The following is a 72,089-nucleotide window of genomic DNA, read 5'->3' as shown; positions in this document are numbered from 1 at the left end:
TTTGAGCATTTGTACAAAACACTAAGGAAAACAGCTGAGCTCCAAAAAATATTCAAAGTATTATTTATTTTTTCCTATTTAAAATAGACAAATTTGAACCACATTATATCATGTTGTATGGTGCTTTTAATCACTGTGTGAACAGTTCACTAAAAATGAACTGAACTGTTTCTGAATGCTTTTTTTCTTTTATATCTGCAGATCTCTAAAGGAAACACTTATGGCAATGCTGGTGTTGGTGTTTCTCCTACTTGGTAAGCACAATGCAAAAGACATACAAACTTTTACGAATATAAACTTTTTAAACAGTTTAAGATATTTTAATTATTAAAAAATGGATTTTTAATCATTAAAAATCTGTAATTTCCCCACCAGGAGGTCAATTCGCAGCCACTGCTGCCCAAACTACAAATAGCACTGCAGAAACATCAACTACTGTGACGACTGCAGCTACAACAACAGAAACTCAAACTTCAACAGTACCTACAACAGTGCCAACAACAGTACCTACAACAGTGCCTACAACATCACCTACAACAGTTCCTACAACAGTGGAAACAACAGTTCCTACAACAGTACCTACAACAGTACCTACAACATCACCTACAACAGTTCCTACAACAGTGGAAACAACAGTTCCTACAACAGTGGAAACAACAGTTCCTACAACAGTTCCTACAACAGTACCTACAACAGTGCCTACAACAGTACCTACAACAGTGGAAACAACAGTGCCTACAACAGTACCTACAACAGTGCCTACAACAGTACCTACAACAGTAACCATTCAAACACCAGCAGCCACTTCCTTTGATTCAACTACTGCTGCTACTTCAACACCAACAGCTGGAGCATCTACCAGTACTGCTGCTGTTGCTTCCTCTGACTCTACTACTACTGCTGCTACTTCAACACCAACAGCTGGAGCATCTACCAGTACTGCTGCTGCTACCTCCGACTCTACTACTGCTGCTGCTTCTGCTTCAACATCAACAGCTGGGGTATCTACCAGTACTGCTGCTGCTGCTTCAACATCAACAGCTGGAGCATCTACTAGTACTGCTGCTGTTGCTTCCTCTGACTCTACTACTACTGCTGCTACTTCCACACCAACAGCTGGAGCATCTACTAGTACTGCTGCAGCAGCATCCTCTGACTCCACTACTGCTGCTACTTTAACACCAACAGCTGAAGCATCTACCAGTACTGCTGCTGTTGCTTCTGTCTCTACTACTGCTGCTGCTGCTTCAACATCAACAGCTGGAGCATCTACCAGTACTGCTGCTGCTTCCTCTGATTCTACTACTGCTGCTGCTGCTTCAACATCAACAGCTGGAGCATCTACTAGTACTGCTGCCGCAGCATCCTCTGACTCCACTACTGCTGCTACTTTAACACCAACAGCTGGAGCATCTACCAGTACTGCTGCTGCTTCCTCTGATTCTATTACTACTGCTGCTGCTTCAACATCAACAGCTGGAGCATCTACTAGTACTGCTGCCGCAGCATCCTCTGACTCCACTACTGCTGCTACTTTAACACCAACAGCTGGAGCATCTACCAGTACTGCTGCTGCTACCTCTGACTCTACTACTGCTGCTGCTGCTGCTGCTTCAACACCAACAGCTGGAGCATCTACCAGTACTACTGCTGCTTCAACATCAACAGCTGGGGCATCTACCAGTACTGCTGCTGCTGCCTCTGACTCTACTACTGCTGCTACTTCCACAACAACAGCTGGAGCATCTTCCAGTGCTTCTACACCTGTTCAAACAGTATCTACATCTAGTGCAATTACAGGCACCACATCTACTACTGGTGCAACCTCTGATTCTACTACAGCAGCTGCTACCGTGACCACCACAACTTCACCAGCTTCAACATCTACCCAAGCAACCAGCCCTGCAAGTACAGTGACTGCAGCAGTAGTTCCTGTTACAACAACAACCTCTACTTCTACTACTACTACTACTAGTGTACCAACAACCACTGCAAGCACCACCAGAACACCAACCAGCACTGCTGCTACCACCACAACCACACGTTCCACCACAACCACACGCTCCACCACAATCACCACAGCAGGAAACTCCAGTGAAATAAGCTGCAGAGCAGGACTACTAATGGCTGTGTTTCTTGTCATTATTTCACATGTACTGAGCTATTAAATTAAGTTAGGATCAAAGGATCAAATATGCAGTACACAGTACGCTGGTTATAAGGTTATATGTACATGTTAGAATCCATAGGACTGGACTATATGGGCAGAAGTCAATTAAAAACACATATATTAATTTTGGTTAATATGATGATATCATCAATACACGCAATTAAAAAAAAAGCGAAAGAAACTGTCCAGTATTCCCAAGTGCCAATTTTCCTGATCTAATGATCTGATTAATTTGTTTCACAAGTATTATGCTAATATATTTATTTATTTAAAGCACTTTACTAGTTTATTGTTTTCACACTACAGTAAGAAAGTACAGTATATAGCTTATATAAACATATAAGCTCTAACTTGTTGTCTTTTATGTTTTACTTAATTTACTTAATTATTTACTGATGTATTAATTGTTCACAGTTAGCTGTGTAACTGAATCTGAAGCATACACTTTACAACATGTGAAAAAAAATGGTGATACAAATGATTATTACTAATGCCATAAAATAAACATTGTTTTTTAAGGGATTAAATAAGTCTCACATCTCCTTTACAAGATTGTTCTTTTTTAGATTCTGATTTTTTTTTTATGGCATCACTCATATAACCATTTGTATCACCATTACTTTTAAAACATACTCATGGATCATGTAATTTATTTATTTATATTTTGAATGTTTTGTCTGTAGTTACTGTAGTTTTTCCTGATAAAGCAATGCATTAAACTTTATTGTAGCTATTGATGCTTTAGCAAACACAATGTTAAGTCACTTGTTTAATTGTTTTATTGTATGAAATATTTAATAAATTAAAGTTTAAAATGCAACACAGTGAGTTGGAACACGTTGCCCTTTCATTTATGGAATCTTCTTTTAATTGTCACTTATGCAACATGCATGAAAAGCATAACATTGACTGATCTAACCAGACATTCTCCAAAAGTAGAGTTTATTGATCTTCATATGGAAATTTATCTTTGATTATTCATGACATAAAAACATGCACTTTTACACTTTAATGAAACATTATTTCAACATTTTTGCAACCTTAAACGTTTATTGTAAAGTAAACACTGATACATTGATATTAAAAATTAACTTGCAATGAACATAATGTGTTTGTCATGTAAATATGATCACTATTAAAACTATGGTTTTATAATGAATTTATTAATTTTTTTATCATAAAACACTTCGAGTATCAAAATGTAAGTGTTGAAAAAAAAGGGTTGTGTCACTTTTGCTTCAATCTGAAGATTATTTTCAGCTCTGAGTAAATCCTCAGAGAACTGTACTTATAATAGTGAACAATATAGAATGAAAAGGGAAAGTAATCCATAGTTTATTCAATTATGAAAACTATGAAATAGAAACAACATTGTAAAATTTATAATTTACAACATCAACAGCATAATTTAATCTTGATAAGATTTTGATTCCTGCATCAATAACGGAGGAAACACTGTCTTGGACACATTTATATTGTTCTACAACAAGCTAAGCGTTTACTGCAGGATATAAGGAAAGCATTGCTGATTTAGTCAATACATCCTGAACTGATAATATGTGACAGAGCTGTAATCTGTATGAATCAATTGTTACAATTTTGGTAGATATAACCTGCTGTAATTACCTAACAGAGTTTATCCAGATTGTGTCCCACAATAGGGTTAAAGATGTCTGATTCCGAGATTGGAGCTGATCCAGGCATATTTTATTCATTTTGGTATCTGGCTATATAAAATCCTAGTCAACTTTAATTTTCATTATCGACTAATCATTAACCCTCTAACTAACTCACCAACATGTTAAACTTGATGTATCCCGTTATTTGTGTTAAACTTTTTGCAATGATACAGCACAGAGAATTCATCTTCTGACTCTCGCCTTGTGTAACTGGTGGAATTGTGTCCTCAGCCTCTGCCTCTCATCTGTAATTGGTGGATCGGAGCTTCTACCTGTTTTATATAAAACTGACTTACAGACTTCATAAGTGTGATGACTTTAAATACAAACTTTCTATTAAACTTGCTTCTTCAGCAAGGTAAATAATCAGGCACTGGGGCACTGGGGAAATTTTAACCCTTATTCATATACTTGTAATTTCAAATGTTAGTATCATATGATTTTGCAATAAGACATAATTAAGTGTGCAGACTTTGAACAGTACTTCTGTGTTGTATTATTGCCAAGATTTTAATAGAAATATCAAATTGTTTCTCCAAAATGCCCAAACACAACAAATTACACATTTCTTCACTAAATAGCAGCACTTTCCACATTTAAAGAACAATGTTCTGGACATTTGAAGGACATTTAAATCCAATGTTTAGTTGTTTATATTGATTTGAAGCAAAGATAGAGAAAGCTAGAAACTGGAGCCATTTCATGCAAATATCATGCAAATGCTCTGTTTTACCCGAGGGAGAACCACAAGCCTTCTATTAAATCAGTCTGGGTTGTGTATTTGGCACAGCAGCTGTGACGTTATATTAAGAGTCATATGTTTTAAAATATCAACGATATTCCACCCAATATAAATTCCCCATCGACTTATAATGAGCAACTGTTTCCTCAGTATCAAGTTTCCACCACCTTTTTAACCCTCTGGAACCGGTTTTTCACTGTCAAGCCCTTTTTTAAATATCCCTCTCAGTACAACTGAACAAATACTTTTTTCTACCCATCTACCACTGTAATAAGATATTTTATATATGTTATAGCATAAAAATAAAAGCAATAGTTATAACAATGTAATAAAACATGACAATGACATGACAATTGCAATGATGCGTCTAACAGCGTCATAATGAATGGTATTAGAATGTAATAACACTAGTGATAACATGGTAATAACAAAATTAGAATAATACTGTGACAATGATACGGTAATAAAACCTAGTAATATGTTAAATTATTGAATATCAAGGTAATTATATAATAATAATAAAAACAGTAATGTTACCATAGCAATAACATGTTAATAACAACACCTATCTATCTATCTATCTATCTATCTATCTATCTATCTATCTATCTATCTATCTATCTATCTATCTATCTATCTATCTATCTATCTATCTATTTGGATTTTAGCTAAGGAATCAGATTTTTAAGTATTAATTTTAATTTTTTTTTTTCAGTGGAAAATGTTCCTTCAAAATGCTGTTTATTCCAAGATTAGGCTGAATATTCAATTTAATGCCTAACTGTTTCAAATACAGTTTTGATATATGTTGTTATAGATGCAAATAACAACATAGTCTTAAAACCAATTACATAATGCTGTTTGATATTTTTACAGTAGGGGTGGAGTGAGGTTTTAATGTTTTATATGACAATTTCCAACAAATAATTAATTATTACTTAAACAATTAATATTCGTAATATGATCAGGATAGCGCATTTGTGGAATAAGCATAAAACAATTGTGAAAGCAAGACAAAATACATTCTTATTATATAATTCTATATATTATATAATTCTATTTTATCTTTCCTGTACATATCAAATAAACAAATAAAGATATCAGATAAACTTAGTACTAAACTTAAGTTATATCATATACATTTATATCATTGTATAAAAAAGGAAAGTTTTGAGGTAAACAGTGACTCAGTAAAACAGAGGCGTGTCTTGAATTTGAATTATGAATTACATACATCAGTAGTAGTAAAATGTGACGGAGAGGATGACACCCATGACAGTAAAAATAGCTTTTTCCCGTGTTCTTGAAGAGAGTGATGGAACAGCTCTTTGTTTCTGAGCTGGTCCCTCCCAGAACGTATGAGATGAGGACGTAAGCAGAGAGACTGTGACATGTCTCACCTGCTGTTGCTCAACATCACACACTGAAGAATAAATGGGTGTGTTCTGATAAACGCAGATTCTCATGTGTATAAAAAGCTCCTGCAGGAGTTTCAGCATCAGCTACTTCAACTTCAACCTCAACCTCAACTACAACCTCAACTACAGCAGAAGATCCAGAAACTGCTCTAATCTCTGAAGATCAAGACTCAACATCAGCAGCAGGAGGATCAAGTGGCAGATTTTTCATATTAGTTTGAAGTTTCCACATCTTTCAAGTTCGGTAAGTGAAACCTTTTGTTCAAAATAGATAATTGATCAATAATTGTCTATATGATCAATTTAAGTTGTCTAAGATCAGTATTGTAACTGTGTTAGCTTCAGACTGGATAAGACAAAAAAACACCACGATCACTGTAATGTTTTTTTTTTCATATTTTTGCACATGTTCTAAGTATTTTAATATTTTAATCATAAATTTATTAACAAAATAATTTAAAGTGACAAAATGGTTAATTTTGTAAAATACATCTTATTAAAACATCTAAGAAATTACAAGATCAATGTTATAAATATGTAACATTTAGACTGGATAAGACAAAAACTAACATCACTACAATTTTCATGTTTTTTTATTTTATTTTATTTCATTTTGTTTCTGCTGACATGCATCAATCTTTAGATTTAAAATTTCCTAAGATTTACATTTTCACTGTAATAGAAAATTCTATCAGTAAAGTCATTAGATAATTAGATATCAGGATATCAGTAATTACCCATAACCTGCTTGTTGTTTTCATCTGTAAAGAATTATTAAATCATTCAAATTAAATATTGTAACATAGTTTTCTTCCAAAAACTCAAAATTTAAGAATTTGAGCATTTGTACAAAACACTAAGGAAAACAGCTGAGCTCCAAAAAATATTCAAAGTATTATTTATTTTTTTCCTATTTAAAATAGACAAATTTGAACCACATTATATCATGTTGTATGGTGCTTTTAATCACTGTGTGAACAGTTCACTAAAAATGAACTGAACTGTTTCTGAATGCTTTTTTTCTTTTATATCTGCAGATCTCTAAAGGAAACACTTATGGCAATGCTGGTGTTGGTGTTTCTCCTACTTGGTAAGCACAATGCAAAAGACATACAAACTTTTACGAATATAAACTTTTTAAACAGTTTAAGATATTTTAATTATTAAAAAATGGATTTTTAATCATTAAAAATCTGTAATTTCCCCACCAGGAGGTCAATTCACAGCCACTGCTGCCCAAACTACAAATAGCACTGCAGAAACATCAACTACTGTGACGACTGCAGCTACAACAACAGAAACTCAAACCTCAACAGTACCTACAACAGTGCCTACAACATCACCTACAACAGTTCCTACAACAGTGGAAACAACAGTTCCTACAACAGTATCTACAACAGTACCTACAACAGTACCTACATCAGTGCCTACAACAGTATCTACAACAGTACCTACAACAGTGGAAACAACAGTACCTACAACAGTATCTACAACAGTACCTACAACAGTGGAAACAACAGTACCTACAACAGTGCCTACAACATCACCTACAACAGTTCCTACAACAGTGGAAACAACAGTTCCTACAACAGTATCTACAACAGTACCTACAACAGTGCCTACAACAGTACCTACAACAGTACCTACAACAGTAACCATTCAAACACCAGCAGCCACTTCCTTTGATTCAACTACTGCTGCTACTTCAACACCAACAGCTGGAGCATCTACCAGTACTGCTGCTGCTACCTCCGACTCTACTACTGCTGCTGCTTCTGCTTCAACATCAACAGCTGGGGTATCTACCAGTACTGCTGCTGCTGCTTCAACATCAACAGCTGGAGCATCTACTAGTACTGCTGCTGTTGCTACCTCTGACTCTACTACTACTGCTGCTACTTCAACACCAACAGCTGGAGCATCTACCAGTACTGCTGCTGCTACCTCCGACTCTACTACTGCTGCTACTTCCACACCAACAGCTGGAGCATCTACTAGTACTGCTGCAGCAGCATCCTCTGACTCCACTACTGCTGCTACTTTAACACCAACAGCTGGAGCATCTACCAGTACTGCTGCTGTTGCTTCTGTCTCTACTACTGCTGCTGCTGCTTCAACATCAACAGCTGGAGCATCTACCAGTACTGCTGCTGCTTCCTCTGATTCTACTACTGCTGCTGCTGCTTCAACATCAACAGCTGGAGCATCTACCAGTACTGCTGCCGCAGCATCCTCTGACTCCACTACTGCTGCTACTTTAACACCAACAGCTGGAGCATCTACCAGTACTGCTGCTGCTACCTCTGACTCTACTACTGCTGCTGCTGCTGCTGCTTCAACACCAACAGCTGGAGCATCTACCAGTACTACTGCTGCTTCAACATCAACAGCTGGGGCATCTACCAGTACTGCTGCTGCTGCCTCTGACTCTACTACTGCTGCTACTTCCACAACAACAGCTGGAGCATCTTCCAGTGCTTCTACACCTGTTCAAACAGTATCTACATCTAGTGCAATTACAGGCACCACGTCTACTACTGGTGCAACCTCTGATTCTACTACAGCAGCTGCTACCGTGACCACCACAACTTCACCAGCTTCAACATCTACCCAAGCAACCAGCCCTGCAAGTACAGTGACTGCAGCAGTAGTTCCTGTTACAACAACAACCTCTATTTCTACTACTACTACTAGTGTACCAACAACCACTACAAGCACCACCAGAACACCAACCAGCACTGCTGCTACCACCACAACCACACGCTCCACCACAACCACACGCTCCACCACAATCACCACAGCAGCAAACTCCAGTGAAATAAGCTGCAGGGCAGGACTACTAATGGCTGTGTTTCTTGTCATTATTTCACATGTACTGAGCTATTAAATTAAGCTAGGATCAAAGCAATATGCAGTACACAGTACGCTGGTTATAAGGTTATATGTACATGTTAGAAACCATAGGGCTGGACTATATGGGCAGAAGTCAATTAAAAACACATATATTAATTTTGGTTAATATGATGATATCATCAATACACGCAATTAAAAAAAAGCGAAAGAAACTGTCCAGTATTCCCAAGTGCCAATTTTCCTGATCTAATGATCTGATTAATTTGTTTCACAAGTATTACGCTAATATATTTATTTATTTAAAGCACTTTACTAGTTTATTGTTTTCACACTACAGTAAGAAATTACAGTATATAGCTTATATAAACATATAAGCTCTAACTTGTTGTCTTTTATGTTTTACTTAATTTACTTAATTATTTACTGATGTATTAATTGTTCACAGTTAGCTGTGTAACTGAATCTGAAGCATACACTTTACAACATGTGAAAAAAATGGTGATACAAATGATTATTACTAATGCCATAAAATAAACATTGTTTTTTAAGGGATTAAATAAGTCTCACATCTCCTTTACAAGATTGTTCTTTTTTAGATTCTGATTTTTTTTTTATGGCATCACTCATATAACCATTTGTATCACCATTACTTTTAAAACATACTCATGGATCATGTAATTTATTTATTTATCTTTTGAATGTTTTGTCTGTAGTTACTTTAGTTTTTCCTGATAAAGCAATGCATTAAACTTTATTGTAGCTATTGATGCTTTAGCAAACACAATGTTAAGTCACTTGTTTAATTGTTTTATTGTATGAAATATTTAATAAATTAAAGTTTAAAATGCAACACAGTGAGTTGGAACACGTTGCCCTTTCATTTATGGAATCTTCTTTTAATTGTCACTTATGCAACATGCATGAAAAGCATAACATTGACTGATCTAACCAGACATTCTCCAAAAGTAGAGTTTATTGATCTTCATATGGAAATTTATCTTTGATTATTCATGACATAAAAACATGCACTTTTACACTTTAATGAAACATTATTTCATCATTTTTGCAACCTTAAACGTTTATTGTAAAGTAAACACTGATACATTGATATTAAAAATTAACTTGCAATGAACATAATGTGTTTGTCATGTAAATATGATCACTATTAAAACTATGGTTTTATAATGAATTTATTATTTTTTTTATCATAAAACACTTCGAGTATCAAAATGTAAGTGTTGAAAAAAAAGTGTTGTGTCACTTTTGCTTCAATCTGAAGATTATTTTCAGCTCTGAGTAAATCCTCAGAGAACTGTACTTATAATAGTGAACAATATAGAATGAAAAGGGAATGTCACGGAAATGGGGGTGACCCAGGCAGGGTGACGAGGAAAGTGGACACAAGTGCAGGTAAGGGCGAAATAAATAAATAATTTATTAAATAAATAACAAAGAAACAAGGAAACGAGGAACAAGTAAACATGAAACAAAGAAACACAAATAACCAATAACAAACAAGCGATGATAATAATAAACAAACAGGGAATATATATATATATATATATAAGGGAAATAAACTAGAAAATAAATAAGGAAATAAACTATAAAAGTGAAAACAAGAAATAAACGAGAAACAAATGACTAAGGTTATATACAGGGAACATAGAGCTAAACAAGAAACCAAACTAGACAAGGGGAACTAAACTAAGCAGGGCAAAGGAGAAAACAATGGAAATAAACAGGAAACCAGAAATATACACGAGATAAACAGAGGTAAACACAGAGCAAGGACTTGGGCTATGAAACGCGGTGAAACAACAGAGAGACAAAACAACAGGGGAAGGTGCAAAGACCGACGGAGACAAAGTGGCAGTGGAGGGCTATTTAAAGAAACAGGAAACACTATAATTAGAAACACCTGGGGAAGGGTCGGAGCAACAAATGAGAAACAGGTGGAAAAGTACTGAGACGGGAGACACAGAGGAGCACAGGTCACGTGGGGAAGACACACAGACACGAGACGAGACCAGGATGTGACAGGGAAAGTAATCCATAGTTTATTAAATTATGAAAACTATGAAATAGAAACAACATTGTAAAATTTATAATTTACAACATCAACAGCATAATTTAATCTTGATAAGATTTTGATTCCTGCATCAATAACGGAGGAAACACTGTCTTGGACACATTTATATTGTTCTACAACAAGCTAAGCGTTTACTGCAGGATATAAGGAAAGCATTGCTGATTTAGTCAATACATCCTGAACTGATAATATGTGACAGAGTTTATCCAGATTGTGTCCCACAATAGGGTTAAAGATGTCTGATTCCGAGATTGGAGCTGATCCAGGCATATTTTATTCATTTTGGTATCTGGCTATATAAAATCCTAGTCAACTTTAATTTTCATTATCGACTAATCATTAACCCTCTAACTAACTCACCAACATGTTAAACTTGATGTATCCCGTTATTTGTGTTAAACTTTTTGCAATGATACAGCACAGAGAATTCATCTTCTGACTCTCGCCTTGTGTAACTGGTGGAATTGTGTCCTCAGCCTCTGCCTCTCATCTGTAATTGGTGGATCGGAGCTTCTACCTGTTTTATATAAAACTGACTTACAGACTTCATAAGTGTGATGACTTTAAATACAAACTTTCTATTAAACTTGCGTCTTCAGCAAGGTAAATAATCAGGCACTGGGGCACTGGGGAAATTTTAACCCTTATTCATATACTTGTAATTTCAAATGTTAGTATCATATGATTTTGCAATAAGACATAATTAAGTGTGCAGACTTTGAACAGTACTTCTGTGTTGTATTATTGCAAAGATTTTAATAGAAATATCAAATTGTTTCTCCAAAATGCCCAAACACAACAAATTACACATTTCTTCACTAAATAGCAGCACTTTCCACATTTAAAGAACAATGTTCTGGACATTTGAAGGACATTTAAATCCAATGTTTAGTTGTTTATATTGATTTGAAGCAAAGATAGAGAAAGCTAGAAACTGGAGCCATTTCATGCAAATATCATGCAAATGCTCTGTTTTACCCGAGGGAGAACCACAAGCCTTCTATTAAATCAGTCTGGGTTGTGTATTTGGCACAGCAGCTGTGACGTTATATTAAGAGTCATATGTTTTAAAATATCAACGATATTCCACCAAATATAAATTCCCCATCGACTTATAATGAGCAACTGTTTCCTCAGTATCAAGTTTCCACCACCTTTTTAACCCTCTGGAACCGGTTTTTCACTGTCAAGCCCTTTTTTAAATATCCCTCTCAGTACAACTGAACAAATACTTTTTTCTACCCATCTAACACTGTAATAAGATATTTTATATATGTTATAGCATAAAAATAAAAGCAATAGTTATAACAATGTAATAAAACATGACAATGACATGACAATTGCAATGATGCGTCTAACAGCGTCATAATGAATGGTATTAGAATGTAATAACACTAGTGATAACATGGTAATAACAAAATTAGAATAATACTGTGACAATGATACGGTAATAAAACCTAGTAATATGTTAAATTATTGAATATCAAGGTAATTATATAATAATAATAAAAACAGTAATGTTACCATAGCAATAACATGTTAATAACAACACCTATCTATCTATCTATCTATCTATCTATTTGGATTTTAGCTAAGGAATCAGATTTTTAAGTATTAATTTTAATTTTTTTTTTCAGTGGAAAATGTTCCTTCAAAATGCTGTTTATTCCAAGATTAGGCTGAATATTCAATTTAATGCCTAACTGTTTCAAATACAGTTTTGATATATGTTGTTATAGATGCAAATAACAACATAGTCTTAAAACCAATTACATAATGCTGTTTGATATTTTTACAGTAGGGGTGGAGTGAGGTTTTAATGTTTTATATGACAATTTCCAACAAATAATTAATTATTACTTAAACAATTAATATTCGTAATATGATCAGGATAGCGCATTTGTGGAATAAGCATAAAACAATTGTGAAAGCAAGACAAAATACATTCTTATTATATAATTCTATATATTATATAATTCTATTTTATCTTTCCTGTACATATCAAATAAACAAATAAAGATATCAGATAAACTTAGTACTAAACTTAAGTTATATCATATACATTTATATCATTGTATAAAAAAGGAAAGTTTTGAGGTAAACAGTGACTCAGTAAAACAGAGGCGTGTCTTGAATTTGAATTATGAATTACATACATCAGTAGTAGTAAAATGTGACGGAGAGGATGACACCCATGACAGTAAAAATAGCTTTTTCCCGTGTTCTTGATGAGAGTGATGGAACAGCTCTTTGTTTCTGAGCTGGTCCCTCCCAGAACATATGAGATGAGGACGTAAGCAGAGAGACTGTGACATGTCTCACCTGCTGTTGCTCAACATCACACACTGAAGAATAAATGGGTGTGTTCTGATAAACGCAGATTCTCATGTGTATAAAAAGCTCCTGCAGGAGTTTCAGCATCAGCTACTTCAACTTCAACCTCAACCTCAACCTCAACCTCAACTACAGCAGAAGATCCAGAAACTGCTCTAATCTCTGAAGATCAAGACTCAACATCAGCAGCAGGAGGATCAAGTGGCAGATTTTTCATATTAGTTTGAAGTTTCCACATCTTTCAAGTTCGGTAAGTGAAACCTTTTGTTCAAAATAGATAATTGATCAATAATTGTCTATATGATCAATTTAAGTTGTCTAAGATCAGTATTGTAACTGTGTTAGCTTCAGACTGGATAAGACAAAAAAACACCACGATCACTGTAATGTTTTTTTTTTCATATTTTTGCACATGTTCTAAGTATTTTAATATTTTAATCATAAATGTATTAACAAAATAATTTAAAGTGACAAAATGGTTAATTTTGTAAAATACATCTTATTAAAACATCTAAGAAATTACAAGATCAATGTTATAAATATGTAACATTTAGACTGGATAAGACAAAAACTAACATCACTACAATTTTCATGTTTTTTTATTTTATTTTATTTCATTTTGTTTCTGCTGACATGCATCAATCTTTAGATTTAAAATTTCCTAAGATTTACATTTTCACTGTAATAGAAAATTCTATCAGTAAAGTCATTAGATAATTAGATATCAGGATATCAGTAATTACCCATAACCTGCTTGTTGTTTTCATCTGTAAAGAATAATTAAATCATTCAAATTAAATATTGTAACATAGTTTTCTTCCAAAAACTCAAAATTTAAGAATTTGAGCATTTGTACAAAACACTAAGGAAAACAGCTGAGCTCCAAAAAATATTCAAAGTATTATTTATTTTTTCCTATTTAAAATAGACAAATTTGAACCACATTATATCATGTTGTATGGTGCTTTTAATCACTGTGTGAACAGTTCACTAAAAATGAACTGAACTGTTTCTGAATGCTTTTTTTCTTTTATATCTGCAGATCTCTAAAGGAAACACTTATGGCAATGCTGGTGTTGGTGTTTCTCCTACTTGGTAAGCACAATGCAAAAGACATACAAACTTTTACGAATATAAACTTTTTAAACAGTTTAAGATATTTTAATTATTAAAAAATGGATTTTTAATCATTAAAAATCTGTAATTTCCCCACCAGGAGGTCAATTCACAGCCACTGCTGCCCAAACTACAAATAGCACTGCAGAAACATCAACTACTGTGACGACTGCAGCTACAACAACAGAAACTCAAACCTCAACAGTACCTACAACAGTGCCAACAACATCACCTACAACAGTGCCTACAACATCACCTACAACAGTTCCTACAACAGTGGAAACAACAGTTCCTACAACAGTGGAAACAACAGTTCCTACAACATCACCTACAACAGTTCCTACAACAGTGGAAACAACAGTTCCTACAACAGTACCTACAACAGTACCTACAACAGTACCTACATCAGTGCCTACAACAGTATCTACAACAGTACCTACAACAGTGGAAACAACAGTACCTACATCAGTGCCTACAACAGTATCTACAACAGTGGAAACAACAGTACCTACAACAGTACCTACAACAGTACCTACACCAGTAACCATTCAAACACCAGCAGCCACTTCCTTTGATTCAACTACTGCTGCTACTTCAACACCAACAGCTGGAGCATCTACCAGTACTGCTGCTGCTACCTCCGACTCTACTACTGCTGCTGCTTCTGCTTCAACATCAACAGCTGGGGTATCTACCAGTACTGCTGCTGCTGCTTCAACATCAACAGCTGGAGCATCTACCAGTACTGCTGCTGTTGCTTCCTCTGACTCTACTACTACTGCTGCTACTTCAACATCAACAGCTGGAGCATCTACCAGTACTGCTGCTGTTGCTTCCTCTGACTCTACTACTACTGCTGCTGCTTCAACATCAACAGCTGGAGCATCTACCAGTACTGCTGCTGTAGCCTCTGACTCTACTACTGCTGCTACTTCCACAACAACAGCTGGAGCATCTACTAGTACTGCTGCAGCAGCATCCTCTGACTCCACTACTGCTGCTACTTTAACACCAACAGCTGGAGCATCTACCAGTACTGCTGCTGTTGCTTCTGTCTCTACTACTGCTGCTGCTGCTTCAACATCAACAGCTGGAGCATCTACCAGTACTGCTGCTGCTTCCTCTGATTCTACTACTACTGCTGCTACTTCAACACCAACAGATGGAGCATCTACCAGTACTGCTGCTGCTACCTCCGACTCTACTACTGCTGCTGCTTCTGCTTCAACATCAACAGCTGGGGTATCTACCAGTACTGCTGCTGCTGCTTCAACATCAACAGCTGGAGCATCTACTAGTACTGCTGCCGCAGCATCCTCTGACTCCACTACTGCTGCTACTGTAACACCAACAGCTGGAGCATCTACCAGTACTGCTGCTGCTACCTCTGACTCTACTGCTGCTGCTGCTGCTTCAACACCAACAGCTGGAGCATCTACCAGTACTACTGCTGCTTCAACATCAACAGCTGGGGCATCTACCAGTACTGCTGCTGCTGTCTCAGACTCTACTACTGCTGCTACTTCCACAACAACAGCTGGAGCATCTTCCAGTGCTTCTACACCTGTTCAAACAGTATCTACATCTAGTGCAATTACAGGCACCACATCTACTACTGGTGCAACCTCTGATTCTACTACAGCAGCTGCTACCGTGACCACCACAACTTCACCAGCTTCAACATCTACCCAAGCAACCAGCCCTGCAAGTACAGTGACTGCAGCAGTAGTTCCTGTTACAACAACAACCTCTACTTCTACTACTACTACTAGTAGTGTACCAACAACCACTGCAAGCACCACCAGAACACCAACCAGCACTGCCGCTACCACCACAACCACACGTTCCACCACAACCACACGCTCCACCACAATCACCACAGCAGCAAACTCCAGTGAAATAAGCTGCAGGGCAGGACTACTAATGGCTGTGTTTCTTGTCATTATTTCACATGTACTGAGCTATTAAATTAAGCTAGGATCAAAGCAATATGCAGTACACAGTACGCTGGTTATAAGGTTATATGTACATGTTAGAATCCATAGGGCTGGACTATATGGGCAGAAGTCAATTAAAAACACATATATTAATTTTGGTTAATATGATGATATCATCAATACACGCAATTAAAAAAAAAGCGAAAGAAACTGTCCAGTATTCCCAAGTGGCAATTTTCCTGATCTAATGATCTGATTAATTTGTTTCACAAGTATTACGCTAATATATTTATTTATTTAAAGCACTTTACTAGTTTATTGTTTTCAAACTACAGTAAGAAATTACAGTATATAGCTTATATAAACATATAAGCTCTAACTTGTTGTCTTTTATGTTTTACTTAATTTACTTAATTATTTACTGATGTATTAATTGTTCACAGTTAGCTGTGTAACTGAATCTGAAGCATACACTTTACAACATGTGAAAAAAATGGTGATACAAATGATTATTACTAATGCCATAAAATAAACATTGTTTTTTAAGGGATTAAATAAGTCTCACATCTCCTTTACAAGATTGGTCTTTTTTAGATTCTGATTTTTTTTTTTATGGCATCACTCATATAACCATTTGTATCACCATTACTTTTAAAACATACTCATGGATCATGTAATTTATTTATTTATATTTTGAATGTTTTGTCTGTAGCTACTGTAGTTTTTCTGATAAAGCAATGCATTAAACTTTATTGTAGCTATTGATGCTTTAGCAAACACAATGTTAAGTCACTTGTTTAATTGTTTTATTGTATGAAATATTTAATAAATTAAAGTTTAAAATGCAACACAGTGAGTTGGAACACGTTGCCCTTTCATTTATGGAATCTTCTTTTAATTGTCACTTATGCAACATGCATGAAAAGCATAACATTGACTGATCTAACCAGACATTCTCCAAAAGTAGAGTTTATTGATCTTCATATGGAAATTTATCTTTGATTATTCATGACATAAAAACATGCACTTTTACACTTTAATGAAACATTATTTCAACATTTTTGCAACCTTAAACGTTTATTGTAAAGTAAACACTGATACATTGATATTAAAAATTAACTTGCAATGAACATAATGTGTTTGTCATGTAAATATGATCACTATTAAAACTATGGTTTTATAATGAATTTATTAATTTTTTTATCATAAAACACTTCGAGTATCAAAATGTAAGTGTTGAAAAAAAAGTGTTGTATCACTTTTGCTTCAATCTGAAGAATATTTTCAGCTCTGAGTAAATCCTCAGAGAACTGTACTTATAATAGTGAACAATATAGAATGAAAAGGGAAAGTAATCCATAGTTTATTCAATTATGAAAACTATGAAATAGAAACAACATTGTAAAATTTATAATTTACAACATCAACAGCATAATTTAATCTTGATAAGATTTTGATTCCTGCATCAATAACGGAGGAAACACTGTCTTGGACACATTTATATTGTTCTACAACAAGCTAAGCGTTTACTGCAGGATATAAGGAAAGCATTGCTGATTTAGTCAATACATCCTGAACTGATAATATGTGACAGAGCTGTAATCTGTATGAATCAATTGTTACAATTTTGGTAGATATAACCTGCTGTAATTACCTAACAGAGTTTATCCAGATTGTGTCCCACAATAGGGTTAAAGATGTCTGATTCCGAGATTGGAGCTGATCCAGGCATATTTTATTCATTTTGGTATCTGGCTATATAAAATCCTAGTCAACTTTAATTTTCATTATCGACTAATCATTAACCCTCTAACTAACTCACCAACATGTTAAACTTGATGTATCCCGTTATTTGTGTTAAACTTTTTGCAATGATACAGCACAGAGAATTCATCTTCTGACTCTCGCCTTGTGTAACTGGTGGAATTGTGTCCTCAGCCTCTGCCTCTCATCTGTAATTGGTGGATCGGAGCTTCTACCTGTTTTATATAAAACTGACTTACAGACTTCATAAGTGTGATGACTTTAAATACAAACTTTCTATTAAACTTGCGTCTTCAGCAAGGTAAATAATCAGGCACTGGGGCACTGGGGAAATTTTAACCCTTATTCATATACTTGTAATTTCAAATGTTAGTATCATATGATTTTGCAATAAGACATAATTAAGTGTGCAGACTTTGAACAGTACTTCTGTGTTGTATTATTGCCAAGATTTTAATAGAAATATCAAATTGTTTCTCCAAAATGCCCAAACACAACAAATTACACATTTCTTCACTAAATAGCAGCACTTTCCACATTTAAAGAACAATGTTCTGGACATTTGAAGGACATTTAAATCCAATGTTTAGTTGTTTATATTGATTTGAAGCAAAGACAGAGAAAGCTAGAAACTGGAGCCATTTCATGCAAATATCATGCAAATGCTCTGTTTTACCCGAGGGAGAACCACAAGCCTTCTATTAAATCAGTCTGGGTTGTGTATTTGGCACAGCAGCTGTGACGTTATATTAAGAGTCATATGTTTTAAAATATCAACGATATTCCACCAAATATAAATTCCCCATCGACTTATAATGAGCAACTGTTTCCTCAGTATCAAGTTTCCACCACCTTTTTAACCCTCTGGAACCGGTTTTTCACTGTCAAGCCCTTTTTTAAATATCCCTCTCAGTACAACTGAACAAATACTTTTTTCTACCCATCTAACACTGTAATAAGATATTTTATATATGTTATAGCATAAAAATAAAAGCGATAGTTATAACAATGTAATAAAACATGACAATGACATGACAATTGCAATGATGCGTCTAACAGCGTCATAATGAATGGTATTAGAATGTAATAACACTAGTGATAACATGGTAATAACAAAATTAGAATAATACTGTGACAATGATACGGTAATAAAACCTAGTAATATGTTAAATTATTGAATATCAAGGTAATTATATAATAATAATAAAAACAGTAATGTTACCATAGCAATAACATGTTAATAACAACACCTATCTATCTATCTATCTATCTATCTATCTATCTATCTATCTATCTATCTATCTATCTATCTATCCATCCATCCATCCATCCATCCATCCATCCATCCATCCATCCATCCATCCATCCATCCATCCATCCATCCATCCATCCATCCATCCATCCATCTATCTATCTATCTATCTATCTATCTATCTATCTATATATCTATTTGGATTTTAGCTAAGGAATCAGATTTTTAAGTATTAATTTTATTTTTTTTTTTTTTCAGTGGAAAATGTTCCTTCAAAATGCTGTTTATTCCAAGATTAGGCTGAATATTCAATTTAATGCCTAACTGTTTCAAATACAGTTTTGATATATGTTGTTATAGATGCAAATAACAACATAGTCTTAAAACCAATTACATAATGCTGTTTGATATTTTTACAGTAGGGGTGGAGTGAGGTTTTAATGTTTTATATGACAATTTCCAACAAATAATTAATTATTACTTAAACAATTAATATTCGTAATATGATCAGGATAGCGCATTTGTGGAATAAGCATAAAACAATTGTGAAAGCAAGACAAAATACATTCTTATTATATAATTCTATATATTATATAATTCTATTTTATCTTTCCTGTACATATCAAATAAACAAATAAAGATATCAGATAAACTTAGTACTAAACTTAAGTTATATCATATACATTTATATCATTGTATAAAAAGGGAAAGTTTGGAGGTAAACAGTGACTCAGTAAAACAGAGGCGTGTCTTGAATTTGAATTATGAATTACATACATCAGTAGTAGTAAAATGTGACGGAGAGGATGACACCCATGACAGTAAAAATAGCTTTTTCCCGTGTTCTTGATGAGAGTGATGGAACAGCTCTTTGTTTCTGAGCTGGTCCCTCCCAGAACGTATGAGATGAGGACGTAAGCAGAGAGACTGTGACATGTCTCACCTGCTGTTGCTCAACATCACACACTGAAGAATAAATGGGTGTGTTCTGATAAACGCAGATTCTCATGTGTATAAAAAGCTCCTGCAGGAGTTTCAGCATCAGCTACTTCAACTTCAACCTCAACCTCAACCTCAACCTCAACCTCAACTACAGCAGAAGATCCAGAAACTGCTCTAATCTCTGAAGATCAAGACTCAACATCAGCAGCAGGAGGATCAAGTGGCAGATTTTTCATATTAGTTTGAAGTTTCCACATCTTTCAAGTTCGGTAAGTGAAACCTTTTGTTCAAAATAGATAATTGATCAATAATTGTCTATATGATCAATTTAAGTTGTCTAAGATCAGTATTGTAACTGTGTTAGCTTCAGACTGGATAAGACAAAAAAACACCACGATCACTGTAATGTTTTTTTTTTTTCATATTTTTGCACATGTTCTAAGTATTTTAATATTTTAATCATAAATTTATTAACAAAATAATTTAAAGTGACAAAATGGTTAATTTTGTAAAATACATCTTATTAAAACATCTAAGAAATTACAAGATCAATGTTATAAATATGTAACATTTAGACTGGATAAGACAAAAACTAACATCACTACAATTTTCATGTTTTTTTATTTTATTTTATTTCATTTTGTTTCTGCTGACATGCATCAATCTTTAGATTTAAAATTTCCTAAGATTTACATTTTCACTGTATTAGAAAATTCTATCAGTAAAGTCATTAGATAATTAGATATCAGGATATCAGTAATTACCCATAACCTGCTTGTTGTTTTCATCTGTAAAGAATAATTAAATCATTCAAATTAAATATTGTAACATAGTTTTCTTCCAAAAACTCAAAATTTAAGAATTTGAGCATTTGTACAAAACACTAAGGAAAACAGCTGAGCTCCAAAAAATATTCAAAGTATTATTTATTTTTTTCCTATTTAAAATAGACAAATTTGAACCACATTATATCATGTTGTATGGTGCTTTTAATCACTGTGTGAACAGTTCACTAAAAATGAACTGAACTGTTTCTGAATGCTTTTTTTCTTTTATATCTGCAGATCTCTAAAGGAAACACTTATGGCAATGCTGGTGTTGGTGTTTCTCCTACTTGGTAAGCACAATGCAAAAGACATACAAACTTTTACGAATATAAACTTTTTAAACAGTTTAAGATATTTTAATTATTAAAAAATGGATTTTTAATCATTAAAAATCTGTAATTTCCCCACCAGGAGGTCAATTCACAGCCACTGCTGCCCAAACTACAAATAGCACTGCAGAAACATCAACTACTGTGACGACTGCAGCTACAACAACAGAAACTCAAACCTCAACAGTACCTACAACAGTGCCAACAACATCACCTACAACAGTGCCTACAACATCACCTACAACAGTTCCTACAACAGTGGAAACAACAGTTCCTACAACATCACCTACAACAGTTCCTACAACAGTGGAAACAACAGTTCCTACAACAGTACCTACAACAGTACCTACAACAGTACCTACATCAGTGCCTACAACAGTATCTACAACAGTACCTACAACAGTACCTACATCAGTGCCTACAACAGTATCTACAACAGTAACTACAATAGTGGAAACAACAGTACCTACAACAGTGCCTACAACAGTACCTACAACAGTACCTACACCAGTAACCATTCAAACACCAGCAGCCACTTCCTTTGATTCAACTACTGCTGCTACTTCAACACCAACAGCTGGAGCATCTACCAGTACTGCTGCTGCTACCTCCGACTCTACTACTGCTGCTGCTTCCACATCAACAGCTGGAGCATCTACTAGTACTGCTGCAGCAGCATCCTCTGACTCCACTACTGCTGCTACTTTAACACCAACAGCTGGAGCATCTACCAGTACTGCTGCTGCTACCTCTGACTCTACTACTGCTGCTGCTGCTTCAACATCAACAGCTGGAGCATCTACCAGTACTGCTGCTGCTTCCTCTGATTCTATTACTACTGCTGCTGCTTCAACATCAACAGCTGGAGCATCTACTAGTACTGCTGCCGCAGCATCCTCTGACTCCACTACTGCTGCTACTTTAACACCAACAGCTGGAGCATCTACCAGTACTGCTGCTGCTACCTCTGACTCTACTACTGCTGCTGCTGCTGCTGCTTCAACACCAACAGCTGGAGCATCTACCAGTACTACTGCTGCTTCAACATCAACAGCTGGAGCATCTACCAGTACTACTGCTGCTTCAACATCAACAGCTGGAGCATCTACCAGTACTACTGCTGCTTCAACACCAACAGCTGGAGCATCTACCAGTACTACTGCTGCTTCAACATCAACAGCTGGGGCATCTACCAGTACTACTGCTGCTTCAACATCAACAGCTGGAGCATCTACCAGTACTACTGCTGCTTCAACATCAACAGCTGGGGCATCTACCAGTGCTACTGCTGCTTCAACACCAACAGCTGGAGCATCTACCAGTACTACTGCTGCTTCAACATCAACAGCTGGGGCATCTACCAGTACTACTGCTGCTTCAACATCAACAGCTGGGGCATCTACCAGTACTGCTGCTGCTGCCTCTGACTCTACTACTGCTGCTACTTCCACAACAACAGCTGGAGCATCTTCCAGTGCTTCTACACCTGTTCAAACAGTATCTACATCTAGTGCAATTACAGGCACCACATCTACTACTGGTGCAACCTCTGATTCTACTACAGCAGCTGCTACCGTGACCACCACAACTTCACCAGCTTCAACATCTACCCAAGCAACCAGCCCTGCAAGTACAGTGACTGCAGCAGTAGTTCCTGTTACAACAACAACCTCTACTTCTACTACTACTACTACTAGTGTACCAACAACCACTGCAAGCACCACCAGAACACCAACCAGCACTGCTGCTACCACCACAACCACACGCTCCACCACAATCACCACAGCAGCAAACTCCAGTGAAATAAGCTGCAGGGCAAGACTACTAATGGCTGTGTTTCTTGCCATTATTTCACATGTACTGAGCTATTAAATTAAGCTAGGATCAGGTAGGGTTGGACTATATGGGCAAAATTCAAATCATAATTTATATCTTAATATAATCATAAAACATATTACAATAAAAAAGCTAAAGAAATTGTCCAGTATGCCCACAAAACATGTCTGCACCTTCCAACTTAAAAAAAAATGATTGTGACAGATGATGCAAATAATATATATTGGATTAATGTCAATGTGTTCAAATATAAATGCGATTGAAACATTTTTGAAACAAGCCCTAGGATCTGGTAGTGATAACATGACCAATTTTCCTGATCTCACAAGTATTAAGCTAATATATGTATTTATTTAAAGCACTTTATTAGTTTACAGTTTTATTTAAACGACAGTAATAAATATACAGTATGTAGGCATTTAAGCTCTAATTTATGGTCTTCTATGTGTTACTTAATGTTCTAATTTACCTGAATATTTATTCTATTTATTGATGTATTGATTGTTCACAGTAAGCTGTTTAACTGAATCTAAAGCATACACTTTACAACATGTGAAAAAAGGGTGATACAAAGTATTATTAACTCATGCCTTAAAATAACCATTGTTTTTAAGGGGTTGAATAAGTCAGATTAAAAGGTTTTTAATGATCTCCTTAATAGTATTGTTCTTCTTTAGATTCGGAATGAAAATGGTTCTTTTATGGCATCACATCACAAATAATCCTATGTATCATCATTACTTTTAAAATGTACTCATGGTTTATACCTTTAATTTATTTGTCTTTCTTTCTATTGTTTCATATGTAATTAGAGTATAGTTCTTTCAGATGACGCAAAGTATTAAATGTTTGTTTTACCTATTGATTCCCAAATGGAAACATTGTTATGCACCTTGTTTTATGTTTCATTGAATGAAATATTTAATAAATCAAACTTTCCAAAGTAACAGAAACAGTTGGAACTGTTTTTTTCTGTCTTTCATGATCACTTTTTTCACTAATGCATCAAATGTGTCTTGATAACATCACTGAAATACACAAACAACATGCTACCAGACAATGTCCAAGCCCTAATCAACATTTCTAGACTAAAATGCTGACAACATAGAACACCCACACACTTCATCACATAGACCTTACAACACATATATACATAAAAAATACATATTTACCCATTCTAAACATTAATTAATGATAAGGGTGTTATGGAAAGTATTGGCAACTCTGGGCAGATAAGCAAATCTGGGTACTTTCAATTGTTACTAGTTTATAATTATTTTTTTTTTTTGTGTGGCTAAAAGTGATTCTTTACCTTTAAGAAGTTCAGCATTTGATTAAATCTTTAAGCCCTCAATTTCTAACCCAGTTTTTAATAATATTGTAGAAATGATTGGTTTGTAAAAAATAGTACTGTATACAGTGGAGTTCCACAGGGTTCTATTTCAGGTCCTATGTAACTGCCGTTAAATGTGACAGCTGAGTAAAATATACAATATAAAGGTCACAAATAACATTATTATAGTATTATATACACAGATATATAAAGTGGGTTAAATTGTTAACTTAATATAAATTTACACTAATTGGACATAAACATTGCTAAACATTATTTAACATTACTAAATTTGACTTATTGCTTTAACCCTTAGAACCTTACGGACGGATGTTCTCAGCTTAATGACTTAGGAATCCCTTTACTCATAAACATAATTCATATATGATTAAAATAGTTCTAAAAATAGTGATGGTAAAGCATCTACAAGAAACCCATTGAGGAAAACACCTAAAAATTAAATCTCCTTCCCCAACCAATATTATTTATTTTTACTGCTTCAAACATATTTATATGATGTTTCAAACCAAATAATATCAGTAAATAAAGACTCAAAAGTGTCCACAGAAAAACAGTGTGAAACTACCTGCTTTACTCAAACTAAAGCTAGGTATGGTGTGCGCACTACTTTATATAGTTTTTATTTTACTTGCACATTTTTACTAAGTAGTTATTTTGCACTAAACATTTTTATTTATTTAGACTAAAAAGTTAACATTTTTGTATATAGATTTCTTTGTGTGTCCTGATTAAAATACTGAAAGTAATAATAATTAATAAGTATTAATAAGTAATTAATAAGTAATAATTAATAAGCCATGTAATGAACCAATATTCTTATAGTCTAACCATATTTGAAAATATATCTTAAGTGTGAATATATTTAAAGTCTATACATTCAAAAAAAAAAAAAAAAAAACAGGCACTTGGTAAAATTTTGAGCAAAACATGATCAGTTTCAGGAAAATATAACAATTCTGCTTCCTTTTACATTTTAAATGATTATATTTTTGAGCAGCTGTATGTCTTCTGGAGTAAAAGAGATCAGGGCATGTGACTGTCTGATATAATTACTGTGTTATAAGACCTGAAAGAGGAACTAGGGACAACTGAGAAAAAACACACCAAAACAGGCTTGGGTTCAAAGGGTTAAAATTATGTAAATAATAATAATGAAGACATTGATGTTATTGACTTATATTAATAATGGCTTAACTAGTGGCAATTAATAATTATTTGAGACATTCTGTCATAAGTACTGTTAAATAATGTACCCTTGATGTGTTAATGTGTTACCAGAATAAGCTATAAGAGTAAATAACTGAGCAGTTTGTTATATACAGTGTCTAAACTCTCTGTATTTTACTGTGTAGCAGTGCAGTGCAGTATAGTAGTTTCCTCAACACGGAGGGATTTAAGTTCAAACCGAAAAAGCCTGGAGGGAAACTACTTAAATCTTAATTGTCAACAAAAAAATGCTCTCTCTCCTGTAAGTAACTGTCCCATTACTGCATACATGCAGGGTGGAGAATACTCATATCATGTTTGGCAAGATATTTTACATATGAATGACTGTAACAAAAAATAAAAGTTGTCACCAACTTATATATGCATATTGATCCAAGGCACATTGTTTTCAGTTGGCCTAATTTTAAGATTTTAAGAAACGTTTATTTATCTAGTTGGTCCAATAACATTCTAGTGCATTTCTAAACATTAAAATATAATTGAAAAGTTACTTTATTTCAGTAATTATTTTTTTAAGTGTTTCTTTTATTGTTGATGATTATGGCTTACAGTCAATGAAAACCAAAAAAAATATTATGTGTGCCAAGTCCTGCTGGAAAATGAAATCCGCATCTCCATAAAAGTTGTGAGCAGAGGGAAGCATGAAGTGCTGTAAGATTTAATTCGGGAAAACAAAACTGCACTGACTTTAGACTTGATAATAAAACACAGTGGACCAACACCAGCAGATGACATGTCTCTCCAAACCATCACTGATTGGTGGAAACTTCACACTAGACCTCAAGCAGCTTGGACTGTTGATTAACAAATCAAATGTAAAATTTACTGATGATCAGTGATGGTTTGGAGGAAAGTGCCAGATCCCCAGCTTTGTTACATCAGCCAACAGACACCTGTGCTGACCACATTACAGTAGGAGTGATGTGGGGAGAGAGAGCGCCACCTGCTGTACCCACACAGAGAGAGAGCATGGCCAAGTGTTCTCTCTCAGACTCTGGACCAAGTTCTCAAACAATTAGACAGTGACAGACAGACACAAATGTAAATAAATCAGTAGAAAAAAGGTAATGACAGACAATAATAAAGTCAGAGGTAAATGTTATTTATCTTAAATCTCCAGTGCAAGTGATGAAGCACGTCTTTGTTCTACAACAGGAAACTTCTCAGAACTCCTCATAAATCAGATTGTGCCAGAGTGACACAGTCTCAGGAATTGGGCGATACATCACACAGCGCAGAGCGGTGAGAACAGGTGTGCTGTGTTTGCAGGCATTGTCTCTCACCCACATTTTCGGCTCATATTTCAGCACTTGACAGTAAAAATGCGGAGGGATCAGTGCTTTGTATTTGAACGGGGAAACTGCAGGTTTCGTGAAAAGTTTAGATAAGAGTGATAAATGAACTGTACGTTTCCACCTATAATAATCAGCCACAATCTATTTTTAGTTTTCAGAAAAGTACGTTTACACTGCAAGAACTTAATCTTTTAAATTCTGTATTGTTGCATTGTTGTCATAATTTTCTACAAATTTCTGAATAGTTCATTTCTGAACTAATTTTCCTTGTTTTAAGAGATTTAATCTACTTAAAGTATCTCATTTAACTGTGTCAAATATTTAGCTTGTTTTAAGCATTATTTCTTGATTTTGAGATAGAAAGAGATAGAGAAAGAGAAATGACCACTTAACATAATGAGTTTCTTTGGTTTTACCAAATTAAAAACCTCTGGAATATAATCAAGAAGAAGATGGATGATCACAAACCATCAAACCACCAAACTGAACTGCTTGAATTTTTGCACCAGGAGTAAAGCAGCATAAAGTTATCCAAAAGCAGTGTGTAAGACTGGTGGAGGAGAACATGATGCCAAGATGCATGAACACTGTGATTAATAACCAGGGTTATTCTGAACTCTAAAATTAGTTTATGAATTTGTTTATGAATCTAAATGGACTTGTTTTTTGCATTGTTTGAAAGCTCAGCATCTTTTTTTAATGACAATATTTGTATAGGAAATAAGTGTGTATATAGGTCACACGTCACTTAATTAATTCTGAATGAAGGAATGGGGCTGTTTTGGTCTACAGTTCAGAGATAACATCAACCTGCTGTGGAAAAATAACATGCCGAGTCACATAGTGGCGTAACTGAGATCTTACAGGCTCTGGTTCTAAAAATAAATCACATTGGCTCATTCAACTTGCTTGGCTTCTTATTGTACCTATGTTTATTTACTATAACAACACTGGGTGTTTCCGCAGGACATGTTACAGCAAGGACCTTTTCAGTGTTTTTACTGTTTTAGAGTATATCTATTTTTTAACTCGGGAAAGCTGCAAACCTTAGAGTTAAAATGTAAATTTTAAAACTGTAAGGGTCAAATAGAATAAATTAGGTAAAGATATATGAATAATGCATATAAGCATGCCCTTAACGTTTATACTGTGGTCTAAAACAGAAACTTTCCAGAAGTAAACAAAAATGCCTAGTCCCACTTTATAATAATCATTATAATCACTTACTTGTGAACTGTAGTGAAGTTTTGGTGACAGTTGGTGGATAGGGCAGATCTTGTGGCATTTCACAGGGTTTTACTCTTTGGGTCAACTAATGTAATGTTAGGAAAATTGCAGGAGCAAACTTTATAGATTTCAGTTCGTAAAATTTAAGGTTATCTAGTGCCGGGGTTCTCAACTGGTCTCAGCCTGTGACCCACATTTTCTCATGATTAGATATTTCACTTCTCAGTATCCAGAGTACATTAGTAAGAAACTCTCTCTCTCTCATATTTTTCCCAATATAAAACATAGGAACAAAATCTGAAGGGCATCAATTGATTTTTTTTTAGCTATTTATGTTTTACAAGTTGTCCGCAACCCACCCAGTGGTACCTCATACCTAGGGTTGCAGCGGTAACCGGTTTCACGATATACCATGGTATTAAAATGCACGGTTATCATACCGTGTGTGTTTGCTTATTACCGGTAAAAGGCAAGCCAGCGGAGAAACTCACCCGCGCATGCGCAACTCTGCTCCGCTTCAGCTGCTCAGCACACAGCGGTGAGAACAGCAGAAAGTGCATCAGACTAAACAAATCTCCGTCCGCCTAAAAAAAGGCTAAACTAAAATCAGCAGTGTGGGACTATTTCAGAGACCCGCCGAACGCACCCGAGGATGGTTATCCGATTTATAATCAATGTGGCCGTACACAGTCACAGCTAAAGATGGACATACGTCAAACCTGTTCTTCCATCTCCGAGAACACCACCCCGCCGTGCAGCGCAAAGTATGTGTTTAGTTTATAATTTTACTCTGAACCTAAATAAAACCTCTTTGTAGTCGTGCACAACCCATGCGGTAAGCGCTCGCAAAAGCGCTGAGTTATCTGAAATTTGGATACTTGGGTACAGGCGTGAAGTGCGTGCTACGATGGATTCACGTGTCCGTGTAAAGGTCCTGGCCGGACTGGATGTGAAAGACGCCATTCATTTTCATGCGTTCATTTTCACATTCTGACGTGCCTGTTTTTCATATGTTGAAACCAGACTCGGTGCGAAAGCCTTAAAATGGAAATCTCTATTGTGAGGATCATGTCAGAAATAAATCCCCTCTTTCTGCAGTATCTGGTTATATACCAACTTGGCAGTAAAACGGACGTTTACAAGAGTTGTTGATCAGACACTGACCCAGGCTCAGTTTATCAGATATTAAATAATTTAAACTTAAATAATTGTACTGAATCTTTTAAATACAGGATCTTTACTTTTTAGAGTACATGTAATGTGTGACACGTGTGTGTGTGTGTGTGTGTGTGTATATATATATATATATATATATATATATATATATATATATATATTTTTTTTTTTTTTTTTATTATCTATATAATTGTTCCAGGTTTCTACAATAAATAGTTAATTGAACAAAAAACCTTTGTTGTAATTTCTTTAAGGGACAGTTTAATAATATATGTAACAAACTGTGATACCGTGATAACCGTGATACCGCGTATTAAAAGGACTGAAGGACATTACAATCCTCTGTATTTGTATGTGTTGATTCTACTTGATGGCTCTATCCTTCTTGCACTGCCATCTGCAGGCCAGAGTGTGAGATTTACACTGTTAATCAGTTTAATCATTTAGTAATTGAATAAAAATGAAATCAGCTGTACTTTTAACACTAAAACAAAATCTGCCCGGTTATAAAGTCAGTTGTATAGAAAATCTTCTATGTAATATTTTCTGCAGAATATGTGATTTTAGCCAATGTTCATGTCGAACATCTTACAAATGTAAAGAAACGTATCAAATCTGTTCTAAAACAGCTTTCTAACAAAAACATGTGACCCACATTCAATAATGTCACTACTCTAGGGATCATTAAACACATGGTAAGCAGTGAGACATATCAAACCTTGAGGTTATATCTAAATTAAATGTCAACAGGGTTATATTAGTGGTACAAAATAATCAGATTGATAAAAAGTCTGTGTTTAAACCATGATTATATATATATATGCACATTACCAATCAAAGGTTTTAAAACACCCCATTGTTAAGTAGTCCAGTAGCAGTGCTGTATGAGCCAGACAATCTGCTTTTTTATCTTTATCTTACCAATGACTTTATTACTGCACTATTTCACCAGTCAGACTAACTCTAATTCTACTCTTCTCTGCTGAAACTGAGACTCAGTCCAATCGTGTTAATCTGAGCTAAAGGCTAAAACTGTTGTTTCCATGTGGGTCAGCCAGACATCTTCCTGTAGCAGCTTTCTCCAGTTTCTAAACGTCTTTTGAAGGTATAGGAAGCAGTACTCATAGCTTTATGGCTTCATCTTAATTTTTTTTCTAAAGAAAAGACTTTACTTTAAACAGTTACAGAGTTCTGTGTTTCTGTGTCTTTTTCTAGTTATTATAATGGTGAAAGTGTGAATGTGCTGTTAAGCAATTAACTATAAAATACTGTAAAACAAAAAATCTGGTTTTTTTTTTTCAGCATTTGTTGTCCTTAAAGGCTTTGGAAGTTTACTGCTAAATTTAGTTCCCTGGATTTTGTACTGTTTCCAGTTACTGACTGGAACCCAAAGAGTAACAGACTATATTTAGCTTCATTCGTGAATGACCCTGAATGACATCAGGGTAACTAAAAGCCTTTATGACGCTGTCTGTGTCACCAGTTTGCATTTCCTCACTCAAAACATCCCACGGTCGTCAGGGTGATTTATGTTTATGTATACAGCAGAAACCCAGCTGGAGGAAGTTCACAGCGCTTGGGCGTGTCGAGTTCATGACGTGTATTGTTGTGCTCAGAGAGCCGTAGACTGACTCCACCCACCCCACCTTTACCTGCGTATCACTGCATCTACGCACAGGTCACACTGCCATCAGTCACGGCAGACAGGCATGTGAAAACTCCAGACTATAATAGCACCTTCGCTGATTGCAAACAAATACTTCACATTTTATTTCAGCTCAGTGTCTGAAGCGCTGCCAGCGCGCTGTTCCTTTGAAGCGGCTGTAGACGAGATAAGATTATTTATAATAAAAGCTACAATAATATTTAGAGCTTGATGGAACATAATGTATCTGATTGATGATGATGATAATGATGATTATGATACACTTATTTAATGCCTCCATTCAAACCAAGGATTCCCACAGTCATACATTTATACACATACTGTACATACTGTACATCCTTACATATTAGTGAAAATCAGAGTATGGATTTTTTTTTTTTTTTTTGACAAATTAAAGAATCCAATTTTCCTGATCTCCATTGTTTTTTTATTTATATTGTTGGAGGAAACTGGAGTTTCTGGATAAAACCCACACAGACACTGGGAGAACATGAAACCTACACCCAGATAGGGACTTGAACCAGGGACCCCAGCACAGGAGGGCGAATGTACTAATCCTTAAGTCACTGTGCTGCCCACAAGGTTAGGTTACGTTTATTAATGCAGTATTTTTGTCGCAATTTAGACTGTTTTTACACCTACAGTGTAGTTGGTTTAGTCTGCTATGATCCAAATCAGTTAACAAGTCTGTAATTTTGTAAAGCTGAGTCTAGTCCACATACAGCCTTCATTTCATATGCTGTAAACAAATGACCAGCATTATCAAGTTTCTCAATTATATTGACCAACATTACCAAGCTAGTTAACCACCAACATGACCAGCTGGCCCGAATGGTTGATCAGCATGGCCAAGCTTGTTAAGCAGCGAGACTAGCATGGCTATTATATGCTAGCCAACCAGCAAGATCAGCAACACCTGAAAGACTAAGCAGGTTGACTTCCATGTTCAATATCATGTCATGTCACTTAAGCCTTGGACACACTACACAACTTTAAAAGTGGAAACAGATTCTAAATAGACTGTACATATTACACTACACAACTGTTCTTTTTTTCAGATTTTATAGAATCTGAACAAATAGACACACACTTAATGACAGGGCATGATCCACTGCATCACCAGATTCCTGACCACACCCTCCACCATGCACATCACTCCTGTTACCTAGGAGATTCAGATGCTAACATAGTGCATGATATTGCTTTGCTGCAGTTATTGTTTGTGCTGCTGTTTGTGAAGAAGCAAAAAAAAACATTGTTTGGTAAAGTGTTGGGTTGGGAGATGTGGTCAGCATGGTTTCCACACATTACATAAAGAACTGGTTTAATAGGGATAACGTTATATGTAGGAGCAGAAATGTAGAATAAAATTTGAAAGAAAGGCTGTAATTACTTTTCATTTGTTATAGTTAAATGGTCACTTCAATAATACGCAATTAAACACAATTTAATCCCTAATCTTAGTTGTGCTAAGGTAGAAGACTTTTTAAGGTCAGTTTTGATTGGCTGCTGATGGAGATGGTTCACACTTGGGTTGGTGAAGAATTTACACTACCAGATTTAGTCCAAAATCAGGTAAAAAAAAAAAATTTCAATGCTAAAAATTGAGTCTCAGTCCATCATACACTACATGCATTTTACTCCGACTAGCAACAACTGAAAATCAGGGTTACAATCAGGATAAAAGTTGTGTATTGGAACAGCCTTCAAAAGCTTGTTGACCAAGCATGACCATAAAAGACCAGCATTGGTTTTATTGAATGATTTGAAAGGTTTTGGTTATGTCACTGCAAGGTCACTTCTGTAAATGTTTGAGTTTTTAGTTACTAAAATCAAAAACAGCCAAAACTATGCTGTCAAGCGTTGGTTATCCCAGTAGTTTACCAGTATAAGGCTTTTTTTGTGTCCTGTGTCTACTAATATATTATTATTATTATTATTATTATTATTATTATTATTATTAGCTGAGGATATGGAGGGTTTTAATGACAGGATGAAGTCAGGACAGTAAGTGATTTTAACTGTGTGAGAGAAAAAAAAGCGGGAAAGTAAAACAAAGGAAATGCCACGCGGCAACACTCAAACCAAGAACAGACAAACTTAAAAAAATAACTTAGGAAAGACCTACTGTAAGCAGTCTTCTTATTTTCTTGTTTTCTTTTACAATCTTTCATTTTAAGGTATTTCCTTTTTATTATTTTTTGGAGATCTTGTTTTTGTCTTTCTTTCAAGATCTCCTTTTCTTTTTTTCACTCCCTGTTACCAGTCACCCCTCTACAAAGTTGACAAGATGTGCTGCTTGCCATGGCCTTATGTACCTGTGCCAACAGGTGTGCCTGGTTCGCACTGATCACCTCTTGGAATTCTGGGATTTGGAGTTTATTTGGGTGAATGCGCATTTTTGTTGTCGCCCTCTGCTGGCAGCTGGCAGTACAGGCTCACGCTTTACATGCTGTCAGCTAACCAATAGAGAACCACTATATCCACCACCTCAACAATCAAAGACTAGATTAGACCATCTGAAACCATCTGATATGGAAAAGTAGATTACAGTGTAATATACAGAATAATATACAGCCTTTATACATGGGAATGAACAGGGTTAAAACATTGTTAAGTGAGACTGCACTTAAGGGTACTTTTAAAATTCTTGAACATTTTCTTCAGGTCTTTTTTTTCTTAACTTAGTTGAGTTTTAGTAGTTCTTACCATAATATGGATTAAAACATTACTCAAATAGAGTTATTTAAGGGTTAATTTGGATGTGAAGGAACAGGGTTAAATCATTTACAGCAGTCAGCCACTAGAGGACATCAAAGACTTTTAAATACACAACCTGGACAAAAGTATTGGGACACCTACACTTTGCATCTATAGGAGCTTTTATAACAAATCCATTCTAAACCCATAGGCATTAAAAAAATAAAACACCTACTTTACCTTGTGCTTCCTCTCACTGGCCACTTTATTAGAAACACCTACTTTTTACCTTGTCCTTCCACTCACTGGCCACCTTATTAGAAACACCTATTTTACCTTGTATTTCCTCTCACTGGCCACTTTATTAGAAACACCTACTGTAACCTTGTGCTTCCACTCACCGGCCACTTTATTAGAAACACCTGCTTTACCCTGTGCTTCCTCCTACTGGCCACTTTATTAGAAACACCTACTATACTTTAAACTTCCACTCACTGGCCACTTTAGTAGAAACACATATTTTACCTTGAATTTCCTCTCACTGGGGCTTTCAGACAACCTTCAGACAACCAAAAAAAATATTAAGCAATAATAGTAATATTTAAAAGTAGGAATTATAAGCAAATATTTAAAAAAACTGTAAAAAATAAATAATAATAAATGCACATTAATTAACATAAAAAAGTTTTTTTCCAGTCAAACGTCTGGTGAATGAGAATACGCTAACATTTTCCAGAAGGTTTTCCATTTTCCAGTTCCAGAGAAGGTTTAAAGGAAAAGCCTGGCATTTCCTCTACCTGAGAAACACCAAAAATCCCTAGTGGCAAAGTACCGCCTGGAAAACACCAGACAATTATGTGTCTAAAAAAAACAAACAATGCTGTTTTCAGTTTCTGTTTCAGATATTTTTATCTTTATCTCTCAGAGTTCACTGGCAAAAACTAACAGCATTACAGTCTATGTTTGGCCTCATGTTTCCTTAATGATTTCTTATTTACCTCTTTTCAGATTCTTATTAATGAAAGTCAATGTAAAATGTTGTATTTTGGAGCATTTCTATTGGTCCATTTAGCATAACATTCTATTACAGTGTAAAGTACAACTCGCTAGATACAAATTGTCAATGATGCCAAATGTCAAAAAGTAAGTAAACAAGTTAAAATGATGATAAACTGTGTATTTCTTTATAATGACATTAACACAGACATGCCAAATGTCATGGGACAGCAGTATGTATATTGACTGTGAAATTTTTACCTCATACCTCAGGGGACGGCTTGGGAATGTCTACATTTATATATATATATATATATATATATATATATATATATATATATATATATATATATATATATATATATGTTGTAGGTGTTATCTAGGTGTGATATATACTCGATAATAACACACAAAAAAAAATTTAATTACATTTTACAGTCTTGTACATTGACCTAACTGCAAAAATAAGCTATTTAATAAAAAATAATAAAAACTGCGTAGAACACTAAAAAAATAGCATTTGTTACCTGTCCCGACTCCCTTACTATAAACTTTACAAAAATATATAATTATTAAAATCCTTCAGAGATGTCATTTTTTAGCATTCTTGTGTGACTCCAATAAATCCATAATTTTTAAGTTAAAATACACGTTTTAGTTGTGTCCCTGGGTTTCACTCAGTCCTGTTACCGTAACACATTCTCCTGATCATCTGAAACATCTGGAGCCTTCTACAACAAGTCACATCTAAAACAGGAAGTGACATCAGCTGGTTCTTCTGAAGACCAATGGAAGACCAAAATTAAGTTTTGGTTTGATCTTATTGTTACTGTGACTGAGGGGGTCAATCTCAACACTCTGTCCTTTACCTAAATTAATTCTTAGATCTTATTAATTTTTAAAATACAAATTTTGGGAAAATAACTAGAATGTGCTCAGTGTCCTCACGGTATAAGTATAGCAGCCATTTTTTTTTTTTTTTTTTTGCTTATTCTATGCTGAAAACTCATTCCTGTTACTTTCACCCCTGTTACTCAAAACCAGTGGCAGTAACAGGAGTGAGTTCCGATAACAGGAATGAGTGCATTTTACAGGAGTGATGTTATTGTCAAAACTATTCATTATTTGAACATGCAGACAGTCAACCACTTCTTTAAGATAACTATTTATTGAGAGCAAATAAAATAACTTAGTGGAGTTTTAAACAAGCTTTAAATATAAATGTAACATGAGTTTTGTAACCATCCTCGGATTAGAAACCTCATTAAGTCCGCCTGAGTTTGACCAGTACATGTTTTCAATAGTTATAATTATAATATATGTGTTATTAGATTCAGAGATTTAGAGTCCCGTTTGATGGAATGGCCCATATATGGACTGCTCATTTATGTTTATTCCTAAATCAAGGGCACCCATTATCCTGTCTTCTGCAGAATTAAGGTGGTGTTTTATTAACCATTGCACCATAGCAGAGCTCCAGTCTCCTGTGTATCTGATTACATATGTAAGTCATTGCAAAAAGAAAGAGAAAATGCTGTGGAACTGGAAATCACCAAACTACCACAGCAGCAAAAAACCCAGCCAACAGCTGATCTAAAGTCACTGTACCATAACCTGTGTTTGCTATGTTCAGATGTACTGATTTTATCAAAATAGTGGTGGTATAAAATGCATGTAAACTGAGATGCATGCTTTCACTCATGCGTGTGGATTGTGGAGTGGATGGGTGTTATAGTCAGATCTGTGTTGTTTTTGTTGTTGTTGTTGTTGGTAAAACAGCTGATGCTTCTACAAAGTGTGACGAGAGCAGACAGACAGGAAGGTGACTAGACACAAGCAGACCGCAGCAGATTAACTGAAACTGCTGTGGATTCTTGGAAATGACCCAGATAAAGAATCCAGCTCAATTCTGGCGGCCATTTAGATGATACTGGTTATGTTGATCAACTCACAGAAAATCATACCCTGAAGTTGAGGATAATGGATTAATTGGTGTTAGTATTGATAAACAGTTGAATATTATGAAATAATGAATGTTTTTATGAATGATCAGTTGAAGAATATGAAATAATGGGTGTTTTTGTGGAAGAACAGTTGAAGATTTTGGATTAATTGGTGTCACTGTTGATGAACAGTAGAAGAATATGAAATAATGGGTGTTTTCATGGATGAAAATTAAAGATTTTGGATTAGTTGGTGTTATTGTTGATGAACAGCTGAAGACTGTGATTTAAATGATGTTATTATAGATGACCAGTTGAGGATTATGGATTAATTGGTGTTTTTATAGATGAACAGTTGAGGATTATGGATTAATTGGTGTTTTTATAGATGAACAGTTGAGGATTATGGATTAATTGGTGTTTTTATAGATGAACAGTTGAGGATTATGGATTAAATGGTGTTATTGTTGATGAACAGTTGATGAAGACTATGATTGAAATGGTGTTATTATGGATAAACAATTGAAGATCATGGATTAATTGGTGTTTTTAAGGATAAACAGTTAAAGATTAAGGATTAAAGCATGTAAATATAGATGAACACTTGGAGGTTATGGATTAATTAGTGTTATTAGAGATGAACAGTTGAAGATTATGTATTAATTTGTGTTAGACGTAAATGTGAATGTTTCAAGGAGCATACCTAAAGGACCAAGGATCATAATAAAAAGCATACATTCACTCTGTTTAAGATTTGTATTTTTATTCTTAAAACTACAATAAAAAGCAACAGTAGTTGCAGTATTACAGGATAGTTACAGTAATAGAGTTTAGAAGAAGTATAGTGCAATTTTTAACGTAATTCCATTGAACTTCTATGGGAACATACAGTAGTAAAGAAGGTACACATTCTTGAATAAAAAAAGTTTTCATAGTGGTTCTTAGACATTTAACTCTAAAAAGAAACTTTGAACCAGTGCAGAAACTTTCCCTTATCTTAAAACCTTACAGTGAAACAAACCTAACAAAAACAAAATAACAATAGTAACAAAAATCTGTTCAGAAGAAATGGGAAAACATGTACAGGACATGTGTTTCCTCCATTTGTGTTAAGCTTCCCACTCAGTTTAAAAAGACCTGTATTGTCTGGTTGAATGCAGTGTTGGACGAGTGGGTGGGAAGAACATTAATTAACCTTTTAGTTCCAAGATAGAAACAATACAGTATATTCCCATAACTGCTAGAACCAATACGTACACAGTAGAAAAAGAGTCTTTAAAATAGTTTACAATTGTTATGCATAGTAAACATCAGGAAATTATATTTATATTTGATACAACAGAAAAAGCCCAACATACCAATATGTAGTATACATTCCTGGCAAATGTGCCCTCAAAAGAAAATGGTACAATTTTTTTTTTTCATTAATTCAAGCAAAAAATGTATTACTAAGATAAAGAGTCTGAACAAATCATTATTCCATTATTTAATTCCAGTTGTTTTGTTGCTTGTTGCCTCATGAAGTGATATTTTTCAGTAGGGAAAGACTTGAAGTCTTCAGTAGCTTAAAGCTTAGCTTAAAGAACATATTTGTACTAAATTCCTTTGCCGTTGTTTTATGTAACTTGTTGTAATTGTATTCGAGGAAGAATCTCAATGACTGTATATAAGCATCAACAGTTCAGTGTCTCTCAACAGTTGTAGTTCCTCTGCTGTCTGGTTATAATATGATGTATAACTTTTCCAACAATTCCATCAGTTATTTATCATTATTCTACTATATTATCAGAAGAAGGTGGAGCTACACTTAGGAATAAAGTGATTGGCTGACAGTCAGCATTGGCTAGAACTAAATGGCTGTATGCATTACATGGAGTGGCTGAATTGCATTTGAGTTACCAATCTGTCGAATAGCTAGCTAGTCAATTATACTTGTATTGATCATGTTGTGTTATTGCGTGTTATTGGTTGCATTAACTCCTTGTACACTCTTTGCAGTTTTGTTTTCAGGAAGTTTGATTTTAGCTTAAAATAGCCAATAAGATCTATCATAATTTGTAGTTGGTTTTGATCAGCACACTTGTATCATTGATTTTTCTGGTCTGGAATGAATTTAAATATTTATTTTATTGATTATCAATAAGGCATGCAAATTTGGCTCCACCTTTGAGCTCTAATTTTTAAATTAAACAACAAGACGAACGATTTTGACTTTAATTTCTATAGAACGGAAGGCAATAGGACCATGATGTCTATATGTATATACAGTCATTGATGCATCTCCACTGTTACTGTATTTTAGTAAAAAAAAAAATATTATGATTTATTAACTTTTTTGGGGGATAATATTTGATTTAAGGCTTTTTTTTAATGTATGGATGTTTGAATTCAAATTATTTAAACCACTTTCCTAACTGAGGAATGTTTGGAAATATCTTTTTGTAGGGATGTATTTTAACCAGTTACTACCACAATTAATCTAAGATTACAAAGCGTTGGCTTGTTTGTGGCTTCTGGCTTTTTCTTTCTGGAAGGTCCAGGGTTTAACCCCCGGTGCATCTCTGGAAGGTGATGAAGGTGGCACCAGGCTTGACGTTCAGCTCACTCATGGTCTTCTCTGAGAGGCAGTTTTTCCCATTTAAAGACAGGTTCAGGCTTCCTTTCATGTGCGGCTTCTTCTTCACCAAGGCCTGCTTGAGTTTCCCGATGGTATCGGTTCTCCTTATGATCAGCGGAACCTTTGTGCCAGTGAAACCGTCGATCACCGTCACAGGGATTTTTTGTTTTGGTTCACTGGTGGTCTGAGGGGATTCTGGGCGACTGCTCACCCGAAGTACACCATGAACGACATTGAGGAACTCCTCACAAGGCGTCTGCTGCTGGTCCTTCTCTGGCTGTGGCTCACAGTAGTTGAATATTGGGAACTCATATCTGTGATAGTTGTGGAACTGGAGGAGACAAAGTTGAAAAATGGGCTTTAAAATACTGAATTCAGAGGTTATCACCAAATATTTGGCAACTAAAAAACAAAAAAAAAAAGTCATATTGCTGTGTTCCCTCAAACGTTAGTTTTTTTTTTTTTTTCAGCAGCCCCACACTCCCACCTCAAAATACAAAAGTACATTTAGGCTACATAATTTATTTAATGATTAAAAATAGCAAATTTAATGAAAACCTAAAATAACACATGTTCGGGATTGGTATTTCAGCATTCAATTATCAATTACTTAATTTTGTTCAGCTTTGCTTTAATTGCATCCTTTAAAGAAATTACTTTTCTTTAATATATACTTTAAAAAAAAAGCTTAAAAGACATTTCTGCTATAGGGCAATAATGATTAAATTATAAGGTTTTACTGCACAACAGAACTGTAATACTAATATATGTAAGAAATCTCACTAATACATAAAAAAGACATATAATCTTTTTGTCACTGTCTGATCTTATATCAGACTAAATCTTTCTGTCTTTAAATCAGTTAAAATTTCCAAAAATATATATATTAAAATAATGAGAAAGAGAATCGCTCAGAGAATTTTTGTTATTACATGTGTACCTACATTTACGTAGTACTTTTTCGCATTGCCTTCAAATATCATCAATTAACCAATCAAAAGCTTCTAAACCTTTGTAAGTCATGACATCATCATCATCATCATCTGGGTTTTCCAAAAATTACTTAAAGGCGCAGTAATTGCTTGTAACTTCTGACTTTGAAGAAAGTAATAAAAATAGTTTTTTTTATATATTTTTAGGGTTTAGTCTAATTTAAAAATTAGACAGGGAGAAAAAAAGTTTCTCTTTTTATTATAGTGTATATATGGAAGCCCATTCCCGCCACCTAAAAAAAATAAATAATCCAGCAAAATGTTTTTTTATTATTATTAAGTAAACTGCTATCTCAATATTTTGAGATACTAAGTCAATATTTTGAGATACTAAGTCAATATTTTGAGATACTAAGTCAATATTTTGAGATACTATCTCAATATTTTGAGATACTATCTCAATATTTTGAGATACTATCTCAATATTTTGAGATACTAAGTCAATATTTTGAGATACTAAGTCAATATTTTGAGATACTATCTCAATATTTTGAGATACTATCTCAATATTTTGAGATACTAAGTCAATATTTTGAGATACTAAGTCAATATTTTGAGATACTATCTCAATATTTTGAGATACTATCTCAATATTTTGAGATACTAAGTCAATATTTTGAGATACTAAGTCAATATTTTGAGATACTATCTCAATATTTTGAGATACTAGTAGGCTGTACAGAGACAGAAGCAGGTGAGACAAAGATGCAAAATGGATACCATCATTGAGGACTACTTCAGACGTGGATTCACAAATCATGAAATATTGGAACTTTTAGAGGAATCACACAATATCAAAATAAGCCTCCGGATCTTGGACGAGGCTGAAGTTAGCTTCTTATTCGCCAGTGTCTTATTCAGATTTCCGTTCCACCTTAAATGCTGGCTGAACATTCATGCGGCCGCCTGTAGATGTCGCATTTTAACAGTAAAAAACAGCATGTAAGCAAAGTGCTATGAAAACGCTCTGAATAAAGGGGAGAACACAATGCGAGGGACAGAGTTTAACTCTGAGTGAAATATAATGTAAATAAAATTAAATATGAATTAAAACGTTATTGCTCTCACTTTTGGCCTAATTCCCAGGTCATTATCTACAGGTGGCCGCATGTATATTCAGCCAGCATTTAAGGTATCTCAAAATATTGACTTAGTATCTCAAAATATTGACTTAGTATCTCAAAATATTGAGATAGTATCTCAAAATATTGACTTAGTATCTCAAAATATTGACTTAGTATCTCAAAATATTGAGATAGTATCTCAAAATATTGACTTAGTATCTCAAAATATTGAGATAGCAATTTACTTAATAATAATAAAAAAAAATTGCTGGAGTATTTTTATTTTTTAGGTGGCGGGAATGGGCTTCCATATTGTATAAACCTGTTCTGTGAAAAAAACATGTTTTTTCTCCAAAACAGCTACTTTACAGGAGAGAGAACCCCTTTCAGTGGAAGTCAATGTAAAAACAGTTTATTTGAGTTAATTTTGAAAAAAAAAAAATCATCAAGAATTTGTGACACAGTGTAAGTGAGATCAATTTATGCAGTAAACTAAATATAAATATCATAACAGTTGCTGGAGAAAACAAAATATTAAAAGTTATAAAAAAAACTTAAACCAAAATAAAGAATGTTATATATATTAAGTAGATATTAGAGAAGGAATTAATCAAACGAATGTATTCCATTGTTAAGCTTCACTTTACATGTTGAGTTTTTATTTAGTATGTTATGAACAGTATGAATCTCTCCAGCACTACATGCAGCATTACTGAAACATGCTCATCAATAAACAGATCTTACCAGACCAGGCTGCACATCAGGAGCAATCCTCAGAACCTCGGTCATCTTCAGCGTCTGTCTCCTACAGTCTCTGGATCTGTGTGTGCTGTGTTGCACTTTCTCACTTCTATATATACTGGAAATCCTGTCTGGAAAATACCTGATTCACTGTAATGTCTTTGAAGAGCTCATAAGCTCCTCCCAGTCCCTAAAGTAAAACAGCTTCTCACTTACTTCCATTTCTTTATTGTGTACTGATTTCTGAGATGGCCACTCCTCCTCCACTGGTTATTTATGCTGGATATTTTGGGATTTACCCACTGACAAAACAAAACAATAGGGTTATATAATCTTTACATGCAGCTATAGTGGAGGTCAATGGAAGCTTATGACTTCTTGTATTTTTGGAACAGTCCAAGATCGCACGAAGATCGTATGGCAACATCGGCCGAGACTCAGCATCAGCCATTTAGATTCGGGCCAAATCTAATTTGAACTCAGCGGTTTGGGCCAATTGTTGCGAAAAGGTGTTAGCATAAGCGCTGTGGGATGATACTCAAATTATATCCAGCAACAAAGGTGTTGGCGCAAACAGTGTGGGCTAATTGTCATTTAATACTCAGCAACTGGGTATGTTGGCACAAGTGGCATGGGCTGATTGTCAAATTATATTCAGTAACAAAGGTGTTGTCACAAGTGGTTTGGGCCAATTGCTTTATTATTCTCAGCAACCGAGGTGTTGGCATAAAAGGCGTGGGCTGATTGCTAAATTATCCAGCAACAATGGTGTTGGCACAATCGGTTCGGGATGATTGCTGTATTACACTCATCAACCAGGGTGTTGGCACAAGCGGTGTGGGCCTTTTAGCTTAATATACACAGCAACCAGGCTACTAGAAGTTTGGGCCAATTACTGTATTAAACTCAGAAACCAGTCTGTTAGCAAAAGGAGCACAGGGAGATTGCCATGTTATACTCGACAACGGAGGTTATATTTTCTCATTTTCTCCCCAATTTACCCGGCCAATTACCCAACCCACTCACTAGGACTCCCCCTATCACTAGTGATGCCCAAACACACCAGGAGGGTGAAGACTAGCACATGCTTCCTCCGATACATGTGAAGTCAGCCACCGCTTCTTTTCGAGCTGCTGCTGATGCAGCACTGCCGTGCAGCATCACAGCGCACTTGGAGGAAAGCACAGCGGCTCGGTTCCGGTACATCAGCTCAGGGCCAATTGCTTCATTATTTTCAGTAACTGGGTGTGTTCATATATGATAATATCATATTATCATATTATACTTGAAAATTGGGATGTTGGCATAAACGGTGTGGGCCGATCAGTGTATTATACTTAGCATTCAGGGTGTTGGCACTTGTGGTTGGGTTTGATTATCATATTATACTCAGCAACCATGGTGTTGGCACAAGCAGCAGGCCGATTGCTGTATTACACTTAGCAACTGGGGATAAAGTTAAAAGTAAAAGTAAAATTACAGCATTGTTTACAGGTTTGCTGACATTGGGGATTTTTCACTTGTAGAAAGTGAAAGAAAAAACGGATAATGCTAAGGATGATTAGTTGAAGATGATTTAATTGGTGTTATTATGGATGAACAGTGGAAGATTATGATTTAAATGGTGTTTTTATGGAAGAATGGTGGAATATTGTGGATTAATTGGTGTTATTATTGATGAACAGTTGAATCTTATGATTTAATTGGTGTTTTAATGGATAAATAGCTGATTATTATGGATTAATTGGTGTTTTAATGGATGAACAGTTGAGTATTATGGATTAATTGGTGTTTTAATGGATGAACAGTTGAGTATTATGGATTAATTGGTGTTATTATGAATGAATAGATGAGAAACATTACGTCATCCTAAACATTTTCTTTTTATTGAGAATGAAATCAACAGTGATTACAGTACAGTTACAGACATTACAGTAGAATTACTGTAACAGAGTGGACAGGTTTTTAGTGCAATTTTAGTGCAAACAGCAAACAGCAAAAAAATAAAATATAAAAAAATAAACAGGTGTGCACCAAGAAAATATCTGAAGCAAACACTTACTCAATCTTTAAACAAAATGGGTAAAAATGGACAAAAAAAAGTGCCCATATGCAACAATTGGCAATCAAAGTTACAATCACATTAAAGGGGTATATATACACAGACATGATGATGAACAGGTGATTGACATTAGAGAGTCCCCAGACTGTGACAGTTTGGATTTGTGCTGGTATTTAATTTGTTCTTGGTTGTTTTATGTATTGTGTATCATAAACATACTGAGTAGCAGAATAGTATTAGAATAGTAGAGTAGAAAGAGCTGAAAGCACTGCAGCACACACTCTAAATACTAAACAAAGCAGAGTTGTATATAAAAGCTGTTTGATTGGCTGCAATGTTTAGAAGGATTTGCATAGTTTGTTAAGTTGTTAAAAATTTTGGAAACCCGTATGTCCATCGTATTCTAATCTAAGCTGAAAAATTTATTGTTTTTTTTGTTTATTGCTTTTTTTGTTCTGGGAGGTCCAGTGTTTAACCCCCGATGCATCTCTGGAAGGTGACGAAGGTGGCCCCGGACTTCACATTCAGATCACACATGGTTGTTTTTGAATCACATTGTTTGCCGTTGAAGGCCAGGTCCAGGCTTCCCTTCAGGTGCGGCATCTCCTTCTGGAAGGCCTCCTTGAGTTTCCCGATGGTGTCGGTGCTGCTTATGTTCAGCGAAGCCTTTTTTCCGGAGGAACCATCGAACACCGTCACGGGGATGATTTGCAGTTCTTCATTGATGGTCTGAGGAGATTCAGGGCGATTCTTGACTTGAAGAGAACTGTGTACAACATGTTTCAAATCTTCACGAGGGCTGTGCTGCAGGACCGTCTTTGTCTGCGGCTTACAGGCCTTGATCTGCTCATGATAGAGCTGGACCTGGAAGAGAGAGAGTGAGAAAAGGATTTTAACTCTTTAATGATCTGCTGAACTTTTTAGTAGAGCACATTGTGATTGACTGTATCTTACTGAAGAAGGTGCTGGACTATACTCTTAACCTTATTGTGCCATCTCTACCATATATATATATATACCTTAACTAAGAGTTTAAAATGAGGCACAAGAAAATAGAAAATAAAATTAAAAAAGAAAAACATACTTTGCACATCCAATGAGCAAAATTTAGACATTCTATATATTGTAAAAATCCTGTTTCTATATTTACCAAACGCTATTTATCTATATATCAACTCGGGAAAGCAGCCAAACTAACCGTAAAATGGTAAAATTATTATAAATAAATTAGGTCAAAATATATGAATCACAAATATAAGCATGCCCCAAATGTTTACACTGTGGTCCAAAACTGGAATGGGACAGAAGTAAAAAAATGCCTAGTCCCGTTTTAGAATAAATGCCTGTAATAACTGTGTAGTTACACATTAACAACCCATATAATAACAGTGTAACTACTGGTAAAGTACATATTGTTACAGACTAATTAAAGTTGTAGCATTAATTGTGATGTGTGTTGAATAGGGCATAGTGTGTATGAAAATTTTCACATGTAATCGAGTGTGTAGAATAAGTTGGGTATAAAGTTATAGAGTTCTACTAAAGCTTTGTCATGTTTGTAATTAGGGTTGAAATAGTTAATCGTTTTTTTCATACTAAAAATCATTATTTAGATCATGTTTTATTAAATTTATATTCAGATCTCAATATAAGAAGATGCACAAAATATTGTGCTATAACTAACTGAACTAAGTACACATATACAACTGTAATTAACCTGTAACAATGTGTATTAAACTTATTATAAAGCAAGTCCAAATAAGACCTTATCTATTAGACACATAAGGCAGATATTACAGTATATGCTGTAATACATGAAATAAGATTCTTATATGTTGATTTGTATTTAGCAGCAATACTAATCTCAAATACTGCATTAAAATATTAATAAAACATGTATTGCAATAATTAATAAAAACTTACCCGTGGAACAGATGCAGTAGCAGACATCTTTATCTGTCTGTTCTTTTCTGCTCTCAAGATGTGTGTGTGTGTGTGTGTGTGTGGAATTTATATGCAGCAAAACAGGAAAGTACCTTTAGCTCCTCCCTGCGGGCCAGAAGCAAAATATCTAATGATTTACCTTACATTTTCTGCTCTTCTTCTTTACTGGTTCTACTGGTTATTCATTTCCAATTTATTTGGGTGGCTACAGCATTAGAGCATTAAAAAATATTGATATAAGATTTAAAGATGTTTATCCGCAGCTACAGCTAAAGTTGTAAGTGGTATTAGTGAATATAGTGACTCTGTATTGTAGAGAAGTGGGCGGAGCTTCTGGACATGGTGAACATAAGACTTGTGTTGTGTACAGTAGTAAAGTTGTAAGTGGTATTAGTGAATATAGTAACTGTATTGTAGTAAAGAAGTGGGCGGAGCTTCTTCTGGACATGGTGAACATAAGGCTTGTGTTGTGTACAGTAGTAAAGTTGTATTAGTGAATATAGTAACTGTATTGTAGTAGAGAAGTGGGCGGAGCTTCTGGTCATGGTGAACATAAGGCTTGTGTTGTGTACAGTAGTAAAGTTGTAAGTAGTATTAGTGAATATAGTTACTCTGTATTGTAGTAGAGAAGTGGGCGGAGCTTCTGGTCATGGTGAACATAAGGCTTGTGTTGTGTACAGTAGTAAAGTTGTATTAGTGAATATAGTAACTGTATTGTAGTAGAGAAGTGGGCGGAGCTTCTGGTCATGGTGAACATAAGACTTATGTTGTGTACAGTAGTAAAGTTGTAGTAAAGTGGTATTAGTGAATATAGTAACTGTATTGTAGTAGAGAAGTGGGCGGAGCTTCTTCTGGTCATGGTGAACATAAGGCTTGTGTTGTGTACAGTAGTAAAGTTGTAGTAAAGTGGTATTAGTGAATATAGTAACTCTGTATTGTAGTAGAGAAGTGGGCGGAGCTTCTTCTGGTCATGGTGAACATAAGGCTTGTGTTGTGTCCAGTAGTAAAGTTAAAAGTAAGTGGAATTAGTGAATATAGTAACTCTGTATTGTAGTAGAGAAGTGGGCGGAGCTTCTGGTCATGGTGAACATAATACTGTCAGCAAGGAGTTTTACCACCTTTGTTTTGAAGAGTAATGTAAGTTAAAAAGGCTTCAAAACAGGCCTACAGTGTGAACACAGATATTAAGTGTTGTTTTCACTGGTTCTCACTGTGCTGGAAGTTAAGAAATAATGTTTTTAGCTCTAATGAACAATATAGCTATAATATAATTTAATAATAATAATAATAATAATAATAATAATAATTTAGCTCTAATATACAGTAATAATTAATGTATAAACCTGTGATAAAGCTAAATGTAAAAGTAAAACTATGCACTTTTATTTGTTTACAGCTCTGGTGATATTAGGGACTTTCACATGTAGAAAGTGAAAAAAAAACTGTTTTTTTGGCAGAGCATCAACACCAAACCTTTTCATTTCCGGCACCATTCTGGAAACCACCTTGCTCTTTGGCACGTTATAAACGTGCAGATTTTATGTGATGGGTTAAACAGGGGAATTTTACAAAGTACAACAAAGTGATACAAGGAAGGAGCCTCAACTTTTAACATATTATAAAGAAATGTATTTAATAAACCTAAGAGGAAAGACCATTAATGACAGTCACCATTATTTACTAACAACTTGTTTCTGCAATCACTTTGTAGTTCTATAAGTACATACTGTAGTCCTGTATCTGTTTCTCAGCATACTTCATTATTATCCTCCTTTAAACGGTCATTTTTGTAAAGCAATAGCTCAGTCCAACAACAGAGAGAATAGTCCACCAACAGCTTCCAGTACAGTAACAGATTCAGAGCTTCTGTCCCTGACTTCATTTTATCTACAGGGTGGAGCAGCGGTAGGTAGGAGTGTGTAATAGAGAGTGGAGGACACTGAGAGATTAAACACAGTGTTTAAAAACTCCAGCAGCACTGCTGCTGTATCTGATCCACTCACTGTACCATCAGCACAACACACTCTACTAACACCTCATACACCACCACCATGCTAATCACTGTGCTAATCACTGCAGTGCTGAGAATAATAACAACCCACCACCCACATTATAATAATAAGAAGAAGAATAATAAAGTATACAGAGAAACAGATATAGAAAAAAGAGGGAATGTGGTTATATTATGTTGCCAGGGTGTTGTATATGGGTATTTTGGTTGTCTTGTCATTTTTAAGGTCATTTGCTGCACATTTTACTTAAGATACTGTGCTGGATATCAGTCATTTTTTGTTCTATTGTGTCCAACAGTTAAAGCTTCATGAGGAATATCTGTTAGCAGCACAGCAGGTATTTACTTGAAACATACAGTTTCCCTGTGTACATCACAGGAAATCACAATACAACATTATCACAATACACTGCCAACGATAATGATGACCTTACGATAGTGTGATTCTGCAATACTTGATAAATCACAAGACAATTCTCTATAGTACTTCACTGCATCTGTAACAAGCCCAGGTCAAACGACACAATTTTAGCCTGTTTTAGTCAGAACCGACAAATTGCCTGCATCGGATCATGCATTTTAGTAATAGTAATAGGGATGCACGGAATAATTGTCAAGTCTAAATGTTAAAACAAAAAAAAGGGAAAAAAAAAGATTATTTTATTTGAGTAATCGATGTGTGTGGTACTGTTCCTATGGTTCATTAAGAGGCGCTGGCATCTGGGGGAGACAGGCGAGTACATATGATCCCATAAAAGTTCATTTTGATAAAGTAATGTGTTATTCATTGTTTGAAAATTTGGACTTCAAGAATTTAAGTCACATACATAGTAAAGCGTATTATAGGGTAACAACCCCTAATTAATACAAGTTTATACAAGTTTTCTTTGTTACATTTAATTGTTACACAGCCACTGTTTAGAACTCCTGATTTCTACCGAACACTGACTGTATTTTTAAGTCATACTGCAGAGTTTTTAGGCAGCAGTGGCAGACCAACACTGGTCACATGAAATTTGTTTCATTGCTCATTTTGTCGAATATTTTTTATATGATCCATACAAGACATGCCAGTGTGGAAGGTTTGGGCCTCAGTCTTGATGAAATATAATCAAATAAAAAGTTGATCTTAGTAAAATAAAAGCTCTGTTCAATAAAAACGGTGGTTATAGTTCATTTTCATCGTATTTTTGAACTGCACTTGCTCTCATAAGATTCAATAAGAGTTCACACAGTTATATACGCAGTATAGCATCACTCTCAAGACCCCTTACCAGGACCCCTCTCAATATTTTGTTTTGTAATACTGTATTGATTCTCAAAACATAGAACTGATTGGACCTGCTGATAGACTCTGGATCATTTAGAACCAAATTTCCTGTTAGATCTGCTCCTCAAATCCCACTGTTCTGATTGGATAAACAGTACTAAACAGACTTTTCTTTAACCATTTTTTTTTGTTGCATACAATGGTGCGCTTTATACTATAATAGTTTATTTTTCTAAACATTTGATTAAAAAAATATATATTGTAGTACATCACCTTTCCAACAGTACAGTTTTATACTGAAGAATGAATTTATTTTATATTTTAATGCAGAGTTTCCTCTAACATCAGTCCTTTTTTTAAGCAGCAGCAGCAGCAATGGCAGATCCACACTGCTCACATTAAAACCTGTTTAAAAAAAGCTTTTGGTATTTGGTTTAACTAAATAATTCATTTTATTCAGTTAATGTCGGTGCATCTCTATAATGTAACCATCCTACAGCATCACGGATCAGCTGCAGATTCCTTTATTTAATCCAGAAACTGAATCAGAGTCTGTGTGGATCCAGCGATCATCGGTCCATTATTTACATCCTATTCTCCTTTCCCTCCCTTCTTTACAGCAGGGGGCGTCTTCTGCAGCACGGACAGCGTGTCCCTCTTCTCGATCTTCCTCAGCTGCTTCTTCTTCATCCTCTTCAGCTTCGCTGTGTTACGAATCTGAGACAGAAGAGAAAAGAGAATGAAGACACATGCAGAGATTTATACAACAGAGAAATATTACGATATTATTTTAGAGCCATATCACCCCACATGAGGAAAAAAACACCACAGAGCAGATATTATTATTATTTTTATTATACATATTAAGCATTTTAATACAATGGTATGTTTTTTGTGTTGTATATGTTGTGTATATGTTGTACAATTTTAATATAGATGTTTTGTGATTAATGTGTGTAATTCTAACACAAAATAAAACTTTTTTTTTTACAATTTATTTTGTGCAGTAGTATTATTAAAATAATAATAATAATAAAAAACATTTTTCATATTGCTAAAAGTATTGTTGCCAAAATTCCCTAAATATCATGATATTATTTTAGGACCATTTCACCCTCCTTTAGTAAGTACACACATCTGTTGTGGGTGTGCTTGGCAGATTTTATTATGGAATTTATATTTTTCATGCTAGGCAAAACCGAACTAAATGAAACATTTGGCTGTTTTTTTAATATTTGTGTCACATTTCCACAGTGGTGTATTTTTAAATAAATCAGCTCATTGTTTCCATTTTTGGCCAAACAGATTCAGTTAAATACTCTGTTATAAATGCAAATATTTAGCTTTTAAGAAATATATTGCAATATTCATAGCTGCCACACTGTCTATCCCTACAAACAGCTGAAATAAAGTAGGCTAAAAGCAAGAATGTGAACTAAAAGTAGTACTGAATAAAGTGCATATATTGTATAAACATCCAAATCAGACCCTGTAGCTTTATTTTGTATGTATTTCATTATTTAAGAGCCTTCTATAAGTGTTATTTATTAGTCTGAGTAAAATGCAGAAAGGGAAACTGAAGGTGTTCTGTGCAGTGTGTGTGTGTGTGTGTGTGTTTTCTGTGTGTTTATCATAATGCTGCATGCAGTTTGATTTGATAACTGATCATGTGACTTCTCGTTACAGTCAGAACTGTTCTTGTAAATCTCACATGTGGTTCAGAGTCAGAAATGCTTAAATTATTCATAAACAATGACTGTAAGGGTGCTTTCACATCAAGCTTTTTTTCTGTCCAGACCTTTGGACTTTCACTTTTACTAGGCGTAATCCCTCTTAAACCACTTAAAGCACCACAGATCAGCTGTTAGTGTGTGTTGTGCTGATGGTACAGTGAGTGGATTAGATACAGCAGCAGTGCCGCTGGAGTTTTTAAACAGCTCACTTGAACTGTTGGACTGAAAACACTCCAGGTGGGCAGCATTCACTAATGGTCACTAGAGGATGACCATCACACACTGTGCATTAGCAGATTCAGAGCCTCTGTCTGTGACTTAACTTTATTTACAGGGTGTTTCAGCTGTGGGTAGGAGTGTGTACTAGAGAGTGGAGGACACTGAGAGATTAAACACAGTGTTTAAAAACTCCAGCAGCACTGCTGCTGTATCTGATCCACTCACTGTACCATCAGCACAACACACTCTACTAACACCTCATACACCACCAGCATGCTAATCAGTGCTAATCACTGCAGTACTGAGAATGATAACAACCCACCACCCAAATAATAATAATAATAATAATAATAATAATAATAGCTGATCTGTGGTGGTTTTCTCTCCTGTGGGTTTTGAGTATTAAAAAACATGTACAGAGTCTGTAGAAGTGGTAATAATGTTATGGCTGATCAGTGTAAACACAGGAGATCAACTGGTTGGGTACTGTAAGTATGTTATGTGTGTTTCTTACCACTTGTACAATCTCTGCTTTCCTCTCGTTCTCCTCACGTCTCTTCAGATTCTCCTCTCGCCTCTTCCTCTTCTCCTGCAAAGAACAGATACAACAATCCATCAGTAAGCTTCCTTATACAGTTTGATACGATTCAAATGTTTCACGTTTAAAATGTGTGTTTTTGCCTAATTTAAAAACAATTATCAGCCTAGTGAATTAATGCACACACAGGTCAGTCTATAGCTACAGGTCTATAGCTGCGATGGAACACTGCTAAAGTAATGGAAGACAAAACAAGTTACTGTTCCATGACTTTTGCCATGTCAGTGTATACTGAGTATGTATTGTTGCTGCAAGTAAGATGCAAATCTGCAACACACTTAGATGAGGAGACTAAGGGGAAATAATATATGTAACTAAATTTCACTTACTTAAAGTTCACTTACTTTTTCTAGCCTGCACTGTGTGCAGGTTTACTCAATTAATAAAATATGTGAACATTGCAATTTACAGTTTATTTAATTTGATTCTACTAGACCATAATCATGACTTGACTCGCATGATCATGTGATCAGACCAGAATTTATTAGTAAAAAGAGCATAAATACAGTTAATTCCAAAAAAATAAATTTCTTGCAACTGTATTTTTATATGATTTGATTTATTAAAAATATCCATCCACACTGGACAAGTGACTGACATAAATCACATCCACCTTCAATGCAGGAGACCCCGCCCACACATATCCACACAGATCAGTGCATTGTTCTTTAGCTTTCTTAACATGTGGCAAAAGTCATGGGACACCGTTTCCTGTTCCCTGACTTTTAGCATGTAGTGTTTACTGTACATATAGAAGGTTATCAGTTTCTTTTTTCTTCATTGTTTATTTTATTTGCATCTACAGGAAACATCTAGTGGAGGTGATTCCTGATCAGAGGGGTTTTCATGTTATAAGTGGTTCACCTGAGGCCAGCAGAGCTGGGTGAATTCCCAGCTTATCCTCACCTGATTCTACTGATTACCTGAGTGTCATATTTACTATCTGTGTTTCAGTGGGGAAAATCACCTGCTGGATTACAGCACTGGAATAACCCTGCAGTAATTTTATTGTTAAATAAAAAAAATCCCCTGCTCAGTAAAGCATCTACCAACACAGAGAGAGGAGCTCCAGGCTGAGCCTTTGGCTCCATCTTATGGGGCACCTCAGCCACGACATGCTGATAAACCAAGATCAGGAAATGTTATATATTATATATTATAAAATATATTATACAGTAAGAAATTGATTTATTCTATTTATACTAAACTTGGTGTTCACAGGTCAAATGTGCTTTTGATATTTAGTAGCACTTTTGGATGGTTTTCACAACATAGATTGAGCCTATTAATGGTGTTTATTTCATGTAAAAACAAAATAAAATAAAATAAATGATGAGAAATAACTTAAGTTGTTTTCAGACCTTCCTTGTGTGATATGAGCCAAAATAGCTGGTGTGAAAGATGCACAGAATCATGGTCCGGAAACAATGTCCCAAAATTAGGTCTATCCAAAAGAGATGCCCCTATCAATTAAACCATGATCTGGTTCATTTGCAGCGATAAAAGACTTTTTATATGGTTCGGATTTTTTATAACAATTCCAGGAAGTTGAGGTTATTGGTTATCGTCATCCATTAAACAATGGAAAAAGAAAAAGAACTGGTGTTGTGCAGAAATCTGACTACCCTTTGCATGTATGTGCATCATACAGCAGAATAGGTGCAACAGATCACACTGGTGATTCCTTTATCTACTGTAACTGTAGATTAAACCTTATTCTGTCTTTTTCAGAAGTGGAACATGGTCTCTGCATTTAAAGGGAGTTCAATGGTGGCAGAAGCTATTGAAAGCAGAGTTCTTAACATATGAAAAAAGCAACTTGACAAATGGAGAAATGGCTTTACACAGGCTACCTTTATAACCTCCATTTAAATCTTTATGCAGTGCCTGAACAGACTACCTGGGTCTACAGTTCTAGGTACATTTATTAAAACGCACAGATATTGTGAATCCAAAACAAACCTGCTTCTCTTGGGCCTTCTGATCTTTAATCTGCTGATGGTATTTCTTCACCAGCTCCTTTTCCCTCTTGGCGTCCATCTTCTTCTGCCAGGAGCTACGCAGGGGTTTATCTCTCAAAAGAGCTGAGAATCTACCAAAGACAAAAGGAGTGATGAATTAGCATCAAATCAGCTCAGGGCCTAGCTTCAAGTAAAACTCTAGATCTATCAATACAATGGCCACACTACTAGAATGCAGAACTTCAAGAATGCTGTAATATAGCTCACACGTCTTACTCATAAACTATAGCATGTTTACTGCAGACTAGAGTTTTTCGCATTTACATTTGAGTGTGGCACTCTAAAACTAACACCTTAATGGTTATGCACCCAGTAGGCCTGTCATAATAACATTTGTTTGTGAATAATATATCACCCCAGAAATTGCAATAAAGCAATAAAGAATATGGTCATTTTAAGATAATATAAAGATAATATAATAGCACTGCAAAACCATTATACCCTTTTAAAATGTGTAATTAATTAAGGACTGGGAAATATATTGTTTTTTTCTTTACGTCCTGCAATCTACACTCTTCACTGCTATATATGTGAACAAACATACAAATGAACACAAACAAACATATCACTATTATTAAATATTATTGAGATCATGTCCATTTATTGTACGATTAGTCGATAATGTAATATTTGTAACAGGCCTAGCACCGAGTGCCTGGATGATGATTAAGGCCTCCTCAACTTAGGGCTCTTCCCAAAGTTGGATTTCGATTAGGGCTTCCTCCAAAGTTGGACTTAGCTTAGAGCCCTTTCTAAAGTTGAATCTGATTTAGGGCCCTTCCCAAAGTTAGATTTGGCTTAAGGCCCTACCCAAAATTGAATTTGTTTTGAGGCCCTCACCAAGTTGGATGTGGCTTACATCCTTTATGCTGGATAGGGAGTACAAACACCAAGTTGGAGGTGGTTTAGCAGCTTAAAGCTGAATGTGGGTAAGGGGCCACCTAAGACTGAATAAGTCTTAGGACTAAAGTTTTATATGGCATAGGGACATAAAAGGTTCCACTGCAATTCTACAGAGAAAATCCTTTTCTGACTGTAGTACAGATACTTTAATGTGATTTTCTAGACTGTTTAGAGCCCCCACAGTTGATATGGTTTGGTTCTGATGGACTATTAGATTAGGGAACATGTCCTAATGAACCCAGGTAACCATACTTGACCATAATTACTAAACTACCCATAATTTGGGTAGTTCCAATCTAAGATGGTCGAGCATGGCTCAAAGGGGTTAAAGGTGGGCTAAGTGAGTTCTAATAGTGTTCAATGGGCTCTGAGTGGGTTTCTAAGTTTTCTGGCAACCCAACTGTCCCCATGTTTAGCTCATCCTGGCCCCATCGTATTGACCCTGGTGGGCATCTACATGTGGTCCCCAGGTGTGATACCTGTACAGGCTCCACGTGTCTGAGTTCTCTGAGTTCCTGGTGTTCCTCACCTCTGTTTGCTGCGATCCTTCCACACTCTTCCAGATTTTGGTTTGCCAAGCGGTATAGTCCTACCTGCACGCTCACCTGTCTGCGCATGCGCAGTGGTTTTGCTGCGTTTAGCAGGGTTAGGGTCCACAGTATGTACCTGGTTCTCTTTCTCCAGGCTGCTGTCTGAAGTTAAGGCCTCTGTTACCGGGTTCTCCTCTGCTGGTACCGAGGTCCGGTCCATGTTCTCCGGTTCCGGTTCTGGAGCTTCCTCCACAGTCTCCTCCTGCTTCTCCTCTGCCCTCTTTCTGCTCACAGCAGCTCGCGTGCTTCTCCTGCGAGTCGACATGATCCTGTTCCTTACCTGTTCCGGTTTATTCTGTTACTTTCGGTCGATTTTAGCAGCAAAAAACGCGAATTACAGCTGAGCAGGAACCCACGTGCGCTCCCGTGTGTTGACTAGTGCTGAGTGAATCCTTGGAGAGTCGTTCAATTGAGTCGGTTATTTTTTAAACGAATCAGTCGGTTCACAAACTAGACTGAATCGAATCCAGTTTTAACTGTCATAAGTTGTATTAATATTTTTTACAATTAAAAATTTTAATTTGTTTTGACTCGTAGCAGGCTACACTAATGTCATACTAACCACCATTAACAACCATTTAACAACCATTTAGCAACACCTTAGCAAACACCACCCATACCCTAGCAACACCTTAACAACAATCACTGATACCACAGCAACCTTGTGATATAAGCCACGTCCAACTTGGGAGGGTCTCTAAGTCCCATCCAGCATAAGTGAGTTCTAATTAAAGGGTCCTAAGAAACATTTAAATGTGAGACAGTGAGCAATTATTTTAATTACAGCAATTATTTTTTTTAGGAACAAATTCTAGTCATATCTTCCATTCTTATAATTTGTTTATTAGTGCAGTAATTAATTTAAGCAAATTAACCCTAAAAAAAAGACGAAACAGTTTGCATGCGTCCATAAAAAAATAATGTATTCTCCTTTTGTAATGTCTATGTTTTGCTGTGTGACCCTTTATATTTATTACATTAACTATTATGTAATTGAACTTTTTCTACATTTTTCCCATTTTAAATATACGAATTTGTTCATTTTAAACCTGTTCCTTTTAAGTCACGTTAGTCATTATTCTTTTGAGTAAATATCTGAAAAAAAAAAATAAAAAGACATTTTTAACTTTAAAATGTATTTGTGTTTTTGTTTGTTTGTCCATCCAAACATACATTTTTATTTTATTTTTTTTTTGGTTGTTTGTATTTTGTGCTGCACTTTGTATTTCATTCAATTAAAACGTGAGTGGAAAAAAGGAAAAAACAATTCACTGAATCACTCCGCTCGAGTGAGTCGGTTCACTGAACCGAATCGGACACCATGCGTGGGAAGCCTGCTGCAGAGCGCGCGGCCGCCCCCTCGCGCCCCGGCGGAGCGGAGCAGCGTCACGTGACGGAGTTCCTAGTTTACCGCCTCGGTTCTTCAGCAGCGGAGTCGCTTCAGTCCGGGATCCGATCAGAAAGCATGGAGTTCAGAGGAGCTGCAGCCGCTGTTCTCCTGCTGGCGCTGATTCCGGCTACTGTAAGTGTTTACACTCAGTTTATACTCTCAGATCTACAGATATTTATCTGTTATTATTCATTTATTTATTTATTTTACTTCTTCCTCATTCTCAATGAACACAAACACAGCACACAGAGAGAGGGCTGAGCTCTTAAACCTACTGTACATTTAATAAAACCCTTATCAATAAACATAAATACTCTAATACTCATCTAACCTGATATCTATCTAATGCTGCATTAATCTGACAGATCAGAAAAATCTGAATAATTGTCATAATGTTTTCCCCAGACACAGATCCAGGCTGTCTCTGTCATGTTTACTGTCTTGTGACCTGTCACACCTCAAGACATATTACATAGTGACGATCTGAATCACCTGACAGCAGTTTTCAGCAGGAGCATTTTATCTGTTCACCTGAGAGAGAGAATAAAACACTGATGCTGTGATTTAAAAGTGATTAATCACATTAAGTCATTCAAAGTTACGTTCTTTTGTTTTTAAGATACTTGGGAGAGTCTTAAATGTTATCAAAGTTATCAAACTAACTGTAATAATAAGCTTTTTTTTTCTTTTAACACACTTATAAAAAGGTTTAACCTAAAATATGTTACAAATAGGCAAATAATTGTTACATTTCTTTCTAAAGTTATACTGGGGTGTCCAGTCTCTGACACATATTATGTGGTAAACAGTAAAAAACAAACAGTAAAAATGATTTGAAGCACAGCATTAAGGAAAAGCAGTAATTATTGTTCAGCACCTCCAGAAACTCCTTCTTTCAAGACGCTGAGATATTATTCCAAGTGACTCTCCCTCATGAAGACACCGAGATTAAAATACCAAGATTGTGCAGATTTCTTCTTAAAGATAAATGTGCTACTTAGTTAGCCTTAAACGTTTGATTGGTACTGTATATAAACATCAGAATCTGCAGATTAATACATGTTATATTGGTGATCATATCGGCCCAGAATTCCCAGACCGGTGCATCCCTAACAAATATGGTAATATTTATCAGAAAAATATAAGATTTCTAATTATTTTGTCTTCAGACTACACAAAAATCATGTTTTCTAGCTTAATCACTTTTTATTTCCACTTTTTTATTTCCTGTCATGCACAAAAAGCTGCACAAAAGGGTAGACAATGACAGGGTGAACAATTTTAGTGAAAATTGCCTTTGACGGAAACATGGTTGATCTAGAATTACAGACATTTAGAGCTATATATGGAGACAATATAATAAACCTTAAGTGAATCTGAAGTGGTGTATATGGTGACTTCCTTACAGTGAGGGTTCAGTACAAATACACATGCAGTTACACACATTTAATACTTGCAGTGTGTGATTGGTGAGTCGCTACCAAATCATGAGGGAAACTGTGGTTCAATTCCCATGCTGTGCTACACCAATAAGAGTCCTTTGGCTAGACTCCAAACACTGTAATAGGAATAACCTTGTAAGTCGCTCTGGATAAGAGCATCAGCTAAATGCCAAAAAGGTTAAAAGGGTATGTTGTAAAGCATTAAAAGCAGTCATGTCTGGTTTAATTTAACGTTTATTTTGATTTCTATTCACTAGGTTTTCTCAGCTGCTCCGAGTTTCTCTGTGGACTACAAAAGGAACAGCTTCCTGAAGGATGGCGAGCGCTTCCGCTACATTTCCGGCAGCATCCACTACAGCAGGATCCCCCGGGTGTACTGGAAGGACCGGCTGCTGAAGATGTACATGGCTGGACTCAATGCCATCCAGACGTAGGTCTAATATATCTGATGAAGAAAGGGCAGGGTACGTTTAGCTTGTCTGTGTTTGGTCCAGATCTTCAGACATTTCAGATTAGATCAAAAGATTTCGGCTCAGCCTGGATCTACTGACTAATGCTTGTTTGGATTATTTGGATTTTAAGACAAATTTCAGATTTCAGCACGCTATCATCACTTCATGAACAATAGAAGAAGAAAAAGAACCAGTTCTGTGCCTAAATCCAACCCCCCTTTAGATGCAGCAGATTGATGGATGATGGATACATACAAACACAGACCCTAAAGAAAATGTTCTGCAAGCCAATCATCGTCAAGTATAGGGAGACCCCACCCATGTAGGAGAAGACAACAGAATGTAGTAGGGGTGGGCGATATGGCTCTAAAATAATATCACGATATTTCACGGTATTTTTGGGATAACGATATACTTGGCGATATAGGAAAACAGAAAAATAATTCATTAATTTCAGGAATATAGTATAAGAGTATAACAGCATAATCATAATGTGGCAAAATAAAGAATATAGCATAAAATAATATAATGCAGCAAAAAATATTGCAGAATATTAAGTGCATGCATATAAACTGCAAACTAAAACAATTATACAATAAATACACCTAAAGCTTCACAGTAAATAATAGACTACTTTTAAGACAGAACATCTCTATTATCACGATATGGATTTTTAATATCACAATATTTCTGTGTCATGATATATTGTATACGATATAATATTGCCCACCCCTAGAATGTAGCAACGTTTTTTTTGTCCACTTAGTCGCTAAACTGCAGTTTGAAACTGGCCAAAACTAACCAGACTGAATGTACAAAATAGTAGTTCAATTGATTAAAAAATTGTGATTTGTGATACACAATTTTTTCTTCTTTAGAATAAGCTTTTAATAACGAGTAAATAAAAAATAATCAGCTTTAGATTGGGTGAAATTAAATTCTATTTATATTAGTGATGCTAATCACTTATGTTAATTGTTAATTAAACTGCTAATGCGGCACCAGACTCAGTAAACTTTGTCACTTGATTAATTTACATGAAAAAAAAAAAAAAAACGCTTTAAAATTTTTAGATAAATTGCATATGTTAGCAGATTAGCATTGACAGAATATGTTAGCAGATTAGGAGTGACAGAGCCCTAAAAATGTCTGAATTGGCCTTTGGGTCTCTTCACTTTTTTTCCTCTCCGTCTGCAGGTACATACCCTGGAACTTTCACGAGCCGACTCCCGGCAGCTACGACTTTTCAGGAGACCGGGACCTGGAGCACTTCCTGCAGCTGTGTCAGGACCTCGGCCTGGTGGTCATCCTGCGACCTGGCCCGTACATCTGTGCAGAGTGGGACATGGTAAGTAGGATGTGTTCATAGTGTTTAATACTGGAGTCATTTTAATCCGGTCTTTAATCACATTTTTGTCTCCTATACTGATGTGATAAACACCTATATAAGTTGTGAGGTGTTATAAGGCTAGGTGGATTGGACATTCCATTTTTAAAGCTGAATAAGCATCTAACTTTCCTTATATATAGACGACTAAAAAATTATTACCACCCTCAGTGGACAGCAGTGCAGTGCAGAGGGTGGTAATGATTGTGACCGGCTGTATCTGGCTAGAATTGTCCATATAAAAACAGAGAAATTACATTTAATGCGGGGAGCTCCAAACATACTAAATATACACTATATTCCTCAGGTCAGTTCAGTGCTATAGTGTGTATAGTAATTCCTGTCCCGTGACATATGGCATCTACTTCACACAGCTTGTCTAGTCCCTGTAGAGAAATATTGCCAGTAGAATAGGACTCTCTGGAGCAGATAAATTAACATGAACCTATTTGTTTCATGCCTAATGCCAGGTGTGGGTTAGAGGGGTATAAAGGGGTATAAATATTTATATTTTTGGTGTAATTACACAATTATTAGCAGAATTTATATAAAACGTGACTATTATTTTAATCAGATTCTTCTTAACCCATATTTATCTCTTGGTTAATCCAGGGTGGGCTTCCTACCTGGTTGTTGAAGAAGAAGGACATCGTCCTCCGCTCTTCTGATCCAGGTAATCATCAAGACAGTAATAAGAGTTATATTACAGTTACTAATTAATCCCGCTGCTACACTTCAGGGTGGTGGTTTATGATGATCATGCCTGAGCTTTATTCTGTATGACCTTGTTCTGCTGTAGCTTATATTGCGGCTGTGGATAAATGGATGGGGAAATTATTGCCTATGATAAAGCCTTACCTGTACCAGAACGGAGGACCCATCATTACAGTGCAGGTGAGCACTCTGCAGGGTCTTGTTCTTACATTTACACTTACTTTTAACACAGTTAAATACGTTTTATAATCCCCACCTCCACTGTTTCCCAGGCTTTACATGAAAACAGTGTGAAAGACTACAGCAGCAGTAAAACTGCACTCTGTGTGTACATGTATGGAATCTGCTAATTAAGTGTATGTTGTTGTTGACAAACAGGTGGAAAACGAATATGGGAGCTACTTTGCGTGTGATTTTGATTACCTGCGGCATCTCATCAGGCTGTACCGATCTTACCTGGGTGATGAAGTGGTGCTGTTCACCACAGATGGAGCACGTGTGAGTTACCTGAAGTGTGGATCCATACAGGGAGCTTATGCTACAGTGGACTTCGGGGCGGGTGAGTAGAGAGAAGCAGTCCACTGAAGGCATAACGTAATCCAAAAGCAGTGTGTAAGACTGATGGAGGAGAACATCCTAAAATGCATGAAAACTGTGGGTTTTCATGTAAAAACAGGGTTATTCCTCCAAATGTCTGAACTCTTAAAACTTGATGAATATGTACTTGTTTTCTTTGCATTATTTGAGATCTGAAAGTTCTGCATCTTTTTTGTTATTTCAGCCATTTCTCATTTTCTGTAAATAAATGCTCTAAATGATCAAGATTTTTAATTGGAATTTGGGAGAAATGTTGTCTGTAGTTTATAGAATAAAACAACAATGTTCATTTTACTTAAACATAAACCTATAAATAGCAAAGTCAAAAACAGAAACTGATCCAGAAACTGAAGTGGCCTCTTCATGTTTTCCAGAGCTGTGGAAGGCATGAAAATAGACTGTTGGCGGGGTGTAAGATAGCAATGAGCATCGTGACGTGCCATACACAGGGTGTACGATAGGGGCCCAAAGTATTTTTTCTGTAGCTTTTATAATCTTCATGTCAATATTGTAATTACATTGACCAATATTAAAGAAATGTATTGTAATATATATTTTTTGGATGTATTGTCCAATTCTAACAATATGAATCCTGTAATAATCAGCTGCTTCGTTTTTCAAGTCAACTGTCACACAAACCTACAAAATGTGTGAAATATATGGAAAATATTAAGCAGAGCTGCTGGGAAAAGGATGAACACTGAAATACAGAAATGACTCCCTCACTGTGATTCATAAGCATTTGTTCCACTCTGATAAAATGCTGCTCACTCTTTCCAGACTGAGTGGTGTCTGATTGAATGAAGTCATGTGCAGAGTTTTGGAAAGGGAATATCTAATGCTGGGCTTCTGCTCTCTTTAAACAGGTGGAAATGTGACCGCTGCCTTTGAAGCCCAGAGACATGCAGAGCCTCACGGACCCCTGGTGAGAATCTCCAACATTACATACAGTGCTGTTCATTTATAGGCTTATTACAGGTTAATAAATACACATAGATGCACTTAGTTATCATTATCAGATGAGTCTGAAGCTTAGAGTCTTCGCTGTGCTATCTGCTGTTGACCAGAGGGGATATCTTGGTTTCTCTCAGTGATTTTTCTCCTCACTCTAAGAGACTCATTGTCTCAGACCTGTCTTTTATTATCTGTTGTGAAAAGTGCTATAAATAAATAAAACTGCAATTAATTGAAGTTAATTTAATAGTGGTACATGAACAAATAAAGAAATTCAATTCTGCTTCAAGAACTGTTCAATGAACTACAAATTTCTGCAAGTAAAACATGAATAGCAATAGAAATATATCATATAAAGATTTAACCAGTTGAAACTTAACTGTAAATGAACTTATTATTTTTACTAATAACTATATATGGGAAAAATATTAAAAAAAAAAGACATCAACAATAAAAAACACAATAGAAAGCTACAGTTTATAGTAATATTATGATAAATCTCAAAGATTTAAACTCTGTTTTAAACTAGTTACTTACAAACAAAGCCTCACAAAATCTAATTAATAAAGAATTCCAAATTTAAGCATTTATTATAGGTAAGCTGTATAGTAGGACTAAGAATTTGCAAGAACTTGGCCATACAATATATATTAGGCTTTTACTCTGTACAAAATTGAAAACCTCTGCAATGTGGTCAAGAGGAAGCTGAACTGCTTGAATCTACGCCCAAAAGCAGCGTGTAAGACTGGTGAAGAGCATGCCAAGACACATGAAAGCTGTGAAATACAGGGTTGTTCCACCAAATATTGATTTCTGAATATCTCAATATTTTTATTTACAATTTTGGGAAAATATTGTCAGTAGTTTATAAAATTAAACAAGAATGATCATTTTACTCAAACATATACCTATAAATAGTCAAATTAGAAGTGAGCAGGGTCTAAACACAAAATAAACCACTTCTGACACCAATCTTTACATGTAAACTAATACATAAAGCCTGGGATACTGGATTTTGAAAATTGATAAAGTTTTTTTTTTTTTAAACGACCTACAATATTCTCTTATACCCCTACTTTATAAGAAACCAAAAGGTTGTGGGTTTAAATCCCACTCACTGGGTATTCTTTATAGTGCCTGTATGTAAGTGTAAGTAGTTTAGATCAGTAATGTCATTTGTGGTTAGCCATTATTGCATATTTGATATAGCTATGAACTTTAACTCTGAAATTTAAGCCTTTTTGACTCTTATTATTTATTGTTTCGTGTCGTTTTTTTTTTTTTTTCCTCCAGGTGAATTCGGAGTTCTACACTGGGTGGCTGGATCATTGGGGTGAGCCTCATGCTGTAGTCTCCACAGCGATCTTGGTTAAATCCCTCAACGAGATTCTGGAAGTGGGTGCCAATGTCAACCTGTGAGTAAACATTTAAACTGTTTTAATGATTGTAAATATGTACCATCAGGGTTATATATAAACTTTCTTTATTCAGCTTCTCCATATTATAATTATTATTATTATTATATTCAGTGAATCCCTCCTCCCTTTTCTACAGGTACATGTTTATTGGTGGAACCAATTTTGGTTACTGGAACGGTGAGTCATACACAGTACCTGAATTAATGGATGAAATTCTGACAAATTAAAGTAAAAAAGTCACTGTATCCTAATTGATGCCTTTTGGATGGTAGGGGCCAACACACCGTACGCTCCTCAGCCCACCAGCTATGACTATGACGCCCCCTTAACCGAGGCTGGAGACCTCACTCAGAAATACTTCGCCATACGTGACGTCATTAAAAAGGTACATCTCTACACACAGGTTCTTATCGGCTACCAGAGTAAGAGTAAGAGTGCACTTATAGCCCTTTTTACATCAGGAAAAAAACTATAGAATATATGAATATTTAAAAATAAAAACTATTAGAGTGTGTTTGCTTTTTAAAACTATACAGTAACTTAAATTTAAAAGTTTGGACACACCTTCCCATTAAGTGTTTTTATTTTTTTTTCCTATATTGTAAATGAATACCTAAGTCTTCCAGACTGTGAAGGAACACATAAGAAATCATGTAGTAACTTAAAAGTGTTAAACAAACCAGAACACATTTAGATTCTCTTATCTGGGGTTCTGTTAACTTGCGGTTTCCGAGGCTGGTAACTCTGATTAACTTATTCTGTACAACAGAGGAAACTATTGCTCCTCCTTTCCTGGCGTTCTCCTGATAAGAGCCAGTTTCATCATTATAGCGGTTTGGTCTGGTCTTTGAGATGACTGCAGTCAAGGGTACTTTCAAAGCTGAACGTGTAATATTCAGGATTGACTGACCTTCATTTCTTATTTTTTTATTATTTTTTTTTTCTTAGTTTTAGCCATAATCTGGATTAAAACATTGTTCAAATAAAGCTATTCACTGTATACCTGTAACTCTACCTCTTCACTACTTCATTTTTTATTTTTTTTTTGGCCCAACCACCACCCCCCCTCTTCGGAGGACAATTAATACTTTATTTTTATTTATTTATTTATTTATTTTATTTTTTATTATTATTATTATTTTTTTTTTTTTTTGTTTATATATATATATATATTTTGTGTGGATATAGTTGTGGGAGTTCAGGGTTGGAAGGATCGGAGTGTGAGGTACAGGAGGGGGGTACAAGAAGAAGAAAAAGAAAAGAAAAAAAAAAACTAAACAAAAAACAAACAAACAAAAAAAATAATAATAATAAAATAAAATAAACATAAAATAAACAAACATACATATATACACATACTCACATATCTAACTATACATATGCTTATGCTTCACTACTTTATAACTGATGCTCTCAAACACTTTATTAAGAGACAAGAAATTAAGTAATTAACTCTTGACGAGTTCAGCACAGAAATTCTAAAAAAATCAACCCACATGTGTGGAGTAATTAATGGATAAGAATTTAATAGGCATTCTACTGAAAGATACAGTGACCTTTTATAGATTTTATTATCCCATAATATCTCTGCCGATAGGTAAAGACAGAACAATCAGGTTAAGATCAGGTCAGTAATAAGATATATAATAAGATACAGTCACTACCAAAAGTTCAGCAGAGCACTAAAGTGTTAATGACCGTAATCTGACCTGAGAAATCAGACTGTACTCTCTACATGACCTTTAATAAACAGATAACAACTGATTATGAATCTGATAATGACTGTGCTATTGTTGTTTATGTAAATGCACTCATGGTCACACAGTCATTAAATTACAATACAATAGAGAGCTTGATCATTTATTCAGACCAGAGCTTCAGAGCCTGTGGGTACTGCTAGAGAGCTGCTTCTGCTTTGCCAACAATTTGCATATATAATATTTATTTGCAGAAAATGACAAAAAATAGATGCAGAGCTTTCAGACCTCAAATAATGCAAAGAAAACAAATTCATATTCATAAAGTTTTAGGAGTTCAAAAATCAATATTTGGTGGAATAACCCTGTTTTTTAATCACAGTTTTTTCATGCATCTTGGCATCATGTTCTCCTCCACCAGTCTTACACACTGCTTTTGGATAGCTTTATGCTGCTTTACTCCTGGTGTAAAATTTAAAGCAGTTCAGTTTGGTGGTTTGATGGCTTGTGATCATCCATCTTCTTCTTGATTATATTCCAGAGGTTTTCAATTTGGTAAAATCAAAGAAACTCATCATTTTAAAGTGGTCTCGTATTTTTTTTCCAGAGCTGTATATAATTATACACTGCCTGGACAAATATAAGTCACCACCTAGATTTAACTAAGAAAATCATTAAGAGCCTCCCATTGGATAATAGTTACTGGAAGGAATGTGGTGGGGAAAAATGTTTGATCAAATCAACTGGTAGAAAAACAACACTAGAACTTAGGAACATGTTTAATAGTGAAAGTAAGAGCTTTTCCACACAAACAATGTGAAGATAACTCAAAAGATTGGGACTAAACAGCTGTGTAGCCTCATCAGTGAGAAAAACCCACAAAGACAGCTTTAATTTGCTAGGGATCTTAAAGATTTGACTCTGGAGTAATAGAAGAAGATCATGTGAAGGTCTGATGAGTCCAGATTTACTCTGTTACAGAGTGATGGAGCATCAGGGTAAGAAGAGAGGAGGCTAAAGTGATGCACAATCATGCCTGATGCCTACTGTACAAGCCAATAAAGTGTGTGTATATCAGTAAATGACAATGTGTGCTGTGATCTGTGCTTTAAACAGTACAGGAAAATACCAGATGGAATGGTGCCACCATCTACACCTAAATATGCATACGGACAAGTCCCCATGAAAAAGGTAAATATTCACATTTACTCCATACCATGGTGTTAACTTCTGTTTAAAGGGGATTTTAAAACTAAAATCCCTATATAATTTATGTGTGTGTGTTTACAGTTGAGGACAGTGGCGGAGTCTCTGGATATCCTGTCTTTTTCTGGACCAGTTAAAAGCACTTATCCACTCACCTTCACAGACATGAAGCAGGTAAAACACATTCACATTTACACACACTTCAGTGTGAATTGTATGTGGGCCACCTTTAAATATGGAGTAGATGGGGTGGATATAGAACAGAGTCAAGTCAAAGAAACACCTTCATGTATGAACAGTTCTGTACTTGGTTAAACAGTTTCAAATAAACAGGTAAATGTTCATGGTATAATAGAACCTTTTAACCTTTTTTATGATTAAGTATTTTTTATTATTATTTTTTTATTCTTAGTAGTATTGTTTCAGGTGTTTTAGTTGATTTAAATTAGTTGCTTATAATCATACTTTAGATAAGACCTGATTATTTTTATTATTTTATTTTTTGCATTTTTGCATATTTTATGTTGGCTTATTATTCTTTATTTAAGTGTATTTTATTGTTTCAATTACTTTCAACTTTTTTTCTTTTTTTTATTAATCTTAAGTGTTTTCCTTTTATGACCATTTACTTGTATATAGCACTAAAAAGCACAAAAAAAAACATAAAAGTTATAACTATTAAAAGACATTATACATTATTTACTTTAGTTTTTTTATATTATTCAATTATTTTATTACTCTTATTATCATTATTTCAGCTATTTTAGTTCATTTAGTCTTATTTAAATTTTCTTATTTGATTTTATTTTATTTTTATTTTATTATTTTGTTTGGCTGTTTAAAGCTTTACTTTGACTTGTTTATGGGTAATTTAATTATTATTATTTTTAACGATTTGATTTATTTCCCTTTGGATTTTCTGTTTATTTTATTGTTTCTTTTACTAATTAAATCATATTTTGATCATTTTGTACCCTATTAATCTTCTATAACCTTGTTATGTGTTTATTATATCATATCAATAATATATTTTCTATATTTATTCCTTTCAGTCCTGTTTGTTGTAAATGATTGACTTTATAAAAATAAGACTCAATCCTATTAAAATAAAAATAATGGTTGAATGATTGGTTGATGGATCTTTATATATATTAATATATATATAAGTCATAAATATAAAAACAGTATCAGTTATGTTCTGAACCTTTTTTTTTTCAGGCTTTTGGCTTCATGCAGTATCAGACCGTCCTTCCAGTGGACTGTATAAACCCCACCCCTCTGTCCTCCCCCCTGAACGGAGTGCGTGACCGGGCCTATGTCTCTGTGGACGGGGTACGCTGCTTTATTACTGAATCATCTCTTTCACCGTTACTCTTCTCGTTTATTTATTAGCGCTGATGTAATAACAGCACTGAGACCTGCTGTGACCTGCTGAGAGAGGTATGATGTGTTTATGAACGGCTGTAAAGGGTTACATAAGGGTTATATAAGGAGGAAGGAGGTTCTGTAGAGCAGAATTGCTCTTTAATCCCCTTTAAATAAATGAAGAGATATAGATGGAACAGCGCTGGATTAGAGATGTGTACTGTGCTGATGTTACTGCTGATTATTGGGGTTATATCAGATTGTGTCCTCTCGCTCAGGTCGTCGCTGGGATCCTGGAGAGGGACAAGGCCATCACCATTAATATAACTGGTAAAGCTGGCAGCAGACTGGACATACTGGTGGAGAACTTGGGAAGGGTCAACTTCGGGAAAGACATCAACGACTTTAAGGTGAGTTTAAGCTTCAGTGCTGGGAGAAAAGCCTTACTATCGCCCCCTAGTGGGCTGGAGGAGTACTGCTACGAGGATGCCGGCTGTCAGTTCACTTATTTACACTAAAATACCCTTTACTAAACATAATTTAGTATAGAAAAATGACAAATATTTTTTGTTGTGACACATAAATACAGTATTGATAAACCACTATATTGCTTACACATTTAAATCACTGAATAAATAAAACAATTGTAACAATAAAACAATAATACCAAGATGACCAGATGAGGACATAGAATTCTCTGACATATTTAAATTAAAGCTCGATATTTCTGTACAAATATAATAATAAGGGAATAATTAAACTAATGATTTACTGAAGTACTAAAGAAATTAAACCACTGTGGAGCACTGTGGACATGAGAGAACTCACACACACACACACGCATTAAAGAAAACTATATAAAATGAAAAAAAAATGTTATTTAAAGTAAAGGTTAACATTATTTCTCTATATGTGTAATTATGTAATAAATAATTCAAAGTAAATATTGAAAAAACAATATTAAAAAAACAGTATTTTATGAACTTTAAACTAATATTATTTAACACAAAAGGCATATTATATTGATTTTGAGCCATTTACATTATGAAAATGCAACTAAAGATATATAAATATGTCAAAATCGTTGAGAAATGTAAATTAAAGTGTAATAGTACATTTAAGATAGATAAGATATTCACATTGTTGAGATATATGTAAAAAAGATTGTTATTGGACACCTTTTTTAATAAATATTTGTAATGACGTTAACGTGTCTCTCTCTCTCTCTCTCTCTGTGTACAGGGGCTGGTGTATAACCTGACTCTGGGAGCGAGTGTACTGGCCAACTGGACGGTGTACAGTCTGAGTATAGACGAGGCAGTGAAGGGTGGTCTCCTATTGGATACTGTCTCTCTCCGCCCCCCTAAAACCACCACCCCCAAAACTCCACCCACTAAACTCTCACCTCCAGCCTTCTACGCCGGATCCTTCAGCATTCCCGACGACATCCCTGATCTCCCCCAGGACACCTACATCCAGTTCCCAGACTGGAGAAAGGCAAGATATTTAATCTTTAATCTTTTTTTTCTAGAAAAAGACACAAACACAGAGAAGTCTTTTCTTTAGAGAAATTAAAGATGTAGCCAGAGAGTCTAAAAAAAACTCTTAAAACTGGAGAAAACTGCTACAGGAAGGCGTCTGGCTGACCCACATGGAAACGCTTAGCTTTAGCTCAGCTTAAAACTGGACTAAGTCTCAGTCACTAATAAGAAGTAAAATAAAATAAAAAAGCAGCTTTTTACCCATAGTGTATATGTAAACATTGTGATGTAATTTTAACTGTTTGTTTATTGCTGCACTATTACAGGGTCAGGTGTGGATTAACGGGTTTAACCTGGGCCGGTACTGGCCCTCCCGCGGCCCCCAGATCACCCTGTTCGTCCCGGGGTATCTGCTCAGCACCAGCGCTCCCAACAACATCACCGTCCTGGAGCTGGAGGCGTCGCCCTGCTCCTCAGGACCCTGCGCGGTGGAGTTCACCAACACTCCCAACATCAACGCCACCACCAGATTCACCACGCCCTTCATCAGAGATCCACTGAACCTACAGGGGCTTTTATAACACTCTCAATCATTCTTAATGAGAAATGACTGTACAATTCTAATAATCCACTCCGCCAGCTGAGCCGTGTGATTTAGGAGCGTGAGATTCTGCTGTCTGCACAGTTTACTGCTCTGAAAGTCTGATTCAGGATCAGACGCTGGGTTCGGACATCACTGCATGATAATATAGAGCTTAAAAGCTGACACAAGTATTTTAATCTGTATTTTAATCTGTATTTTAATGATGTTTTATGGAAAGAAAATTATGAATTAGAATTTTTACAACCTTTTTTTGTATTAAAATCTGCTGTTAAAAAAATACATGCTGAAATAATTTACAGTTTATAGATTTAAAAAAACTAATATCCATAAACTGAAACATTTGATTCAAGACAAGAAATATGCATTTAGGCCAATGGTGAAAAAAAAGAGTAGAAAAGTTTGAATCTAAACATTTATGAAACTGATTTTTGGAAATATCTTCTTTTTTCACAAGTTTCTCACACGTTTGAAAAAAAAAAAAAATTTGAATTATGCCATTAAATATTTAAGTCTATTAAATTTAATTAAAGTAAACAAAATGTAGATTCAGATGCTAATGTCAGCTTTTGAGCTCCATATGATTAATATATATATACATATACTGGAATACAGTATATTTGAACAGGAATGCAAAACGGTGCCTTTAATGAAGAATTTTATCACAATGTAACATTTTTTAATGTCCATCTCATTTACACTGAAATCACGTGTTAAGCTACCTCACTGAGATTATGTGTTTTTATCTGGGTAACGAATGATGAAATGATGAAAGTTTACACAAAGGGAACTCCTGCTTATCTCTGATTTTTTTACAGGATGAATGACTCACTGCTTATGTTCACAGAGCCTTTAAATAAATCAAAGCGGAATTCAGAGAGGCTCTCTATACCTGGTAAAGCCTTTGTATCCTTCGGTAGATTGTTCTACACTGACATGCCAAAAGTCATGGCACAATTCTACACAGATGCCACTAGTCACAGTCTTTCTCCACATTGCTATTTGCAGTGTTCAGCCTCACTCACAGGATACAACCTCAACACTTATACACTTATACAGTTTTGTGCATCCCCAAGCTGTCCACTGAGGTCAAATTTTATCATCAGTATGCAATGCTATCAGTACTATTGTCCCATGACATGTGGCATGTCAGTGTTTTATTTAAACACTGCTGTAATGGCTACAGAAACCGGTGGAGTCTTTTGTTAAACAAGGTGTGTTTTTATAAAAGCTTGACTTTGGGATGAACTGGAATTGAGATTTTTTTGCACTCCTCTGCTGAGAAACATGTGCAATAATGTGCTGTTTTATATGCCAGATGTTCAAATCTGCCTTTTATGTTCTATTGCATCTGATTAAAACTGTGTTTTATTTTATAGCAACAAATTAAAGAATTCATTTCAGGCCTGAAGTTTCCTTTTACTACAGCGTCTAAGTAACAAAGTTTGATAATAATAATAATAATAATAATAATAATAATAATAATAATCTACAGTACTGTAACTAGTGGGATATTTCTCAGCCCAGAATAACCAAAAAAAGGGACAAATATTACTTCAGTTATAAGTCCTGCTGTGTGAAATACAGGGTTCTATATTTACGTTTTAAGATTAAGTCATGTTTGGTCCTAAAACTAAATCCATTTTAGAATAAACTATTTATTTTAAATAAACATCTTACAGTGCCTATTGGAATTGGTTTCTCATACTTTAAATTACATCTTAATTCGAATTTTCCAATTTTTTTGT

The 72,089-nt window shown here is 35.2% G+C and overlaps 4 protein-coding genes across 4 annotated transcripts in view; 3 read left to right on the top strand and 1 right to left on the bottom strand.

Moving 5' to 3' along the window:
- Positions 1–17,194, top strand: part of LOC125787735 (mucin-2-like) — an 18,015-nt gene extending 821 nt beyond the window's left edge. The window contains exons 2-9 of the mRNA XM_049472380.1: positions 202–254; positions 376–2,165; positions 5,901–5,962; positions 7,047–7,099; positions 7,221–8,888; positions 13,532–13,535; positions 14,328–14,380; positions 14,502–17,194. Coding sequence (XP_049328337.1) covers positions 221–254; positions 376–2,165; positions 5,901–5,962; positions 7,047–7,099; positions 7,221–8,888; positions 13,532–13,535; positions 14,328–14,380; positions 14,502–16,369 — 5,532 coding nt within the window. The 5' untranslated portion in view covers positions 202–220 and the 3' untranslated portion in view covers positions 16,370–17,194. The remainder of the gene's footprint in view (positions 1–201; positions 255–375; positions 2,166–5,900; positions 5,963–7,046; positions 7,100–7,220; positions 8,889–13,531; positions 13,536–14,327; positions 14,381–14,501) is intronic.
- A 3,018-nt stretch (positions 17,195–20,212) lies between these two features.
- LOC125787734 (pneumococcal serine-rich repeat protein-like) lies at positions 20,213–24,132 on the top strand. Its single transcript, XM_049472379.1, has 2 exons — positions 20,213–20,268; positions 22,280–24,132. Exons 1-2 carry the CDS (start codon positions 20,213–20,215, stop codon positions 23,322–23,324), a joined length of 1,101 nt encoding a protein of 366 aa, XP_049328336.1. The 3' UTR covers positions 23,325–24,132.
- A 25,800-nt stretch (positions 24,133–49,932) lies between these two features.
- Positions 49,933–56,042, bottom strand: ccdc86 (coiled-coil domain containing 86). Its single transcript, XM_022668287.2, has 4 exons — positions 55,577–56,042; positions 54,086–54,215; positions 52,040–52,114; positions 49,933–50,290 (listed from the first exon to the last, which is right to left on the bottom strand). Exons 1-4 carry the CDS (start codon positions 55,900–55,902, stop codon positions 50,165–50,167), a joined length of 657 nt encoding a protein of 218 aa, XP_022524008.1. The 5' UTR covers positions 55,903–56,042; the 3' UTR covers positions 49,933–50,164.
- Positions 56,043–57,049: 1,007 nt separating this feature from the next.
- glb1 (galactosidase, beta 1) lies at positions 57,050–71,752 on the top strand. The gene is made up of 16 exons (XM_049472185.1): positions 57,050–57,159; positions 58,727–58,899; positions 60,119–60,269; positions 60,921–60,981; positions 61,108–61,202; positions 61,401–61,581; positions 62,486–62,544; positions 63,867–63,988; positions 64,128–64,168; positions 64,264–64,376; positions 66,805–66,879; positions 66,979–67,068; positions 68,113–68,226; positions 68,538–68,669; positions 69,502–69,756; positions 70,067–71,752. The coding sequence occupies exons 1-16, from the start codon at positions 57,103–57,105 to the stop codon at positions 70,319–70,321; spliced, it is 1,974 nt and encodes a 657-aa protein (XP_049328142.1). The 5' UTR covers positions 57,050–57,102; the 3' UTR covers positions 70,322–71,752.
- Positions 71,753–72,089: the final 337 nt, after the last annotated feature.

Source organism: Astyanax mexicanus, chromosome 25 (genome assembly GCF_023375975.1).
Source record: "Astyanax mexicanus isolate ESR-SI-001 chromosome 25, AstMex3_surface, whole genome shotgun sequence".
Classification (NCBI taxonomy): Eukaryota; Metazoa; Chordata; class Actinopteri; order Characiformes; family Acestrorhamphidae; genus Astyanax; species Astyanax mexicanus.
Note: the sequence above shows the minus strand (reverse complement) of the source record. Positions and strands in the feature narration are given on the sequence as shown.

Coding starts and splice junctions, on each gene's coding strand:
- LOC125787734 (XM_049472379.1), top strand. CDS start 20,213: ATGGAACAGCTCTTTGTTTCTGAGCTGGTCCCTCCCAGAACGTATGAG. Junction 20,269..22,279: donor AGAACGTATGAGATGAGGAC/GTAAGCAGAGAG, acceptor TGCTTCCTCTGA/TTCTATTACTACTGCTGCTG.
- glb1 (XM_049472185.1), top strand. CDS start 57,103: ATGGAGTTCAGAGGAGCTGCAGCCGCTGTTCTCCTGCTGGCGCTGATT. Junction 63,989..64,127: donor GTGGGTGCCAATGTCAACCT/GTGAGTAAACAT, acceptor CCTTTTCTACAG/GTACATGTTTATTGGTGGAA. Junction 67,069..68,112: donor CCTTCACAGACATGAAGCAG/GTAAAACACATT, acceptor TTTTTTTTTCAG/GCTTTTGGCTTCATGCAGTA.
- ccdc86 (XM_022668287.2), bottom strand. CDS start 55,902: ATGTCGACTCGCAGGAGAAGCACGCGAGCTGCTGTGAGCAGAAAGAGG. Junction 54,216..55,576: donor AAGGATCGCAGCAAACAGAG/GTGAGGAACACC, acceptor TGTCTTTGGTAG/ATTCTCAGCTCTTTTGAGAG. Junction 52,115..54,085: donor AGAAGGCCCAAGAGAAGCAG/GTTTGTTTTGGA, acceptor TGTTCTTTGCAG/GAGAAGAGGAAGAGGCGAGA.